The 72,089-nt window shown below is 37.0% G+C and overlaps 1 protein-coding gene across 7 annotated transcripts; it reads left to right on the plus strand.

Annotated features, from left to right (window-relative positions):
- Positions 1 to 13,847: 13,847 nt before the first annotated feature.
- Gpr174 (G protein-coupled receptor 174) lies at positions 13,848 to 53,079 on the plus strand. Of its 7 annotated transcripts, XM_021222923.2 has the most exons (5): positions 13,861 to 13,963; positions 14,210 to 14,312; positions 26,454 to 26,548; positions 34,371 to 34,590; positions 48,408 to 53,079. In XM_021222923.2, the coding sequence occupies exon 5, from the start codon at positions 48,964 to 48,966 to the stop codon at positions 49,969 to 49,971; it is 1,008 nt and encodes a 335-aa protein (XP_021078582.1). In that variant the 5' UTR covers positions 13,861 to 13,963; positions 14,210 to 14,312; positions 26,454 to 26,548; positions 34,371 to 34,590; positions 48,408 to 48,963; the 3' UTR covers positions 49,972 to 53,079. The 7 variants fall into 7 exon arrangements, with proteins under 7 accessions (XP_021078579.1, XP_021078580.1, XP_021078582.1 ...); XM_021222920.2 differs by having other exon boundaries at positions 13,848 to 14,312; XM_021222921.2 differs by having other exon boundaries at positions 13,848 to 14,312; positions 26,454 to 26,544.
- Positions 53,080 to 72,089: the final 19,010 nt, after the last annotated feature.

Below are 72,089 nucleotides of genomic sequence, written 5' to 3' on the forward strand. Positions count from 1 at the left end.
TCAGTCCCATGCTTTCCACACAGCCATCAGTCTGGAGTCCAAGAGCTCCCCCTTGTTTAGGTCAACTGTTTCTGTGGGTTAAACCAGCCCCCTCTTAACTCCTTTGCCCATCAGTTCTCTCCTTCTGACACTGGATTCTAGTTCAGTGTTTGTCTGTGGGTATCTGCCTCTGTTTTCATCAGTCTCTGGATGAAGGTTCTGTTTCCTAGACTCTCTGGCAGTGGGATTGTAGACTGGCATTCCCCTGATTCATGTCTAAAATCCATATATGAGTGAGTACATACCATGTTTCTCTTTTTGTCACTGTGTTACCTCACTCAGTATGGTTTCTTCTAGTGCCATCCATTTGTCTGCCAATTTCAAGTCTGTTCCACTATGTTCATAGCAGCATTATTTGTAATAGCCAGAACCTGAAAGCAACCTAGATGCCCCTCAACTGAAGAGTGGATAGAGAAAATGTGATACATTTACACAGTGGAGTACTATTCAGAGGGTCATTATATTAATTATAAGTCAAACACATAATGAAAAATATATTGTCCCTTTATTATACATAATCTAATAAAATTTATTACACAGAATTTGAGATTATAATAGTGATAGCCAGAAGCTTAGGAGAATGGGGAGAAGGAAGGATGGAGAAGGGTTGTTCAATGGGTATTACATAATCATAAAGCATAAGTAAGAATTTCTGGTGTGTTATTGCAAAGTAGGGTGATAATAGTTAACAATTATATACTATATGTGTGAAAGGGTAGAAGAAAGGACTTTTGAACAATCTCACAAAATGCAAAGTTAATATTACAGAACATGTATTGAAATATTATCTGATATTACATTGATATGCAATTAATGAAATTAATATGCAAAAATGAAGGTATTTATTTTAAGTGAACATAAAAATACATTCAATAATAAAGCCTGCATTGCTTTTCTAATGGCCAAAGTACAGAGAATAAGTTATTGTGGAATATTCACCATATATCATTCCCTCTCTTACCTAGGCTCAGACATCATCTTGAAAGATGGAGCAGAATGATTGTAAGAGTCAGAAGTTGGGGAGCACCAGAGAAAAACAGTGTTTTCTGGACACTACGAGACTGCTGTACTTGTGAATTCCTAGTATCTGTGGTAATGTGCATAAGACCTGCATATGATTAAGCTAACCAAGATTCTAGATTGGATAGGGGAGCAGCTTATAAGGCACCCCTTAGCTGAGGAGCTTTTGACAATTTATCGCTTCTGGGAAATGGTAAGTCAGTTTTCTATAAGGGTGTGATTCTTTGTACGTCAGTGGATGGCCTCATATCCAGGAGTACATGGACAGCATAAATTTGAGTCAACGAGTTATTAAATTTAAAAAAGAGTAAATGGATTTGGCCTTGTGAAGGTGGTAGTGGTGTTAAAGGGAGGACTTGTCAGCGAACATGAAGAGCATACATTTTATGAATTTCTCAATGAACGAACAAAATGTTTATTTAAAATATTACTCAAAATGAGTGAATAAACAGCAGCTAATCAATCAAATATGTAAGTCACAGCATCCAAAATCATTAAGCATGTAATTCTGACTGTGCCATTCATTTGTAATTTATACAGATTCTTTAGGGGACCTTCTTTATTAATTTCATTTGTCCTATTAAACTTTAAAACACTTGTATCTATATTTAAGAGAGATCCTGCAAAATAGTGATGTAGTACTATGAAATTCTTAACACAATTCCATTGAGAGACTATGTGCTATACAAATATAAGCAATTCCCTCTATTCAATGTTCTATACTACTAAATCAAAACAATCAAAATTTAATGACAAAAAAGACACTGTTGTTGAAAACTGTACATATTTTGGTGGCAGAACACAAATAAAAGAGGGTAAAACTAAGCTGGAAACTTCCACTGTTGGTTAGCCCTCATAGTTCTAGAAGGAGAATTGTCATCATTAGCCCTACTTAAATGTGGCTCCTGTGTGATTACAAAGTGTTCAGTGGTTAAGTGGGTTATAGAGATGGCCAATTTTTTTCTGACTGGATTTGATATTCACTCCATAGGAACATATTCATGACTGGAACAGTATACCTTATCAAAAACTCATAGCAGAGGAGAATCCTATATTAGAAACTACTGATGTCATATTGCTAAATGGACACAATGTGTCTATAAAATCACTTCTAACAATTTATCTTTATGCCCATAGATTGATGTGTTTTTTGTGCAGTGGGTGGTGGTTACTACAGAGGCTAATAACTTCTTAAGATATTGTGAATAATGACCAACCTTAGCTCATCCCCAGGTTCAAGGAAAATCATTGAAGAATGGGAAGAAAGAATATAAGAGCTAGAGGAAGTAACTTTATTTTACTATATTCTGCACATAGTGTGGCTGTTGCACTCTGGAACGCTCAGCAGTTGTAATTTACTGCAAAAGCCTTGCAAAAGATTGGGTCTGTCAGCATTCTATGTTGCGGAGGGTGTTCAGGAGGCCCAATGTCTCCTTGGAGATTTATAAGCAGCTAATAGTTTCTAGAGGAAGGGACTCACAAGGCCTCGCCACTCCCTGATGATCTATGGGCAACTGATGGCTGTTAGAGGAGAAAGGGATATTTGCATCAGTGCATGTAGGCATTGATATGTTGCCCGTGCTCCTTCTATAACTTTTCATCAATGCTCTTGTAAGCAATCCTAATTATTCAGCACTCTGGATCACAAAAAGACATAAATATGGAAGAAGAACTAATTAGGAAAGAGAAGTGGTGTGAAAAAGTGGAAGAGAGATGAGACAGGTGAATATAATCAAAATTATATACATGTGTGTGTTGGATAACTAGTTTTATGTCAATTTGATGCAGGCTAGAGTCATTGGGATGAGAAAACTTCAGTTGAGAAAGTGAAAACACCATAATTTGTCTACAGGCAAGCCTGCAGGCTTTTTCTTGGTTAGTGATTGATGTGAGTAGGCCTAGTTCAGTGGAGATGGCGATACACAAGAAAGCAAACTGGACAAGCCACGAGTGGCAAACCAGTAATCAGTGTTCCTTTATGACCTTTGATTCAATTCTTTCCATCAGGTACCTTCCATGCTTGAGTTCCTGTTCTGATTTTTTCAGTGATGGGAGTGTGATCCAAGAATTGCAAACTGAAATGAATCCTTTACTCCCCAAGCTCCTTTGCTCACGATATTATGTCAAGGTATAGAAACATTAAGGCAAAGTATGTATATGATTTTTATTGGTTAGTATTAGTGAAATTTTCAAAATTACATTATTTAACTCACGTGAATCTACTTTGGATAAGCACCAGTTTAATTCTATTATGATATGAAAACTCTAATTCTACATGGATTCATTTGTTTTACTGTTTTTGCATTTATGTATATACATTATAGAGGAAACCAAACAATAACATACTATAATTTGTAATTGTTACATATAATATGTTATAATTTTATTGGCACCCAATAAAAAGCTTAATAAAAAGATTTTAATGAAAAAAACTACATAAATTCATTTGTATTCTTTATTTTTTATTGTTTTCATAGAAGAAATGATTATATAAAATTATAACTATAAGCACAGCTTAAAGGAATATAGCTGGGAACTAACACAGAGACCCACAAGTGGACAATGCAAAGACTGAGAGGTTTCGGAACACTAAGTCCTAATGGGATTTCCTCATCATACCTCTCTCACCATTGTTCAGGAGGCTATGCAGAGGGAGAGATGAAAAGATTGCAAGAGTGGATAGGAAACAAGGAAGCATTGTCTTCTAGACACAACAGGACTGATGCACATGCAAACTCTCAGAGATTGTAACAGCATGCACAGGGCAAGTACAAATTCAGGCCAGATGGAGTCCCAGTGTTGAGAAGGGGACGTGGACACAAACTCCCATTCTTAACCGAGAAGCTCACTCCTATTGATACGCATTTGAAGTGAAAAAACTAGTTGTTTCCAATGAAGACTCACTGGGTATACAAATCACACTTAAGGGCAGACCCCCCCCCCATGCACAGCAGCAGATGTCCAATACAAAATGAACTCTATTGGTGTTTTGTAGACATTTTTGTTTCATTGCTTTGGTGGGGCATTTTTCATCTTACTTGTCTTTTGTTTATATTTTATGTTTTCCAGTTTTGTTCTTATTGTTTTCGACTTGACAAAAATCTAGACTTATCTGAGAAGAGGTAATCACAGTTGAAAAAATACCTTCATAAAATGGCCTGGTAGGTAAATCTGTTGGGGGGGGCATTTTCTTTCTTTTTATTTTATATATAAATTTCATTTAAATTAGAAACAATCTTATTTTACATCTCAATTTCACTTCCCTCCCATCCTCCCATCCCCCCATGAACCCCCATCCTATCCCCCATCTACTCCCCAGGGAAGGTAAGGCCTTCCATTAGAGATCATTAAAATCTGTCAAGTCATTTGGGACAGGGCCTAGGACCTACCCTGTGTATCTAGGCTAAGAGAGTATCCCTCCATGAGAAATGGGCTCCCGAAATCTGTTCGGAAAATTTTATTTCTTTATGATTAATCTGAGAGGACCCAGCTCATTGTGGGTGTTGCCATCACTGGGCAAATGAGCCATAGCAAGCTTAGCAAGCCATGGAAAAAAGCCAGTAAGCAGCACTCTTTCATGGTCTCTGGTTCAGTCTCTTTGTGGAAGTTCCTACCTTGAACTCCTGTCATAACTTCCTTCAATGATTGACTGTGATGTGGAAGCAGACATTAAATAAACCCTTTCCTTCATGAGTGGATTTTCATCATGATGTTTTCTCATAGCAATTCAAAACCTAGGGCAATATGATTCCTTTTATATGGAATTTTTGAGAGAAAGAAATTCATTAGGGCTTTACTAGTGTTCTTTCTGCTATAAGGTGCTATGCATGCTATGAGAAGAAAAACAACCATCAATCTCGCCCATCTGTGAACCCTGTGAGCTATGATAATGAATGACCTGACAAGATAGGCACACTGAGGCAATACTGGCATGAATGTATGGGAGTAACTTTCTGATTGGATTTAAGGCCTGCTCTTTGAAATTGAACTCATACATGGCACTGATAATGGGGTCAAGGTTCCATGGTTAGATGTGTCATAGGGTGTAGGGGAGAACCTGCTGCTAATATTCTGCTAAATGGAAATCTATGCCCCCTAATGAATTATTGCTATACTCATAGCTCAGTGCTGAACACTCATCATACAAGTTTCTTGTGGTAGATTGAAATCAGTAGAGATATACAGCTGAACAAAATAGAGAAAATAAGAGACTTCAGATTGTTCAGTCCCAGATGGGTCATCTGTATCAAACATCCTTCTCTCCACAACTCAGTGATCACTGATAAAGGGGTTAAAATGTTAAGAGCCTCAATGATAGATAATATCAAGGAAACTGTTTCCCAGACATACCAGGACAGTTGCACATTTGAACTCAGAGCAATTGTTACAGGATGCACAAGACATGCACAATTTCAAATCAAACAAAACCTTAGCATAGAGGTTGGGGCAATGAGCAGAAGTCTCACTTCACTTTTAGCATCTGATAGCTACTGGGAGAGGGAATGTCAGTTCTCTTTAATGCTGGCCCCTGGTAAGTTGACCATATTCTAACACATGTCCCAGAGCCAAGTATAGTTAGGCAACATCAATTAGACTCAGAGAGGGAGACACAGAGAGACAGAGACACACAGAGACAGAGAGATGACAGACGTAGAGACAGAGACAGAGATAATGAGCATTGAATTTCGTAGGTAGGGCAATGGGAATGGAGGATTTAGCAAGAGTTGTTTGGAGGAGAGGGGCTGAGTATGATCAAAATAAATTTTACAAAATTGTAAATGAATTAATGTAAGTGTCATAATTATAAAAAAAGAAGGTGTTTTGGGCAACCCCATTAACTATATGGTTAATTTCTTGGGAACACACATAGCCTTTCAGAACTGGAAGCCAGAGACTCCGCTATTACCTATGTAAGAGGAAAGTAATTGTTTTGGTAAAAACCATGTGAGTTGCATTTTGTTTGGTTAACAGAAAGAAATGATGCTTTATCTGTTAACAGTTCAATTGAAACTCATGATAAGCTGTAGAAAATGACTATTGTTTATTTGGTGACAAGGCAAAGAATGAAGAACTAATTGCTGATAAATGTTTTTGAGTAGATTTATTCTTCTATGGTTAGAAAGCAGTACATCATCAAAGGTATATTTTATTAATGAAAATAATTTCAAAGCAGAACAACTTGGAAAAAAGATTAAACAACATTAGACTTTCCAAATTTCAAAGATGGAGATAGGATATATTATATGTGAATACTATAGCTTAATTTAAAAGCATCACACACATAGCCAAATGGGGTATAGTCTGTTCTGATACATTATTTCCAAATAATTTACCTAGAGAAAGCTCAGCAACCCCTTGGTCTAGAAGACAATATTGGACCATGCAGGCTAGTTTTGTAAGTAGAGGGAGGTACTGATTACTCTTGATTTTTTTCTCCCAGAATGTGGTGCAGGGAGATAATACTTATAAATTACTTCAAATTTATATGTTTCAGAGAAAGAAAAAAACGCCTGAAATCTAGTGTTATTTGCCCCTTTACATGAGAGATAGGAGGTGAGACAGAAGAATAAACATGTGGCATCCTATAGCTACACCTTTGTTCTAAGCCCTTTGAGAGTTCTCCAAACATAGATATTGCCTACAAATTTGTGTTTTTTACTTGTGTTAACACTATCTTTGAACAATCGAACAATCGCTACCATTAATCCATCATTCCTCCTCCCCAAATTGCCACCATCAGCTTCTCTGCATTCCCTTTATACCTAGCAGCAGATTATCTCTGTGTTTCCATTAATTTTTTTCTGTTAACTTTCTCCCATTAATTTATTTTTATTTCACTGGATCTTGAACAAGGAACAAGCATTCTTGAGCCGGCAGGTCCACATTTCTTAGCTTTGCAAAACTCCTTCTGCAATCAGTTTCCTTCCTTTCTTTCTTCCTTCCTTCCTTCCTTCATTCCTTCCTTCATTCATTCCTTCTTTCCTTCCTACAAGGACTTGAAGAAACAGAGACAATTCCTAAAATAACAGACATTCCATTTTGAAAATTGCAAGCTGGCTGAGAGTCCAACAGGGGACTGATCCAGACTCCATGAATATAGTGCCAGTGAGGAGGCCACAGAAATCAGTGGGGCCTTGGGTAGTAGATCCGTGTTTACCATAGTTTATGAATGAGCTTTGGGAGTCCATTCCAAATAGAGGGATGCTCTCTCAGCCTGGACACATGGGGAAGGGCCTAGGTCCTGCCCTGGATGAAATGACAGACTTTAGAGATCCCCCCAAGGAGGACCTCACCCTCCCTGGGGAATGATGTGGGGATTGAGTGGGGGGCTGGGAGGGCTGGTGGAGGTACAAGGGAGAAGGGGTGGGAGAGGGAACTGGGATTGACATGTGAAGCATTCATGTTTCTAATTTAAATAAAAACATATATTGAGGAAAAAAAGAAAATTGCAAGCATGAATTTAGGGTATTTTACTTTTTTGAATATGTAACTTCTTAAGTCTGTTTGGCCAAAGCTGAAACTCCAAATAGTTGTGTACCCAGTCAATTCACCAAGACATTAGGCAGTTTACGAGTATTCTAAGGGATCCTAATAAATGAAGCTTAAATCTACATTGCTTCTCAAATAATTCTTTTATTCTCCCATAAATTCCTATTCCCTTTACTTGCTTCAAAATAAATACATTGATCAAAAGTAGCTACTAGAAACTATTCTAACTTGGATTCTACAAAATTGACTTGAACCCTTTTGTATGTTGGCATCTTGTAGCCTTAAATCTGGAAAACTAAAATGTAAATCATATTCACAGAGATATACATATATGCTTCATTAATTTATTATTTTGCAGCAAATATACAGGCATTTAGTCCAGATAAAGTCAAGCAAATAAATCTTCATAATACTTGAAAGAAGTGCAAAAAACAATATGAAATTGAAGCCATGTAGAAAAGCTGGATCTTCAGGAAATTTTCATGACAAAAGTATCTGATTCTTTTGGGGGATCCAGGCAAACTTTCACATTGGGTTCTTAGCATTATTAAGTATTGCATGGTAGACTGTAATCATACTAGATTTTCTATCTAGTACTCTTATGACATGTCTGAATTTTGCTTTTGGTTGAATAGTCGTTGACTTTGTGGCATTTAAGCCTGGTCCCAGAGATTTGGTTATTAGTACAATAAATCAGTCCTCTGCTTAAATTAAGTATTGTTAGTTTTACAGTGTCATGAAGGAGGCATTTTGCAGCTTAAATCTATTGTCTCAGCTATAGTGGTTAAATCCTTTTCACAAACACATCATCTGGATGACTGACAGTTAAGAGAACTCACATTCATTTACAAATCCTTTCCTGTATTTAGTCTACAGTGTCCTGCTCTTAAGTACATTTGATCTGATCATTTCCATAAGCACGGAAAAGGGAAAGTGCCCAAATGTACTCATTTGTACTAATAAAGTACATGAGAAAGAGACTGCTTTCAGCAATGCAAGTAACAATGAATTAAAAAGGAAAGGCTGACTTCTCACCAGTCTTGACTTCTTTCTAGCTGGAAGAACATCTCTGAGCTTTTTTTTTTACTGAAAAATGAGGTCAGTGGTTTCCAGTGTTTGGGGGTTCATGAACTTTGAGAATGTTAATGAGAGGCATGAAGCCTTTTACTAGTTAAAAAATACAGAATCCCACACATGTTCACAATGCATGCAAATCTTGTACACTTTAAGAGTTTAAGAGAAAGAACCATTGTTTAAAAATAAATAAAATACCATGACTACTATCCTGATGATCAATGTTTTCTTTCCATTTTGATCCCTTCCCCTCCCCTGCACTAGCCAAGATCTGAAACTATTAGCAACACCATGAACACACACTTTTCTACTGACAATAAAGGAAACACAAATGAAAATAAGGGACAAGAAAGATCACCACTCAAAATAATTTCCTCCGAGCTCACTCTAACTATGCTCTACTTGACAAGGGTTGCAACTGCCTGGCACTTTCATCACCTGTAAAATGAGGAAGTCACGCAGATGTACCATTTGTAATCATTTGGTGGATTACTATCTGAAAATCTTCGATGCTGGGCCCTTCCTGTCACATCTCACTTCCCGTTAGCAGGCCACCTAAAGGGGTGGTGCTTAGGAATCCAGTAGCTGTTTTAAACTTCGTTGTAGTTGTTGTTGTTGTACTGAATCTTTTTGGGAATCTAATGGAAATTTTGAAACTTTTCCCAAGGGAAAAATGGATATATGAATATATAAGAAAAATTTCTCAATAATTTCATGGATTCGGGGAGCCTTCTGAAGTTCATTCATAGCCCAATAGTGAAAGTTCAGAGCAAAAAAGATGCCTACAAATCCCTTCACTTCCAGCACTCCAGCACAGCTGTCCCAGAGCACAATTTTGTGGCAAATACTTCCCTGCATTCCTTCCTATTCTTCTCCATCCTTTGTTTCATGAAACTTACAGTGTAGATTTGCCTGATAAACATACACTGAGACAGGAATCTGAAGTTATGCATTTTCCCTTCAGAATTTCCTGTACAAAAGGGACACAGAGAAAAGTCAAAGGGAAAAAACATACTTGAAATGATGCTTTTTCATACTGGAAGCAGCTTTGCAAGTTGACTCAGTCTGAGTATTGTGTTATGTGAAGTAAGTGACCTTATGTCTGTAGATAGTGGTGTTTCTTTACATGGTGTTTTTCACATGCACACACATGAATATGGGTTGTACAACGTGACTTTTGTGGGCTTTTAGCTGAATTCTCTATCAACAAAAGTATAAGACATTGAAAATTCTCACTAACTTCTGTTGTCCATGATTTTGGCTTGAAGATAAGATCCAAACACAACACCCCCCTTAAATAGTCCCTTGATAACTATTTATTATTTGGAAATCTGATGTTCATTTGTATGAAAATGGTGGTTATTTTAGTGTAAGCACTTCTAGACATTTTTATAACTATCAATTGTCTTATGCCCCAAGTATTCCTTGTATCATTATTTCTTGTTTTAGACACTGTTTCAGGCCATTTGTCTTCCCCTTTATTTCATGAATTAAGAATAAAAATTCAGTTAACCAGTTAGACATGATTTCACTGGTTTTGTCAATGGGAATAAACTGGAATAAGCAAGCATTTTGTGTGGAGATTAAGTGAATTCCTGAGTGACATGGGCAGGCTATATCGAGGAATCTAATGCCTTAGACACATGGAAAGTGGCAAAACCTTCTCCAGGTTAGGCTCAGAGAAATGATAAAGCCTGGTCCAAGTGATAATGTTGATAGTGTGTGCAGAAAAATGTACACTGTAGCTTTCTGCCCTTTGATGTTTATGTTCTGAGACTACTCCTCTACAGAGACTGCTTTATTCAGATTAGTTAAACTCCTCTCCTTGTTCAGGAGTATACCAAAAGTCCTGCCTCTTTGTTCCACTGTCTACAAGGACCCCACCTCGCTCTTCAATTGTATATGATAACGACTACACTGAGCTTACAGGGTGCTGCAGATTTTCCCATCTGAGAGCCCAGACCACCCTGTCCTAGCTTTTCTGTGCATCTTTTCTTCATTCTTCCACTGACCCAGTCAGGTCTGTCTCTGGAGTCCTGCTGGATGTGGCAATTTTGGATTTGGCCACTGGCCCATTTGTCTGGGACAGAAACAACTTTCTATATATTCTACCTCACTTTCTGGATTTAGAAAAATGCTATGAGTTGAGATTTGTTTTCCTACACTCTTTAATAATCATTTCAGAGACATGCTGCCAAAAAAACTAAAACATGCATCCATCAAGATTGAAATCTATTTCAAGGAAAGAGTTAAAGATGTGGTTTGCTCTGCAATTTCTTGAAACTGATATAAGAGTTATTTTGAGGTGCCTTTGGGGCCATGTAGGAGTTCCATGAATGTGGAAACCTACCCATAATCCACCAATGTCCCCATAAATGTATAAACCCCAGGCTCTGGAGATTTCTCTCTGAAGTCTGTGAATCTTGTGAATCAGAATGTCTTAGTTCTTACCATCTACTTATTTATAGCAATTAATAGAATCAACTACCTAATACATCGCCCTGCAGTTGCAAGATTTGTAGTGATAGTCTGGCTTTAACTCTCCTTCAGATCAAAACTACAAATTAATGTTCAGTGATCTCAGAGTAGTAGTTTGGGGAAATTACTTATCATTTCTTAGCACTTTTGAAAATCATAATGTAGAAACAAAATACTACTTAAGACATAGGCTATTTTCATGTATAAAATAAGATTCTTATAACACATTATGGTGCCTGGCACTTAGGCTACTAAATAAATACCTTCTAGTCCAGATGAAAAACAGTATTTTACTTAAACAAGGAATTATTTAGTTAAATGGTAGTAACCTCTCACACAAAATAATTTAAATATTTTAAATGTGTTTAGTGAGTTCATTACAGCACTTTGATGTTTAGTTGATGATGAGAATGTATTAGTTTCTTGCCCTAGTATAAGAAAGCATAACATCCTTTGCAGACTTCAAAGTGCTAAACAAATGTTAGTCATAATTAAATCACAGTTTTAAAATACTAAAAATTGTTGAGTGGAAGAATTCCTGGTATTTAAATTATTGTCTTGGTGTTATAAAAATGTTTAGAAAACTATGTTTATCATACTCTGTACTGCGTCAGACTAAATTCCTTGAGTTCAATAGAAATGATAAATTTGATCTAAGACACACGTGGTATTTTATTTCAAAATACATGAACATTAGCTTCTGCATGTTCTAACCAACCTACAGACTGAAAACTCAACAGCCATGCTCCACATAAGGTAACAGATAGCCCTGTGTTCAAAACTTATTTGGAGGAAATGGTATCGAGAGACTTCACTCCAAAGGAGCAAGAACTAGGAATTTTGACAAAATTTTGCATTTTTTTCAGAAACAGTTTCATCTCTAGTACAGGCCCAGTTTAACCTCAAACTAGCGTTGATCCTCCACCCTAACCTGCCAAGAACTGAGATAAGAGGCATGTACCACCATGCCCTGCCATTCTTAAAAGCCCCACCCAAACCCTACTCCTACTGGAAGATTGTCCAGCTTCCATACTGAAATGCCTTAGAGTAGCCCTTCTGGATACCTGAATTCCTCCAGTATTTTAAAGAACTAGATATGACATTCTCAGGTATTTATCACATGTATGTTGTTTTCAATTTGAGAAAATTGGAAAATAAGCTTTTCTGTTTTACTAGATTGCAGAAAGCTGCAGGAGCTGGTACCCTTTCTTATCTTTTTTTCCACGTTTTGTCCACCCCGGCTCTCTTTGAACTATTGCTTTACACATAACAGGCACTCAGTAAAGCTAGAATAGAAGTAAGCCTACGTGAGAGTTGAGATCACCACACTAGATGTCTGTGGAAAGTATACTTTAAATACACAAGAAAAACAGTGTCCTGGGAGGTAGAGGCAGGCGGATCTCTGTGAGTTCGAGACCAGCATGGTCTACAAAAGCTAGTTCCAGGACAGCCTCCAAAGTCACAGAGAAACCCTGTCTCGAAAAACCAACAACAACGAAAAACATTATACTTATGGTATTCCAGGTCCCAGAGTACAGAATAAAAAAAAGGCAAAGCAGGGATAATATATTTCAGTCTTTTGTACCCATATCTTATTTAATGCATATTTGGATTACTTTAATTAACCCGATATTTTTGGCACTTGCGACCATTGGCATTTTAACTAGTCTTGGACAGATCAATTTTCCCATTGGCCTGTCTCCAGGTTTACCTTATATCTTATCCCTTCTGTAAATGTCTTTCTAGTTTTGATCAATATTCCCCACAAAGATTTTTTAGTAAGTACATTTTTTGAGCATTAGAATTTTAAAATCAAGATTTCAGAAACATTTTCTTCTAGAAGCCTAACTAGTCTCTCAAACACAATAAAAGAGTACTTTGAGGCAGAGGGTCTTCAAACATCCCATCCAGGGTATGTCCTAGCCTGAGGCTGGACTTGTACTAACATCCATCTCTTCCATGTCTTATCTGAAAAGTTCCTAGGTTCTGATCTGAAGTTATTATTCAAGGTTTGCATGTTTCCTCCTGTTCATCTTCCCGTGTCTGGTGAAGAACATGTTTGGTGCTTCGTATAGTGTCACACTGGGCTCAGAGATACCTGGGTTCAGTGATTCCTTGGAACATCATCCTCAAGAGCCTTAGGATATGGGCATATTTTATAGAAAATAAGCCCCATTTGAGCAAAAGTTCTCTAGCCACTAGGAGGAAATGGAGGCCTACTTGCACTTCTTGATCACAGGGACACTGAGGAAAACAGAGAGTGAGTGAATAAAAAGTGTAAGGTTTTAAACACCTATGAGGAATAGAGTATTCATTTCAGTGTCAATATGTCACAGGCTTGTATATTCATGGTTGCCTTAATCAGAGACCATTCTTTCACTGACTTTACTATAGGAACCTACTGTATATTTAAAGAAATGTCCATTTAGGTACTGAACACAAATGCAAAGATTTGAGAAAGGATCATACTGAAGATTGCTGTGGTCTGGTATCTATGGTAGGGGCCAGAGGACACCCAGATTCTGCAAATGACACAATAAACAGTTTCTGTGTTATCACAGACTCAAAACACAGAGCAACCACGAAACTGGAAGACAATGCACTATGGCCCTATAAATAGAATGGAGCGTTTCTTTTGCTAAATGTGAAGCTTTGCAGGCATTATGTACAGCCTGTTGCGCAGCCTTGCATCAGTAATGAGAGAGAGAGAGAGAGAGAGAGAGAGAGAGAGAGAGAGAGAAAGAGAAAGAGAAAGAGAGAGAGAGAGAGAGCTGCTCACCCACTGGAAAACGGAAATGTTCAGTGTGATAAGAACAGCTTACATAGCTCACTCTGACAACTCACTACCTTATTTTTCAACATGGTAGTGGTTTGGCAATCCTAAAATTTTTACCTGCCTTTTTTCCTTTAGCCTTCATCATTTTTCTTTTGGCACTCCTCTCTCTCACTCTCTCTCTCTCTGTCTCTCCCTCTGTCTTTCTCCTCTTGCTTTCTCTGTGTCTCCCACTCTCTCCTTTCTGTCTGTCTCTTTCTTTGCCCCTTTCCCCCCATGTCTCTCCTTTATTACTTTTTGAGGGAAGTTAATGAGGATTGAACTGGTTGTTTTCAGAAAAAGGAGCTGTATCGATGCACAGATCAGTAGCATCCTTTTGGAGTGGCTGTCACATGAATTCTTTGGAGACTTCTGAAGAAAAGAGAAAGAAACTGAAACGGTAGGCTCAAAATTGTTAATTCATAATTAGTTCTCACATGCACCTTTCACACTTGGTATCTAGAATTGGATTGTTGGCATCAGTTTCTAGCTAATCTATCAGATCAAAATGGTTACAAATTCAATGAACTTGAACCAAACACAGAGGTCATTTCCTTGGAGTTTGCACAAGCAAAAATAATCATAAAGTTGTCTGCTTCAGGTGGGAGGAAGAATATTACCTTGAACTTGGCAAAATGTAAGTTGGAATTGGAATGTTTCTTTTTATAACAATGTATTTAGCTCAACTGATATCAGACAAAATAGTACACTGAATATTTGTAATTTAGCCTAGCTTGCATTAAGGAAGGTTACTGGGTGATTTATATTTATACTCTGCTAAAATATTCTGATGTTTCTTAAATTGTTGAATGATTAAAATAGTTAGCTCATTGTCCCTTTCAAAATGCTTTAGAAAATGAGAAGTTCAGTATTTCAAGTCTTTAACAAGTATGGATTCATTTTACTGTCTGTATGAGTTGCATGTTTTTATTATAATAGTTAATTGTAGTTAATAGTAACTGTAGAGAGATTCTACTATCAAAAAGGCAGTCTGGAAGAGAAAGCATGCATACTTAAATGTGCAAGGAGGAAAATAAGACAAACAGGCACAGGTTTTCTGATTCTCTTAGATAAGCTATGTTTATCAGCACAAGCAATCAGTACAATAAAAAACAATACATATTATGATTTGGGGTTTAATTTACATCTCTGATCACTATAATTAACTTGTTTTCTGCAAAATGTAAGGGGGTTGTTTTAAGCTTTGTGTCCTTTTTGCTTGTTTGGAAATATTAAGAATGACGCCTCAACTTTAAGCAAATACAAAGCTATCACTGCCACATAACTCCTAGCAGCAGTGCTTAGAGATTAAAAGAAAGAAAAAGGTGGACTTCTATGTGAGGCAAGGGCAGGAATGAAGAGGAATGTGGACCATGACCAAGGTTTAGATCTCAAGTAAGTGTCCTCTTGCTTTGCTGTCAAAAGCCATGTCCTTGGATTTGCTTTTATACTGTGTTAATTTCTCGTGGAAGGAAAGTTATTAGTGTATTGAACAAGCAGAAATGACTACTTCAAAGAGCTTGGGTCAGTCAGCAAAGAGTATTTTGTTCCTTCAGCTGCTGTAATACTTAATGTACAAGAAATATATTAATCTTATAGGATCTTGTAGCCTAAGCAAACAATATGCTATCCACATTGCCAAATATTTACATTATATAAAAACCAACCTTCAAGAAGTCTGTATTGATTATAGAAAATTTGTTTTGTTCTTGGGAATACATGACTTTGCCCTTTCTGCCTGTATGTTTGCAGTAATCTTATTATGATGAATGTATCTAATGTATCCACTCTGGTGGGGACCGTGTAATATGGTAGTGTAAAAGCAGAAAAAAACTCCAGGAAGCATAAAATAGGGCATCACATGTTTCAAAATGTTCACCAAATTTTACTAGGAGACTTTTAGGGATGAATGGATTTAGTGCTCTTTCTGCTAAGTATCTGAAATACACGGGGAAAAGAATATGTCTTTTCTCTTCTTTTGATATAGTACTGTCTCCTTTCATATCAATCACATTACTTAAAAGCAGAAATAGAATTTAACTCCTTTCTATGATTGCTATGCAGTCCTGAGAAATGGAGTACAGGCAGTTCCATTTCCCTTGCCTATTAAAATAAATTTCCTTTTAAGGCTGGTCTCTCAAAAATTAGCCTCCTAGGAAGAAAATAAAAAATTCATGGGAATGTTCCATTGGCCATTTGTGGGAACGAGTGGCGCTTCTTTGTGTTTTTGAGAAGGGAAATTGCTTACATTTTACAATAGGAAAAACTGACGCTCAAAGGACTGAAGTGACTAGGCCAAGTACTTCTTTACTTTGACAGAAAAAAGACCAAATTCTAGGTCTCTCGGCAGCTCATCTAGTGCTCATTTTACTTCTTTCTGCTGCCTAAAAACGCTAGTGTATTAAGATTCATGCATTATTCATTTGGAAATGTTAAAAGATGTCATCTTGAAATCACTCAAGAACCTCTCAATGCACTTCAGGCTTCCCCCAAGGGCTCCACGGTGCAACAGACTGATTTTCTGAGCTTCCTCACTATTTCCTTGTAAAATAGGAAAGAACTATTCCTACTCTGCCTGTATAGAAAATTATTAAAAAATGCAAATCAAGACTAAGTGCTTTAATAAAACAACAACACATATGTGGCCATGTGTCCGATGTATATGTGCTATATCTAGTGTCTAGGAAATCATGTGGTCAATACAAAAGGGAAAGAAAGTATTCACAAAGTTTTGAGATATAGACATTCCAGATTTGGAAAGGCAGTGGCTATTTCGGTGTGTCTGCCTGGCTAAGGCAAGAGTGTGACAAGGCAGGATAGTTAGGGTAATTGCTAGGGAATGAATCCAAAAAAGGACATTCTAGTTAGTGGTTTGATTATTATTATTAACATTTATTGTATACGCAGGCACCATTTGGCATTTGAAAATTGATGTGAATTTTGTTAGTATAGTCTTTGTAAGCCAAGTGAAAGAGGGCAGTGTACTTCTCTGACAGAGTTTTCATGTACACCACAGCTACACTTGCACTAGCCAAGAATCAAGATGCAAATAGGGTGTCCCTGAAATAGGAGTATAAGCTATTAACCAAAATCAAGTCGGTACAGACGCTAGAAACTGGAAGCTAGATAAGAAACCCCATCAGCTTGCAATATTTAGTATGGAAATTTACGTTTATTTGTTACCCCAGGCAGTTGTGGATTACACAGAATCACTCTCTTTACTCAGAACTGAAACATGGGCTTCCAATTCAAGGTCAGCTTGCATGCTGAACTGCACAGTTATTTTCTCACTGGGAACAAAACTTATATGTCAGCGTCTACCAACAAGTAAAAGAAAAACATTCACTCACTTTTTGTGCTTTTATACTTTTTTGTTTTTGTTTTTATTTAAATTAGAAACAAGCTTGCTTCACATGTCAATCCCAGCTCCCTCTCCCTTCCCTCCTCCCCTGCTCCCTACCAGTCCCCCCAGACCCCCTTAACCCCCACTCCACTCTCTAGGAAAGGTGAGGCCCTTCATAGGTTATCTCCAAAGTCTGTCATATCATCCAGTGCAGGGCCTAGGCCCTCTCCCATGTGGAGGGAGGCTGAGAGAGCAACCCTCCATGTGGAAAGGGCTCCCAAAGTCCATTTGTATGCGGGGATAATTACTGATCTACTACCCAAGGCCCCATAGAATTCCTAGGCCTCCTCACTGACACCCATGTTCATGGGGTCTGGATCAGTCCCATGCTGGCCTCTCAGGCATCAGTCTGGGGTCCATGAGCTCTCCCTTATTCAGGTCAGCTGTTTCTGTGGGTTTCACTAGCCTGGTCTTGACCCCTTTGCTCATCACTCCTCCCTCTCTGCAACTGGTTTCCAGGAGTTCAGTTAAGTGTTTAGCTGTGGGTGTCTGCCTCTGCTTCCATCAGTCACTGGATGAAGGCTCTAGGATATGATAGTCATCAATCTCATTAACTGGGAAGGGCATTCAAGGTAGCCTCTCCACTATTCCTTAGTATGCCAGATGTCTCCTCAAACCTATAATGAGGTATCTCTTATCCTGCTCTTCTTTATTTTTTCCCCGACTCAACCTTCCTGCTCCCCCATGAATTCCTCTCCTCCCCTCTACTTTTCCCCTTCTCCTTCTCCCCTCCCCCATGCTCCCAATCCACTCAGGAGATCTTGTCCCATTCCCCTTCTCTAGGGTACCATGTATATCTCTCTTAGGGTCCTGCCTGTTTCCCAGACTTTTTGGCAGTGGGATTGTAGGCTGGCATTCCCCTGCTTCATACCTAAAATCCATATATGAATGAGTACAAACCGTTTTTGTCTTTTTGTGACTGGATTACCTCAGGATGTTTTCTGCTAGTGCCATTCATTTGCCTGCAAATTTCAAGATTCCATTGTTTTTAAATATTTTTCATCCAATAAGAATATAATAAAATCATATTCTTTTCCTTCCCCAACTTTTGTTCCTCCCCATCTCCCTACCCTCCCAACTCATTTTCTATTTTCTGACAATTCATTTGCTTCTTCAAAAGATTTATGTTCAGTGTATAATAGGTATGAGAGACACTATCAGAATTCAGCAACAGATGAATGGCTTTAATATAACCATAATTACAAACATTTACCTAAAATTATTTTTGCTTAATTTGACAGATCAGATCCAAATGGTTTTTAAAAACTGATTGTGATTTGCTGTGAGATATTTCTTGTAAGTGAGTGATTTATTTATTACATTATAAAAATAATTCTTATCGAAAAACAACAGCAATGACAATGTCTTACTACTTAGTGCATTTGTTCTTTTGTTAAGTGATACTAAGTGACTTATAAGGTTGTATTTTCCTAAATGTCTAGTCTCTTTGAAGTGATAGACTAAACAGTGTGCTCAAAAACAGTGTGAGAAGAACAGACTTAAATGTGATTCTATAGGTAAATATTGGTACTACCAAGTTTGAATAAGAGAAGAAAATGCTCATAGAGAAAAGTTTTCAAATGTCTGCTTTATTTAATCTACATCTGTCTGGATCCCTTTAATTCTTATATCAAGGGTCTTTTTATTTAATCTCATAAAATGCATTATTTGGATTTCTCCCACATTTATCTGTGATGATAGCACCTTAATTCTACGTTCCCAAGTGTACTTTCATTTGCGATCTTACCTTTCACCCATTTTATCTTTTTAACCCTGAAATATTCTGATTCTGAAGGCACCATTGATTTCTCTTTCTTTCAAAATAACTGAAGATAAAGCTAAGACAGGCTCATTTTTCTACATGCCATAGGATTCTGTATAATGAAAACTTCAGCCACTTTGTCTAGTACTAACTTCTCTGAGGAAGAGCTACTAAGAGAAGAAATGGTTGGTTTTGTTATCAAGAGTAGGTACAGCCCACACCAACGCTGTACAACTTCTTCTCTCAAACACTATGACAGCCAAACATTCACGAAACTTAAAAGAAAAGTCTATCTAGGTGAAGTAGTACAAATACGTTAGTCTTAGTTTTGAAGTGGGGAGTCTAGATAACTAATATAGGACTGGAACCAATATTATTTTGAGTGCTTCCCATACCTTGGGGTTGGAGCTCCTCTCCTTGTCTCTGGCCACATGTTAAAAAGGTCCCTTAAGTTGTGGGAAGTAGTTTAAACACCCATCAGTGTAAACTCTAAGAAGGCAGTTATGAATCTGCAGAAAGAACTAAACTTTTTCAGAATACAATTTGACATGATCATAGTTGATGTATAATTCTTTCTTAATACTTACCATAGTTTTAAATTTCAGTAGTAAAATATTGCACATTGAAAAATATCTCTGTGTCTGTTTTAGTATTACCTAGAGAAAAATCAGAGGAAATTTAAAACTGCCTGACTTTGGGGAATCATTAAATTTGAAAATTCTGTGACATAGTCCAATAGGGAAGAGATACTAAATTTGATTGCCTTAGGTTATAAGTTACTCTCTGACTGGGATGTGGGCCAGTCACATATGGATACGATAAAACCACAGGCTAAGTGAATACCTGGATATGTGCATGGTGGCTCCTCCCAAATGCTATGGCACCACCATTATGCAAAATAGCTTGAATATGCTGAATACAGATGCAATCTTTCTTCTTTCTTTTCATTTACTGATATTTATTTGTGGACATGAGTAGGAACTTGGAACTATTTGTACACACATTCAAATTCAATGCTAAGTCATCCTTGTACATACTACTGTATAATGCTACCTTGACAATTTAAAGTCTAACATTAGCAACTGCATTCATTAGTTCATTTGTCACGTTTGGTGAAAGGATAAGAAATGCTGTTTATGGCAGGAACAGTGATGCATCCTTTTCACAGATTTATCCAGTCTTCATAGGCATGTAACCATGTGTATGTCTCTCTCTTCCATTTCTAATGATTTCCCTTGCATTACACAGATTTTCTTTCTATTCAAATTACAGATTTTGTACAAAAACTGGAGCTTCACATGGACGTGTTCTGAAAAGCCATCTGCCACCTTCTTGTAGAGCAGTCTGTCTCTACAACATTAATACAGACACTTCCAGAGTAGGAAACATGTGGCATTGTAACATATGTAACATTCTTTCTCGTGGAATCTAAGTAGGCGTTAATCAATACACATTATTGATAATGTTATTTGATATGCATGGTCAGGATTACGAGAGCGTACCCCCTAAAACTACAAGATTAATAATCCATTTTGAAAATGAACAAAATGTACAACACTATTCCACTCACATTCTGCCCTGATTGTTGCGTTTGTAGTCTGTAATTCTGTAACATCGTGAATGCCCAACCAGCATAAAATTGTAATTATCAGGTGGAAATCCTCTATATTAAAATGCTGGGGTGAAATTAAAAATGTTCTTGCAATAAAAAAAAGAAATGCTGTTTATAAGAAGTGGTGATTAGTTTATTATATTTTTCTGTAAAACTTTAGTGTGTTAGTTAAGAAATTTAATTTGTTTTTATATCTAGAAGTTGGTTCCCAACGTACAATTTTAAATTCACACAGGCTTTTTGTTGACGTGGGGTTCAAATTACACTTGAAAAAATGGTTAGGAAGTAAATGAGGTTTGATTTGATCAATCTCAATCATAACTGCACTAATTTCCTGGTGTTTATGAAGATTCCCAAGTCATTGCTCATTGTCTCTTCCCTCAGCTCTAGGGGTCTATCTTCTTCTTTAACAAAAGGAAAACATTCAGAGCTTTGTCAAAGAATCTTAGGGTTTCAGAAGCATCTGTGACTCCCCAGCTCCTAATGATTCTGTATTCTGGCTTCAAATCAAGGCAAAAATTTCACCAGGTTCACACTATTTCCAAGCTTTGATTGTTCTCATACAAAATGTAACTCCATAGTAACATATGTTCCTAACAACAATTTTAAGTTAAATTATTAAGTATTAAAGCATCTACCAAGAATCTGGATTCAGCAAGCCAGTGCAGCTTATCTACTACTGGCCCTAAATTTTATCTTGAATTCTTAATAATCAAAACCTATTATGACCATTCATTATTGTGCAGTACAATGTACTAAGGCATTGGGGAAACTATATTACATTTTTACACCCAATTGTTTGCCTTCATTTTAGAAATGAAATCTATGCTAAAGCAGTGAAAACAACTTGCTCAAATTATACCAATTGTCTTGGATCTGCTTCCTTTTCTTAAAAATCACCTTATTAAAGTATGATTGACATTTGAAAAGTGTGTGCATTTTAAATTCAAACCAAGTTCTTTTGCAGGTTAGAGTTCTTTTCCATTACTCTGTTGTCTGTTGTATCCATATATGAAAAAGCTAAGATTTACTGTCTTGTTTGAATCTTTTCACTTGGAGATCAAGAATATTTATAATAGTGTCTAAATGCATAAACAATTTCAAAACAGTTGATTTATGCTTATTGAACCTGAGAAGGGTTGATACCACCTATTTAAAGGGAACCAATGAATAAAATAGGGGATTATTTCTTTTTTTTCAATCAAACTTGATGGTGTATTTATTTTTCCTGGGTAAAATGAGTAACAAAAGGAGGCATATAACATAAACAATCTCATCGAAGCAAATTTGAATGGGGAAGATAAACCACACATATGACTATGCAAATGAGATATATGACACTCTTTGCCAAAAAAGAGATTTAGTACACTGCTTTTTAAATATTTAGTATTTGTTTTCAATTGTTTTGGAATTACTGCCTTCAATGAATCTGGTATGATTTGAAAAGTAGATTATTTCATGGACATGAGAAATTTCATGAAGTTTGGCTTGGTTGAACTTAAGCTATGCAATACTAGGGTTTAAGTGCAAAGGTCCTATATTATATCTTTAAGGATCTGTGAGACATTAGAACAAAACATGTAATTCTATATGAAACTTAATACAAACATAAGGGAAAGGCCTTAAAAGATACTCTACCTAAAGCTCCTCTAAATAGAGCTTAGGGACCAATTTTATTTTTGTACGTATTTGTTTTATGACCTCTTGTTGAACTCTATGCATGATGATACTCAAGAACTGGTGGGAAAATAGGATGCTCCGTGAAGAAAACCATGGAGAAACAAGAACCATGAAATGAGACAACTGAGCAAATTTTGTGCCTTTGAGTAAATTGCTGCATTAGCAATAAGGATGTGAGTTGCCTGTTTCAGGCCATAGAACAGTCTATGAGTATATTAGTCAGAAAAATAACTGAACTCTAACATAGTTTCGTTTAGGAGCTTATTGTTGTAGCCATTTTGTCAGCTCTGAGCTCAGAGGTTAACACAATACTATACAAAACATTAACAAGATCTTAGATCGTCTTCTCTCAACGTAAATTAGTCTGAATCATTTTCCCCTGCTCACATTATATTAATTTCATGTTGACATTTCCTATCTAAGAAGAAATAGAGAAAGAACCCTGGAAGATCAATTTCTGAACACTGCTATAAATCGTAACCAACCACTGCTTGAGTTTTAAGTCATGCTCCTTTGTGGCTAACTAGGGTTATAAAAATGAACAAAAAACTACGCTTCCTCATTTCTCAGTCTGCAAAAACAGTATGAGTGAGAGCACTTCTCTTTTGTAAATGGGAATCACTGCTGAAATGAACAGACACTTTGTAAAACTGCCCCAAGCTCCTCTTTACACTTTCCAAAATACCGTGTTTATTGCCTTACAATCACCTGCCTTTTCCTTGAGAGATTTTCTTCAGCACACAGAAGCATTATGTTTGGTCAAGTTTGCAACTTGAAATGCTTATGCACAGCAAAATAGTTACAAAATTTATAGCTGAATAAATGGAAAAGAGTAACATGAGGATTATGGATCAGTGAAATCACTGCCTTTGGACATGCCTTGTGACTGTTTAACTGCCTTAAAATTAATTGTGGGTTTGTATTCCAACTCTGTGAAAATCTTCTATAAATCTTCACATTTGATCTATTCAACTTAGAATTGATTTCACATGTTTCTTGTGACTGTCAGGTTATTACTGTGAGGCGATATGTTTGTCTGGACAGGGTATAATTTTTGTATGAGATCTAATGTGCTGACTTATTTGCAAACAAAGTGTTATTCATTTTACCACTGAACCCCTTCTTTCTTGGTCAGTTGTTTAGCACATTGTGGCATTAGAAAAGCAGTTAAAAAGTCGCATTACCAATTTTGAATGCCAATGGAAAGAATTGTGTACGTTTGTGCTCCTCTATGGCGACATGGAAGGACAAGGCATTGATGAGAGGAGTGCATAGCTGCACATCCTAAGGAATGTCAGTATCTAGGATAGTGAAGAAAGTGTGGTGACACTGAGTTTGCTGATTTGTATGTGGTCGTCTGACTTACAGAATTAATATATCTTAATAATGTAAACCCTACCTTCAAATGATATGACTGTATGAAAGGGGAGTTATCTGCACACAGATAATATGGAAATAATAGTGGGAAATATGATATGAAAAAAGAATATAGGCTTTTGCATTAAAGCAGGTTCCAGGCCTGGCTCTGTACTAACTTACTAGATAGTAAAGAATGAGTTCTTTAAGATAACTGCTTCTGTTATCTTGTTTTTAAAGCTGAAGCATCATTTAACACACTGTCAAAAAAGTTTTGATAAAGGACTAATAAAATCCAGTGTTAAGATTCTTAGTCTGTTTTGATAGTAAGTTGAAAATCACAATATTATTTGCTGAGTTATTGTCACCATCAAGCATATCAATGTAAACATCATGTTATCCTAAGTGCTGCCTGTACGTGAACTGGCTTCAATTGTAGATTCTTCCTGGGAAGGTTTCATTTATGATACAAGGCATTGGAACTGTCTATATTCTATCTGCCCATGGAGATGGGCCTGAATCCATAACGGTTCCTATAATTTTTTAAAGTAGCTGTTGAAAAAAATAACTGCATGCTTTCTGTGAAGATCATGGCAATTGTCTTCAGTTTTATCCTTAATACATTAGTTTAAATTCACTTATGAAATTACAGTAGATTTGACTTTAAAAGTAAAAACATTGGTTCTAAGGAGATGAAAAAGCAATTAGAAACCAACAAAATCTCTGATCTCTGTTTCTATTTATTATGTGAAAAGAACAAAACAGCACTGCTTAGTTTAGTGGAGTAGATAAGTTTTTTCATGCCTATCCCCTATGACACATAACTTTGAATTCTGAAGCCTCTGGTGATGTCTTTTTATCACTCATCCACTTTTGGGGTCCTTTTATTCCACTTTTTAAAACCTTCTTCCAAAGTCACAATATTTTTGGCTGCTCACTGTACAGCTCAAGCATGCCTCAAACATCTGATTCTCCTGTCTCTACCTCCAGAGTTTCTGTGTTGCCACAGCCAGCCAAATAAAATAAACAAAGCAGACCTTCTACCATTTTTATTCTCACTAATACTATTTCTTAGTTTTAGCCGGGTGGTGGTGGCGCATGCCTTTAATCCCAGCACTCGGGAGGCAGAGGCAGGCAGATTTCTGTGAGTTCGAGGTCAGACTGGACCGACAGCCTCCAAAACAATACAGAGAAACCCTGTCTCGTAAAACAAACAAAAAATACTATTTCTTAGTTTTTCTGAAGCATTAATGAGACTCTCCTGGGTTTCTATAACCCTGTTTTGTAAGTGACAGAGGCAAAACAAAGGATTGAAGTATTTACTGAGCATATATTGATGATACACCCCATCTGTCTCACTGAAGTTTACTTGAGAGATCTCTTGTAATCTTGATGATGCATTTACAAGTAGGCATTATTTATTCTACTAACTTTCTAAGATGAAGAAAGTGCGAATATGAGACCAGGTGACATGGGGAGAACAAAAGAGGAAAGGGTGATTGATTTGAGCTTCTCCTAGAGAAAGTTTCAATTCATGTCTTCATAGGAAGAGTTTGCAGTACACATAAGATGTTAAAAGGACAAACCTGAAGCTCATTGTTTAAGTGGGGACTATCACATTCTTTGCTTTCTTGATAGATTTTATTCATGTCCTCTCCTCCCAATTGTAAGGGCCTTCCCCAACACCAGCAATATGATAGCTATCAGGTAGCCCTATTGACAGCCTAGGAAATATTGTCTTCCTCTGTGTTCTTTTACTTCATTCATTTAGCAAGTAAGATATACCTTCTTAGATTATATCCTTTTGACATTCTAAATAAAATTTTGTACATGCCCTTTATTGTAGTTAAATGTATGATGTCTAGCCTGACAGTGGAGTTTTATACCTTTAATCCCGGCACTTGGGAGGCAGAGTTAGGTGGATATCTATGAGTTAGAACCAGTCTGGTCTACCAAGTGAATTCCAGTACAGCCAGGCCTATTACAGAGAAACCCTGTCTCGAACAACAACAACAACAACAACAACAACAACAACAAAAGCATAATGTCTAACAAATCCCTGTAGTATTTCACTTTATTAGATGATTCTTGGAAACACCAAGCCTATAAGGACTGGATATGTAACAGGTTATTTCAGACAAGTTGGCATACCTGAGCAAAGTATAACCATATAAAAGTGGAATGCAGAAAGAACCTACAACCATGACAAAGGCACATGTAAGGCAGCTTTGGGAAGAAATAAGACTTCTAGCAACAGTTATGCTTATAACCAGTAGCCAGCTGAATCACCTTCCATATGTGTAACTAGGAAGTGAGACGACTGCAGTGAGGAGAACATCTCAGAAACTGCTGACAGAGGATAAGAAAGCTGCTTCCCTCCAATCTTGTTGTAAGTTTGACTAGAGACTGTGGGATTTTTCTAGGATAACTCATCAATGTTAAGAGAACCTTGTGACCAGGGAGTGACTTGTGAAGCCTGCCAGTGGCATTCCTATCTTCCCTCACTCTTTTCAAAGCTGCCAGGTCCAATGAGGTGTCTGATGGTAAAAGGACTGCTACACACTCTACCTTGCAAACACTAAGGGCTAGATATAACTATCTGCTCATTCCCTTTTGCCTCTGGTAATCCATTTTGGTGTCTCATTATGCATAGCTGCTAAAACTTCCTAGTCCTCCAGGCTGCACTTGATCACTACTTTATGTTTTGCTTTGTGTATGTGTTTTTTAGGAAAGAATGAATTAATCATCGCTATTAACACAGCATCTGCAAGAGACCTGACTGGGGTGATTAAGAGCTTCTATCAGCACTGGATAAAACAGTAGGTACTTACACATTATCTTGATATTTTTTCCAGTATCCCTTCCCTCAAAGATTACTCTTTCACCCAGAGGTAACCATTAGCTAACTGCTGCATGTTTGCTGTTCAATATAGTAAATTACCATGTAGTGATAAAGCTACAACAGTGCAATGATATATAGCCTTGCATCACATGAATGAACTTGTTTAGTAGAGGATCTGGTAAATCGTGGTATTTTAATTTTGTCTTTGCGGACAATATTAGAGCCTAGGCAAAACTAAAATTCATAATTATCCTATTTTTATTGCTAGTTAGATATATTGTGTCCATTGTCAATATTTTTGATAGTTTAAAACATACTACATTGTAATACTGCTTATATTTGTGGCTGGCTTTTCCAGTCTCTTAAATCAAAGGGGAGCACTTAAGCCATTCCATTATAATCCTGTTCATATTTGTGTGAGCTGTTTATGTAATAATATTAAAAAAGAAACTAGAAATCAGGGCACCTAGCCTTTACTTACATTTGAAATAAAATATGTAATGATTATATAAATATTTTCAACATTGCACACATACACATATACCACACACTAGCCTCTCTGCATACACAAAATAAATAGAATAATAGTTTTATGTTGAGAAAGAATATCATATTTTCTAAGATGGAAAATTAAGGTGAGCATGAAGAAGCTACATAAGTATTAGACAAGTGTTTATTATTGGTTGACAACTCTCTGGTTGGACATGTAATAAAATGGTACAGATTTAAAAATGAGAAGTGTAGGTACTTTTTTTCTCTTCTTATTCTAGAGGGCTACTTTCAGAATTATATTACTCAAGCACCAATTTAGATATAATCACTGTTAGGAGATATGTATAGTGCTTACAGTTTGAAATGTAGACATTTTTTAAGTTAAGAAAATACGCAAAGTGCTGAGCCAAACTCCTGGAATCCAGTTGCAGAGAGGGAAGAGTGATGAGCACAGGGGTCAAGATCAGGCTGGGGAAACCCACAGAAACAGCTGACATGAACAAGGTGGAGCTCTTGGACCCCAGACTGATAGCTGGGAAACCACCATAGGATCCATCCACACCCCCTGATCATGGGTTTCAGTTAGGAGGCCTGGACCTCTGGCAGTGAAACAGTATTTATCCCTAGTGCACCAATAGATTTTGGGAGCCCATTTACTATGGAGGGATACTCTCTCAGCCAAGATACATGGGGGAGGGCCTATGTCCTGCTGAATATGATATGACAGACTTTGATGATCCCTCAAGGTAGGTCTCACTCTCCCTGAGGAGTGGATAGGGGGTGGGATGGGGGTTTGGCGGGGGACATGGGATGATGGGAGAGAGAGAGAGAACTGGGATTAGTATGCAAAATGAGATTGCTTTTTAATTCAAACAAAAATTTATTTAAGAAAATAAAATATGTAAAGTAGAAAGTGGCTTTTGGAGAGAGAGGAGAGTGGAGGCATGAGAAAATGTAATAGGAGTTGGGAGTGATCAAAAATTGTTATACACATGGATGTATAAAGCATCCACAGAATAATAAATAAATGAATAAATCATGAGCAAAATAACTGCATAGAAAAATTAAATACGGTTGTACTCTTCTGCTGATATACGTGGTAGAAAAAAATATATCCTTAACCAGGAAGTTAGCTGTTTTTTTGTTTTTTATCCTTTTTAATTTAAATTAGAAACAAGCTTACTTCACATGTCAATCCCAGATCCCTCACCCTCTCTCCCCCATCCTCCACTCACCCCCCCCAATCTCCCACCCAAACTCCATTCAGCTCCTCAGGGAGGGTGAGGCCCTCCATGGGGCATCTCCAAAGTCTGTCATATCATTTGGGGCAGGGCCTAGGCTCGTCCCCGTGTGTCCAGGCTGAGAGAGATTCCCTCAATGGGGAGTGGGCTCCCAGAGTCCATTGGTATGCTGGGGATAAATACTGATCTACTACCCAAGGCCCCATAGATTGTCAAGGCCTCCTCACTGACACCCATGTTCAGGGGGTCTGGATCAGTCCCATGCTGGCCCCTCAGGCATCAGTCTGGGGTCCATGAGCTCCCCCTTGTTCAGGTCAGCAGTTTCTGTGGGTTTCACCAGCCTGGTCTTGACCCCTTTGCTCATCACTCCTCCCTCTTTGCAAGTGGTTTCCAGGAGTTCAGTTAAGTGTTTAACTTTGGGTGTCTGCCTCTGCTTCCATCAGCCACTGGATGAAGGCTCTAGGATATGATAGTCATCAATCTCATTAACTGGGAAGGGCATTCAAGGTAGCCTCTCCACTATTCCTTAGTATGCCAGTTTAATAACCAGTATTACTACTATAGTACACATGTCATCTTTAGGTGAATTTGTTTATATTTAATGGAATGTATTTCAATATGTATTCAGTTTTGGACATCTGGAAGCTGGATTCAAGTTATTGGACCCATTCTTTCCTTTTTTCTTTTTTAATTTCATTTTAAATTCCAACCACAGTTCTCCCTCCTACACCTCCTCCAACCCTCCCCTTATCTGCTCCCATCTTCCCTTCGCCTCCCCCCATGCACTCCTCATGGGTAAGGGCTCCCATGAGGAGTCAATACAGTCTGGTACAATAGGTTGGGTCAGGGACAGGTCTCTCTCCCATGCATTAAGGCTGAGCATGACGTCCCATCATAGAGAATAGGCTCCAACAAGCTAGCTTCTGTACCAGGTTTGTATCGTGAGGACCCATTCTTTCTAGTTGCATATTCTAAGAAAGGAAATTTTTTCTTGAGATTTTTCTAATATAGTAATAAAAGACAGGAAAAATAAAGTCAGGCATCTGTCCATAGCATATTATCTATTACTAACACATGGCACATGATAAAATAGTCTATATAGCAAATGGCATGTATCTATTATCAAAAATGACCATCTACTAGCTCAAATGAAGTACTATACATGTATTGAAAATATTAATGGATGAAGGTAATAGGTAATCTTTGTATTTTTGTTGCAATATGAAATTCACTAAAACAGTAGATATTTGAATAGTTATTTGTTAATTTCATACAGCATGTTTTGATCATTTTCATACACTCCCAACTCTTCCTTGATTTACTTCCTTTCATTACCCACACAACTTTGTGTTCTTGAAAAAAACTTTCAAGATAATTTTGCTGCCCAAATATGCTTGATTGTGTGGTGTTTCACTCGAGAGTGATTTACTTACTGTCTCTCCCTCTTCCAGCAGCTAACAATTGCTTATATTTCTATAGTTTTTGGTGGAATTGTGTGCCCAACTCTGTTCTCCATGCTAAAATTGGATCTGGCTAAGGCTTACATAGGTTTTGTGGGTACTGTTGAAACCACTGTCTGCATGTGCAGCTGTCCTGCTGTGTCTAGAAAATAATGTTTCCTTGTAATCAGCCACTCCAGGCTCTTACAACCTTTCCTCCTCCTCTTCTATAATTATTCTTGAGCCTGTTGAGGGGGATTTGTGGTATATATGTTCTCTTTATGGATGAGAATACTGTATACTTTGTTATTCTATGCATGTTGATCAGCTATGGTTCTCTGTGCTACTCACTATATGCAGCAGATAAAAGCTTCTCTGATGATTGTTGTGAGATGTATTAATCTATGGGTATAAAGATAAGTCATTAGGAGTCAGTTTAACACTGTGTCCATTTACCAGCTTTAAAGCAGTTGGATCTCCCATATAGCCTATGACTTGTCTAACTGTAAGTTCTTAGTCTGATAATAGTGCCAGATATGGGTTTTATCTCATGACACAGGCCATGCATTCAATCAGAAAGTTGGTGGTTTCTCCATGATGTTTATGCCATGATGGGGGTGTATGTCTCCCCCATCCAGTCATTATTATAGTTTACAGGGTTCACAGTTGGGTAAGACTAATTATTACATCTCTTTCTAGTATCTTGCATGGCACCATGTAGCTAGACAATAGAGGTGAAGTTTCCAGGTCAATATCAACTTGATATCTTAATGCCCTGTGATTCAATCATGTGGTATCTTCAGCAATATGATCTTACTGTTAAATTCTGGAGAGTAACCAAGAACAATGGCAAAAGCTTGCAATGTTTGTTGGTCTATTGGACTTCTGTGGTCAACAACTATTCTCCAGAGAGAGAGGGGGGGAACGATGATGGGTATTTTACTTTTTTGTATCAGGTTCTACGTGTCTCTTTTGAAAGTTCTTTGATGTTATTTTCTCTTTCCACACTCCCTCTTATGTCGTATTTTTCAAACTCAGGTTAACACTTTCTTTTCTATGTACATTCTATTCCCCTTCCATTAAAAGCCCTCATCCTTATCCTTAATAATTTCCTGACCTCTATGGGTAATCCTAGTGAAACACACATGTCTGAAAAATCAAAAAACATGTGATGTTTGTATTTCTGGGTCAGGGCTATCTCACTTAGAAGGGTTGTTTCCAGTTCCATTTACTTGAAATGTAATAATTTCTTTTTTCTTGATAGCTGAATAATAGTCAAATGTGTAAATATACCACAGTTTTATTATCCATTCATCAGGTGATAGACCTCTAGACTCTCTCATTTTCATGGCGATTGTGAAAGGAGCAGTAGGACTGGAGTCCTTTGGGTATATGCCTAAGAATGGTATAGATGTATTATGTATAGATCTATTTTTAACTTTTTGAGACTTCTTCACACTCATTTGTATAGACCAGTCCCTGTATCAGCACTATCAACTGAAAAAAGAAGTTTCACTGATGAGCTTAAAGTTAGCCATCCTGACTGGGGTGAGATGAAAATCAAAGTGCTTTTAACTTGCATTTTCCTAATGGCTAAGGATGTTGCACATTTTAAAAATGTTTCTCAGTCTTTTGCTTCATCTTTTCAGAACTCTATTTAGATCTATGCCCTAATTTTTAAAAAGAGTTACTTGTTTTGTTATTGTTTCCTTTTTGAGTACTTCATATATACATATTATTTTTTCTTTGGAGAGTTCTTATTTTTTATATTTTTTATTTAAGTTAGAAACAAGCTTGTTTCACATGTCAATCCCAGCTCCCTCTGCCTCCCCTCCTCCCCTGCCCTCCCCACCAGGTCCCCCAGTTCCCCACTCAATCTCCACTATGATCCCCAGGGAGGGTGAGGCCCTTCATGGGGGATCTCCAGAGTCTGCCATTTCATCTAGGGCAGGGCCTAGACCATCCCCCAAGAGTTCAGGCTGAGAGAGAATCCCTCATGTACTTCATATATTCTAGATACTATCTGTTGAAGGTATAACTGGTAAGAGTTTTTCCTGTTCTATAGGTTGTCTCATCACTCACTTGCTGTACAGCTACTGTTTTGTTTCATGAAGTTCCATTTATTGATCTATTATCAACAACTGAATAGAAAACAAATAAAGCAATCCAACAAACAATAAAACTCTTGAGAAACCATTTTGAATGGAGAATTAGATTAAATGCATGGCAGAGAAAAGATGAAGTTTATATTTCTAAAGCCACATCCAATCAGATATTAAGGGTATCAGTGGCCTTCTGGATTTCTAGGACTTTCAAAGGAGAGGAGATAGAATACAGTTCTATAAATTTAGGGTTAAAAGGAAGTAACAGAACCAGAGGGGTAAAACTGGGATGAGTAAATGGAGGGTAGAGCAGGGAGTAAAAGAAGGGATAAATAACACCTGTATGGAAGATAAGTGTCATCATTTTAAAGAAATTTATTCTTAGAGTTGATTCCTTTTTAATTTCCTGATAATCCCATCAGTGAATGCTTATATAAATGATGGCTAGAAAGATATAGAAATAGATTAATTGATCAGGGACCAATTGTAGAACAAATAATAAGTGTATCTGACTACTATTTATTTTAAAATAAACATAGTCAGACTTCTCAAAACTGGAATTATATGATCACCGACATAATCACTGAAATAATTAATTGTACCCCAAATTCTCAAAGAGCTATGTACCAAATATTTTCTCATTTAATATATACCTAAGTTGGTAAGTACATTGATGCTATATGAATTCAAATGTTTGCTGTGATTTAGAAATGTCATTAAAATGTTACAAAGTATAGAGGTAGAGATTTTAATGAGTCTCAATATGTGACTAGTCAGTTTTCATTTCAGTGAAATAGGTATCTAAAATTGACCAAATATAAATAATAGCCTTCACTGAAAATACCTTATTTTAGTTACACATTTTTGTTTAATAATCTCTTCTTTCTTTAGGTTCACATGGTTTGTATTTAAGGGACTAAAACTATAACAAATGGGAACTGAGTGCCTACATTATATATAAAACTCACCCTAATCCAAATTAAGTCCACAATCTTACTGTGTTATCCTGGAGTCCTGGTTTGCATTCCGTAATGGACAATGGTATAAAATTAAATATTTATCCTATGGAATAATTTTAAAGCGTGAGTCAACATTTGAGCTAAATTCAGAGATGGAAATAGGCATCTTATCTTGCTTCGTGATAACATAGTCTTGCATGGTGCAAGTCTAGGGGAGCAATAAGAGATCAGGCTGAAAAAAAAGAGAACAGTGTTTTAAATGTTGTATTTTCAGGCCTTTGTAGTGTAGACATGTGAAAGGTTTGCAAATTGCAAGGAAATATTTTAGCTTGAATCTGATTAAGAAAACAATTTTAGACATGTCACTCTAAAATAAGAAAGTCATTTTATTTAGCAAAACAAAAGGGAATTAGGGCCACCACATGTCAAAATGTTGTAAACATAAAATACAAATATTTTTCATTTCTGAAATCTGGTCGGGTATTAATATGTTGCTTCAAAAACATAAAGAGTTGTATTTTCAGTGAGGATTCCTTATTTTCTTGCTATTCATCTTAGGTAGAAGAGATCCTTAATTATTTGAGCCAATTTGAGCTTGAAATAGATGTTCATATTCTTTCTGTAGATACATATGCATAACATTGGGAAGAGAACACCTTCTAGATTGCTTAGAGATTTTTTAATTCATTTTTATTTTTATTTTATTATTTTAATTTTAAAGAGCTTGCTTCACATGTCAATCCCACTTCCCTCTCTCTCCCCTCCTCCCGCACTCCCCCATCATCTCTCCAGCCTCCCACCCTATCCCCACTTCTTTCCACATAGGGGATATCTAGAGTCTGTCATTTCACTCAGGGCAGGGTCCAGGCACTCCTCTAAGAGTCCAGGCTGAGAGAGCATCCCTCTTTTTGTTGTGGACACAGGAAATCCGTTTGTATGCTAGGGATAAACACTGACCTACTGCCCAGGGCCCCATAGGTTGCCCAGGCCTTCTCACTGACTCTCACAATCAGGGGGTCTGGATCAATCCCATGCTGGCCTCCCGGCTGTCGGTCTGGGGGGGTCCAAGAGCTCTCCCTTGTTCAGATCAGCTGTCTCTGCTGGTTTCACCAGCCCAATCTTTGACAATTTGCTCATCGCTCCTCTCTCTGTCACTGGGTTCCCTGGGTTCAGTTCAGTGTTTAACTGTGGGTGTTTGCCTCTGTTTCCATCAGTCACTGGATGAATGTTCTAGGATGGTTATAGACATCAAGTTTATTATCAGGAATGGGCATTTAATTCAAACAAGACTCTATTAAAATAAGTTGTAATGCATTTAGTTTTAAAGCCAAACAAAAGTAGCACATCATGTTGCCTTGATAATCCTCACAGTGCCAAGTTGTATTATACACTGATGAGTTACCTAAATTGTACAAATGTCAAAATCGTTGCCACCTATTGAAAAATTATTCAGTAACAGAACATTTTTCAATACATAAGTATGTAAATTTCCAAAGATTGCCTTTGCATCAAATTCTAAGACCTGGCCTGACTCCAAGCAGTAATTGTGATGACATCTGTGATCCTTTAGGAAACGTCATCCCTACCCTGCCTAAAAGATCAATTGTGAGAAGAAAAGAGTCATTTGTAAAGGACACATCTGACACAGATTATCATTAATGGATCATTTGTTGGATGCCTTCTCATACGAATTTATCAAAAATTTCATTGAAGACCTACAGTTTTATTTGGTGACAGATATTTTATATCTGGGTGTACCTATTACAGACCTGCAGTGGGATAAGATTCAAGTAAGTATGTTATTACCTGGATATTTGAAAAGTGGTTACAATGTATTTGCAACAAAAGTCTTTGTTTTAAGGTTAATCTTGGATTCTCTTCATCTTACTTTTGTCTCTTTCTTTGGAGATGGATCAGTATAATGAGTCAACATTTTTGTTCAATTCATTTTACTGGATTATAATGAATAATGGTTGGTAGAAAGTACACTAGTGATGATGCACTATGCTTCTACTTAAGCCAAGGGCAGTGTACTCCACATAGAACTATTACTAGTGGAAAGTCAATCAAAGAACGGACTCATCTTCTTTATTTTTTGAGACAGTGTCTATGTACCCAAGACTATTCTCATACTCACAATCTTCCTGTGTCTACCTCCAAATACTAGAACCATAGGCATATAAGCCTATATTTAAGTTTAATTAATGTCAGTATAGTGACAGGAAACCATAAGGTCACTGTGGAAACCAAGATTTGTTAAAAAAACTTCATGTGATTTTATTAATCAGGAGACAAAGTAATGCTACTACAAAGGAGTGTAGGATCACCATACTGTTTCTGGCATGCTGCCACCACCCAAGGAGACTAGGGATTTTGCCTTAATTATTTTTCTATTGTGATAAAAGTAACATGACCAGTACAACTTATAATATAAATAATTTAGTCAGGCTCATAATTCCAGAGAGTCAGAGTACATGATGGCAGGGTGATAGCATCCAGGAAAACGGCTGATAGCTCACATTTTAAAACAGAAAGCAAGAGACACAGACACAATACTGGGAATGGCTAAAGGCTTTTGAAGTTTCAAAGCTTGCCTCAGTGACACATTTCCCCAACAGTGCCACAACTCCTAACCCTTCCCAGTTTCACCAACTGGGGACCAAGTATTCAAACCTATGAACCTACAGGGGCCAGTCACTGCAGGCTTATTTTCTGAAATATGTTCATCTGAAATCTTGTTGAGCTAGCAATACTCTGAAATCATAGATTAATGGTATTAGATGAAGAAGCTGGCTCCTTTTCTCATGGTGTATCATAGACGCCATACCACCAAGATCCAGAAAATTGCTTTTAGTCCAGCAAAGGCAAAACTCTCACTAGGGGAAACAGAAGGTCTTTTAAAATGGCAGTGTTCTGTGTTGTGTACCTCACTCCTTTACTTCCCTTAAATCCTAATATAAAATCATCATCTGCCATTTAAAATACAAGATAAGATTTTCATATTTTAGATTAATGTCATTACCTTGGGGTAAATTTTTCTTTTTTAATTTTTAAACATTTATTGAGATTAAAAACAATCTTATTTTATATCAATCCCAGGTCTCTCTCCCTCCCATCCTCCCTTCCCCTCCCACTGACCTCCCATCCCATCCTCATCCACTCCGCAGGGAGGGTGAGGCCTTCCATGGGAGATCATCAAAGTCTGTCACATCATTTAGGGGAGGGCCTAGGCCCTCCTCTGTGTATTTGGACTTTCCTTTACAAAAATTCAGGGTAATTACTGAACAGTCTATATTTTGTTGGTGGGTGTAGGATTTAATATTTTAAACTTTAAAGTTTAAGTCATTTTCCATGACCACTCTTTCTGGAATAGCTGAAGACATCAGTGTCTGTCTCTAAAGCAGTGGTCCTCAACCTTCCTAATGCTATAACCCTTTAATGCAGTTCCTCATGCTTTGGTGACCCTCCACCTATAAAATGATTTTCGTTGCTATTTCATAACTGTAAATTGAATTGTAATCTGAATATCTGATATGCAGGATATCTGATATTCAATGCCTGTGAAAAGGTCATTTGACCCCCAAGGGGGGTTGAGAACCTCTGCCTTAGAGACTTCTCCATTATTCTTTGCTGTTTAAAACAAAATCCTATAGAGTTTGGACACAATGGAAAAAAGGAACCCCAAATATAAATGAACCCCAAATAACCGTAGAGGAGAAAACATACTAAGCAAAAAGACAAAGACATGCTGATGCAGTAAATGAGTTGAAAGGCAAAGGCTACAAACCTTTGAGACTTATTACATGTACTCCAGAAACTGTGAGTGAGTTAAGGTGTCGACAGTCCTTTGAGAAGGTTGTCAGCTTTGAGTTCTTGAACACAGTTCCTAAAGGTGGGAGTCTGACATTTCCAGCCTAAATGTTTTCCACGAGGCAGATAACTTATCCTAATGAAGTAGGAAGATTAGGCCCCAGTCAACAAATACGAAATAGATGTCTCTTTCTTTTGCTAAAGGAAGGCTTTTTGGTCCCTTAAAAGTCATGCCACGTAGGTAGCCACCTACACACAAATCATGGGCCAATCCTCGGGTGAGGCCCAGGGGACTGGTTTATTTTCCACTCCACCCTTGCTCTTTCTACCAGACCCCATAAGTTTGGTTTCCTCCTTTACTTTCACAGGCTATTAATCCTGTGAAGCAGTGGATAGGGCACACACTCAAAGAGAAAATTTTGAGAAGGACGGCAAAAAGTAAAAAGGGCCAGAAGGATGTGATTATCTTGGACGTTAGTTTATTTTATGTAAGCTTGGAAGCTCATAACTTTCCTGTAAAAAAAATCCCCTCTTCTTGTCCAAATGCTCATGTCTGGTCTGAGACACAAGGTGAACATTCAGAAAAGCTGAGGAAAATCCCCACAGCCCTGTCAGCACCGAGAACAGGAAATGCATACAGTTTTCCCTCTGCAGTGTAACTTGTGATCGCCTCATTCAAGAATTAATGTGTAAAATGGAACTTTGTGGGACAGTGGCTTATACTCTACAAGAAAAGACTTGGGGAACACAAACACAGACTGACAAATACCCAAGACACTGATAGCTGTATTTGGACAAAACGTAATTTGAAATCATTTCTTTACTGTTTTAGAGTACCATTCAAAAGCAAGTTAATACTTTCACTACTGTTTTAATCATGCATCAATATAAAAGTGCATGTATTCCACTATAAATAAATCCTAAGTTAAACAACAGTCAAGAAACGGAAGTTTGTCAAATTGTTTACAAAAGATTGTAGTATATGAGAAACATAAAGGGATCTTTGGTCTAGATGCTCAATAAACTTTCTTGCATTTGGAATTCAGATACACAAAAATATAGCTGGGCCGTGAAGGATACCAAATTTCAGTAGATGAAGATGGACTAGAGACAGAGCTATTTAAACAAAATTTTACTTCAGAATATGAAAGAAATAATATAGGGACAATTTTGTAAAAACAAAAACAAATACCCCACCACAACAACAAAAAACTTGACTTTGAGCTTTATGTTATTGCTTTCATACTCAAAGGACATTCTCAAATTTGCATGTACATTGAACTTGTTAAAATGTAGGTATCTTCTTTCAACTTTTTGTCAACTGTTATTAATTTCATGCAGGAATATATACTTTAAACACACACTGTAGTTATTCTAGGGATCATAATTTTAGAGAGTTTACAGAAGAAATGGGAAATAATAAAGATAGATTAGCAAAATAATGGGAACCTCTTTAAGAACAATTGGCCTTATCATTTTTATGGATAGAAAAGGCAAGGGATTCTGGTATTATTAGTGGGAGTGTACATCCTCAGTGCAAATTGGTATATACTATCCAAAATAAAAAGTAATTGCAAACTAGTTATGTCTAAGGCAATAGCAATGGGACTGGGCCTTAGTCACGGATAATGTGAGACTGAATGACCCTTTCCACGCTGTTTCCAAGTAATTGAGGGTTCTTCTAGAACTGAGGAACAGGATGAGTTTTCTGCTGGCGAGGAAATGGCCTTCAAATCTCAGCAGAGACGTGTGGCTCACCTCAGTGAAGGAATGCTCACAATGACTCCACTGTCTGGCTGTGTGCATCTTTCCTCCTTTCACGAAGTTGAACTGTAGGCATCTAATAAAATGTGGTGAAGCCTCTAGAAATGGCACCCTGGCAAAACACATTTCTTTATAATAAAAAGGCTAGTGGAACATATAGTAGACCTGACCACATTAGCAAGCTCCCTGGGATAATTAACCACAAAATCATTTTCTCAAAATATTTGCTTATCACTATGTAGCATTTGCCAAACATCTTTCTCAGGGAATTTGTGAGGTATTTAACTCAAAAAATTTTTCAGAAATCAAAAGTCCTGGAAATTCGCAGTGCAAGCTGATCAGAATCTATAAGAAATTGTTCTGCTTTTTTCTCCCTAGAGATGCGATCACTCATATATCATAAAGTTACAAGTGTTTCCCAAACAAATGCACACAGCTGTTCAGTCTTACATAGTTTTCAGGTACTTGTGGAGGTATTCTATATTATCTTGGCAGGTTAGTATGCATGTACCCAGAACTCTAAAATAAAATTGGCTTTTCTGAAAGTGATTGCCTGTAATTTGGGATTAGGTGGTTTGTTGTTTTAGCTTTTGTTTGTTTGTTATTGTTTTGCAAAACTCACACCACAAAATGGCATCTCTATTGGAAACACATCTTAAAAACTATAATTTGTAATTAGATAATTTGGTTACCTTGTATTTTATAACATGCACTCTCAAATTGTAGATGAACTAATATATTTTTAGACAATAGCATCATAAGTCTTACCAAAATGATACACAAAGCTTTCCCTAATACTCATCTGAGGCAAGATTCATCTAGGTAAGTAACAAAGATATAATGTATTTGAAACAAGCATACTTTTGAAGCATCAGCAAAATTCAGCAAATCTTCACATTTGTATATATAAACATAAATGTATAGCTAACTCTCTTTAATGACTTAGGAAATATTTTCTGACCTGTACAGGGCCTTCTCTTTCTTTTTTGAGGAAGGATAGGCTCCTAGAATAAGGAAAAAGGCTTTTGAAAAGTCTGGCATGGTATTTCAAATAAATACCTCAGTTAAATTCAGGGTATGTTCAGATACCTGTTACAGTGTGGGTTCGTTTTTTGTGAAAGGATCATCGCTTTGAATAATTTCATGTGTGGAGACAAATGTCCCTTTTCATTTATGTCCCTACAACCCTACATGAAGGAATATTTGTTCTTAGAATAGGACAGCTGATTTAAGGCTTTCCAATGATTAGAAGATTCATTCGAATTTTTCCACTAGAAAATCATGTTGGCTAGTGAGGTGAAAGAATCATCAGCTGTGGTGGGAGGGATATAAATAAGAGAGATACTCAGGAGCATTCCTGGGTTTTAGGATGAAGTGTGGGGATGGAAATTCATCAGATAAAAGAAGCTTATGTGCATGTACCAAAACATCATAATTAGATACACTATTTTGTACAACAATTATACACTAATAAAAATTGTAGCCAATGGTGTAGGAATAAAGACACGAGGAGTATAGACTTTAGGAGTGTGTAATCTTGACTTTCAGTTTAGTTTACTTCAGCAAACAGCAAAAATGTCCTTTTTGTTTACATTTTTAAATGTTGGAAGTGTAAATTTAAGTACATTTTTCCCTTCCCTTTCTTTCATTCAAACCTTCTCAAATATCTCTTTCCACTCTCTTTCAAAATCTTTTCATTAATTGTTATTGTATGCATATATGTATTTGCATATACACGTATAAGTGTAAATATTACCTGCTTGTTATGTATAATGTTACTTGTATATGTGCTTTCATATCTGACCACTTGGCACTGGCCAGCCAGTTGGCGTGTTCTTCCCTAAGAAAAACCACCTGTCTCACCCCAAGCTTTCCTTGGTCGCCTCTAGTTCCCTGTGTAGCGTTGAAGCCTTGTGAACTTTTCTCAGTCCAGTTTGGCATGTCCATTGATGTTCTTGTTCAGCTCATGTTTGGGTGGTTCTGTTGATGAAACTTTATGTATATAACTTCTGACATTACTAGGAGAAACAATATCACAGCAACTTCCCGATCTTCTGTCTCTTACAATCTTCCCTTCCTCTCTTCCAAAGGACCTCATTGGCCTTATGTGTGGAAGTATTTTTTAGATGTATCCATTGGTGTGGGCACCGTGGCTTAATTGATGAACGTGCCTGTCTAGTAGATGTATCCATTGGAACTAGGGTTGACTCCTCTGCATTTTGGTGGGGTGTGGTTTTCTGTAGTGGTGCCTGTTGCAAAGTGAAGTGTCCTTAGTAAGGGATGAAGACTGCACTTATATGTAGGTATAAGGGCAAACATTTATAATTTGTTGTCAGTTATTATGCTGGTTTAGTTAGTTAGCACTTGTAAGTTCTCCTCTATTACATCTTTCCGTTTTTACATGTTCACATCTATGAGCACATCCTTACACACTGTATGGTGACTTTTATTCTTTTCCACTGGATTTTAGATTCAACAAGAGAAAGTTCACACAGATTTTTATGTTGTCTATCAGTACAACACCAGGCAACCTGTAGATGCTGAGTAAAGATTGCCCAGTAAATGTTTGTTGAATACACCGAGCCAGGATCTCACAACCTAGAGGACTCAAAAGTACACAAAACCCAGTCCAAAATTTCAAGGATTTTGGGGTTAGTTGGAGTTGGGTATAATGGGCAGGAGGACAAGAGCATAAATAATGCACACATGATTGGCAAAAGGAAGAATTGGGTTATTGAAAAAAGTTACAAATGAGATTTGAAAATGGCCACTAGCATAACAGTGTTGTTTTAACTACAGAATGTGTCAGGAAGAACAGGAAAGTTGAGAAAGAAAGAAAGAAAGAAAGAAAGAAAGAAAGAAAGAAAGAAAGAAAGAAAGAAAGAAAGGAAAGAAAAGAAAGAAAGAGAGATAGAAGGAGGGAGGGAGGGAGGGAGGGAGGGAGGGAGGGAGGGAGGGAGGGAGGAAGAGACAAAGAGATGCTGCAGGCTAAGGCAGCTTCACTATCACTGCTGTTTGAAAACTAAGAAGTAGTTCTGAAGTGTATGAACCATTAGAATTCTGTATTCAGCCTGCTAGAAAGTAGCAGGAGATCAAACTTTATGAAGCTACATAACACCGTTGTTAAGATTGATTTCCATGCTACACAGTTTCTGATTTGTAGACAACATATAGCTTTAAAAAGCTAATCTAGAAAAAATAATGAAAGCCTTATATAGAATGGAGCAAAATAAAAATGGACAAGGAAATTAAGTAATGAAGACATAAACTGGAGTAAAAGATGCAAATTTTAAAATGGGTGCTAATAAGAACGACTTTGCAGAAAACAGTCTCTTAATATAAGTAATGTTTATTTAGTACTTATTGCATACCAACAATGTATATATTAGCATAGCAAATTCTCATACTGATTCTCCAAATTTGGTACCATGATTGCTGTCATTTTTAATGTACATGAGCTCATGTTCTATGTATCTTTGCCTGACTTAATAACTTAACACATTTCCCCTCCAGATTAATCAGTTTTGTTGCGGATGACAGCATTTCCTTATGTCCAAAGACTGAATAATATTCAGTTGTGTGCATGCACAGATGCTTCTTTGTATACTACTTGTTGAGGGCTACATAGATTCATTCTGCATGTTCTCTAAAAGAAATGATGCTGAAATGAACATCGGAATGCAGAGATTTCTTCAAAATACTGATTTCACTTCGTTTTGATAGACAGAGTAGGAATATTGAATCATGTAGTGGCTATATTTTAATTTTTTATTTTATTTATTTTTATTTTTATATTTTTGGTTTTTCGAGACAGGGTTTCAATGTGGCTTTGGAAGCTGTCCTGGAACTAGCTCTCGTAGACCAGGCTGGTCTCAAACTCACAGAGATCTGCCTGCCTCTGCCTCCTGAGTATTGGGATTAAAGGCATGTGCCACTGCTACCCGGCTATTTTAAATATTTTAGGTACCACAATAGACCTTTTGCAATGTGGCACTTATTTATGTTCCCTCCAATAATATAGAAAACATTCCATTTCTGTACATCTTCACCAGAACTTACTCTCTTTTGAATTATCATAAAAGGCCTTCTTAATGGTGTAAGTGATAATCGATAGTGGTTTATAATTTGTATTTCCCTGTTTATTAGTGATGCTAGCATCTTTACATACACTCTTTATGTGTCATCTAAATTTCTCTGTTACCTAATCAGAATCATCACACATGAATATATTTCAAAGATACTATCTCTTTTCAGAGCAGTACAGTTAGTTAATACCTCCTTCACTATCAGTGTTATTCTTTAGAGTAATAAATAAATGTTATAATGCTTTAATACCAAGTTTCTACACATTCCTTACTTGAGAAATATCCAATATTTGACATCCTCAAACTAAATGCCTTTTAAAGAAAGTGAAATTCACATTTTTAGACAAAATGTGATATTTTACTTACCAGGCAATTTACTTACCAGGCAAAATAACAACAATAATTCCTTCAAGGGCTGAATCATGAACACTTCAAACCACATGGAGTCGATAATCCAAACCAGGATGTTTCATAATTCTCTTTTCATTTTTATTCTTCCCACGTATCTTTAAAGTCAGTTAAATCCTTCTAGATTTCAGCAGCCTTGAGGCAACTATCCAAGTCCTAAGCTAAAATTTGTTTACCTCAGAAGAAGGGTCATGGGCCCAGCTGAGTCAGCCTTTGGGGGATTTGATTCTCTGTTCTGGTGCTCTGCTCACTTGTCTTGGATAATTAAGAGGTGACTAAATGGCCCATGTAAATGGAAATATTTAAAGAGAGGCTGGTTGCCCACTTGTTTTCCCAACATCTGGGAAGGATTTGAATAAAATCACTGGCCCCTAAATGATGCTTCAAGGACAAATGTAGTGCTGACTACATTAGAATCATATGGGAAGCCTTTTTAAAATACAAATTTCTGGCTTCATCTAAAACATATTGAATCAAAATCTCTGGAGGAAACACCTGGAAAGCTGTAGTATTAATTTTTTTTGTTGTTTTAAAGAAGAAGTCTTCCTTACATGGGTCTGCAGATCTGCTAAGCTCATGAAACAGTGGTGGGGATCAGAGTCACCAAAGACTCAGCAGAGTGTAATTGTTAAAATGCACATTTTGATTCTGCAGGTCCTGAGGGCAGAGCTAATATTCTTCTGAATTTCTAAGAGTTTCCCATATTGGTTGGCTCAGACATTCTTAGTAACAAAATGCTAGATTATTTTTCAAGTTCCTTCCAGTTTTATTTTTCTGCATGTTGTAGAACAGTGGCTCTCAGCCTTCCATTTTTTATCATTTTTTATTTTAATTTTAAATAACTTGTTTTACATGTCAATCCCAGTTCCCTCTCCCTCCCCTCCTCCCGCACCCCCTTCCCCCACTCCCTCCCACCCTATTGCCAAATCCTTCCACATAGGGGATATCTAGAGTCTGTCATTTTACTCTTGGTAGGGTCCAGGCACTCCCCTAAGAGTCCAGGCTGAGAGAGCATCTCTCTTTGTGCTATAGGCACACGAAGACAGTTTGTATACCAGGGATAGAAACTGATCCACAGCTCAGGGCCCCATAGGTTGCCCAGGCCTTCTCACTGACACTCACATTTGGGGGGTCCAGATCAGTCCCATGCTGGCCTCCCCACTGTCGGTCTGGGGTCCAAGAGCTCTCCCCTGTTCAGATCAGCTGTCTCTGCTGGTTTTGCCAGCCCATTCTTTGCCAATTTGCTCATCACTCCTCTCTCTCTCTCTGTCACTGGGTTCCTTGGGTTCAGTTCAGTGATTAATTGTGTGTTTGCCTCTGCTTCCATCAGTCACAGGATGAAGGCTCCTGGATGGTTATTGACATCAAGTTCATTATCAGGAATGGGCATTCGAGGTGGTACCTCCACTATTGCTTAGCTTGCCAATTGGTGTTATGCCTTTAGATCACTCGAGGTCACTCTGGTGCCTGATCTGTATTCGATCCTATGATTCCCTCTTCCCCCTATTCTACCCCCACCCCCTCAACTTCCTGTTCCCCCATGACCAACTCTCTTCCTCTTCACCCTCTCTTCTTCCCAGGTCCCACTCCCCCCACCCTCGCCGTGTTCCCCATCCATTCAGAGGATCTTGTCTCCATCCTCTTCTCTTGGGTACTATGCATATATGCATATCTTTTAGGTTCTTTCCTGTTTCCCAGACTCTCTATCTGTGGAAGTACAGACTGGCACTATCCTGATCCATGTCTAAAATCCATATATGAGTGAGTACATACCATGCTTGTCTTTTTGCGACTGGGTTACCTCACTCAGGATGGTTTCTTCCAGTGCTATCCATTTCCCTGCGAATTTCAAGATTCCATTGTTTTTTTCTGCTGAGTAATACTCCATTGTGTAAATGTACCACATTTTCTCTATCCACTCTTCAGTTGAGGGACATCTAGGTTGCTTCCAGGTTCTGGCTATTACAAACAATGCTGCTATGAACATAGTGGAGCGGATGCCCTTGTTGTATGAACCTGCCTCATTTGGATAAATGCCTAAGAGTGGAATTGCTGGGTCTAGTGGTAGATTAATTCCCATTTTCCTGAGGAATCTCCATACTGATTTCCAAAGAGGCTGTATGAGTCGGCATTCCCACCAGCAGTGGAGGAGTGTTCCTCTCTCTCCACATCCTCTCCAGCATAAATTGTCTTCGGTGTTTTTGATTCTAGCCATTCTGACAGGAGTAAGATGGTATCTCAGAGTTGTTTTGATTTGCATTTCCCTGATGGCTAAGGATGTTGAGCACTTTCTTAAGTGTCTCTTGGCCATTTTAGCCTCCTCTACTGAGAATTCTCTATTCAGCTCTGTACCCCACCTTTTAAGTGGATCCTTTGGTGTTTTGGAGACTTGTTTCTTGAGTTCTTTGTAAATTTTGGAGATTAGCCCTCTGTCAGATGTTCAGCCTTCCTAATACTGAGGCCCTTTAATACAGTTCCTCAAGTTGTGATCACCCCAACCCCAACATTATTCCACTGCTACTTCATAGATGAAATTTTGCTACTGTTATGCATCATAATGTAAATATCTGTGTTTTCTGGTGGTCATAGGTGACCCCCCTGAAAAGGTCATTTAATGCACAAAGGGGTTCACAACTCACAGGTTGGAAACCATTGGCATATTAATCTTTACTCAAATTCTATTAAAACTAATATATTTTTAGACATATACTTTATTTTCTTATTTTACCTATATACAATGGATTTTGATCATATTCATATCCCACTCCATCCTACCTTCTCCAAACCTCCTCAATATGTTCCCTTCCCAACTTATATCCTCTTCTGAATTTTAAATAACCAACTAAGTAGATTGAGAGCTGCCCACATGTGCATGTGTGTGTGGGCCATCCCCTGGAGAATGGGAAAACTATCAGTAGCTACACCCCAAAGAAAGATGATTCTCTCTCCCCTTAGCTGTCAACTGTCAATAATTCTTCACCTAGGGATAAGGCTTTCTGAGCTCCTCTTCTATTCATTCTGAAATTTTATTGTATTAATCTTATGCAGGTAAACTCAACTGCTCATAATTTCATGAGTGCAAAAAAGAAATCTCAATCCAGATATAGGATACCATTCATAAAGGTTATTGGTAAGGGAATCTCCAGAGTAACCCACCTTCCCCTTCAAATAAAGCAACTCAGGCTATTACCATTTCTCTTAGTTGTCCACTATAATTAGATTGTAGGATCCTATTGCTGAAGATAGCACATACTTTGGTTGTAAGAATTGGGTCTTTTCTTTTATTCTATGCTTATACAGTATATGCCGACCTCAGTTTTCCCTCCTTTCACACTTTTCCATACTCTGTCGACCTCCCCTCTCCCCATTATCCACTCTTCTTCTGTTTCCCTTGAATAAAAGAGCAGGCTTCCCAGGTTTATCAACGAGTTCTTGGCATAATAAGACTAAGCATATCAAGGCTATAGGAAGCAACCCAGTAGGAGGAAAAGGGTCCAAAGAGCAGGCAAAAGACTCAGAGACACCCCGGTTCCCACTGTTAGGAGTTCCACAAGAACAGCAAGCTATACCAACAATAATGTATATGTAGAGGACCTGGCTCAGATCTATATGTACTCTCTTATTGTCACTTCAGTTTCTGCTTAGTTGACTTTGTGGGTTGTGTTTTCATGGTGTTCTCGACCCCCTCTGACTCCTACAACCCTTCACCCCCCTCTTCTGCAGGGTTCCTTTGACACTGCCTAGTGTTTGACTGTGGGTCACTTTATCTGATCCTATCAGCTGCTGGAGGTAGCCTCTCTGATGGCAATTGGGCTAGTCACCCTATGGGTAAAGCAGAATATCATTAGGAATAATTTCATCGGATTTTAATTGGATTTTTACCCCAGCTATGTTTGGTTGTATCCTGGGTCTCTGGTCTAACCAGCCCCTAGTCCCTTGCTGTCCAGATAGTATCAGGCATGGGCTCCCTTTCATGGTGTGTGCCTCAAGTTGCATCAGTCATTTGTTGGCCACTCCCACAAGTTCTGCACCATAATTACCCCAGCACATCTTGCAGGCAGGGCAGATTTTAGGTCGAAGGTTTTGTGACTGGGTTGATGTCACAGTCCCACTGCTAGAAGCCTTCATTGATTGTAGAAGATGGCCAGTTCAGGCTTTGTATCCTCCATCACTATGAGTCTTTACTAGGGTCACTTTCAAAGATTCCATGGAATTTCCAAATCACCCCCAAGTACCCCCCATTCCACTTGCCTCTCCCAGTACTCTCTTCCTCTCCATTCCTATTGCCCTGCTCCTCTGTTTCCAGTCCCCACCTGCCCAGTCTACTCTCAAAATCTATTGTATTTCCCCTTTCCCATAGAGACCCATGTGACCCCTCTTGAGCCCTCCTTATTACTTGGTCTTTCTGAGTCTATGGATTATAGCATAGTTATCCTTTACAGCTAATATCTACTTATAAGTGAGTACATAGCAAGTTTGCCTTTCTGAGGGCTGGATTACCTTACTCAGGATGATTTTTTTCTAGTTCAATAAATTGACCTGCAAATTTTATGATGCCATTTTTTAAACACCTGAGTAATACTGCATTGTGTAAATATACCACATTTTTTATCCATTCTTCAATGTAAGGGACATTGGGGTTGTTTCCAGTTACAGGTTATCATGAGTAAAGCTGCTATGAACACAGTTGAGCAAGTGTCCTTGTGGTATGATAAAGTGTCCTTTGGGTATATGTCCAGGAGTGATATTGTTGGGTCTTAGGTAGATCAATTCCAAATTTTCTGAGGAACCACAATATTGATTTCCATAGTAACTGTACAAATTTATACTCCCATCAGCAATGGAAGAGCCCTTCCACATAGCTAGCTTTCATTGTGTCAGGTGATTTTATGTAAGCCTCTGGAAGAAAAAAAGACATCAATGGTCCTCTCTAGTACTGGATAGTACTGGACACTTTTTTGCTGTAATACTAACCTGACAAAAAGATGTGCCCACTGGTGCAATAGCGGCACAAATGTTGTGGAGCTAAAGAACTGCATTCTGATTAGGGTTGAGGAAATTTTTGACTGTGCCCTGTAAACCTATACCAAAAGACTCTGGCTAAGAAGGCCAGCAGCCCTAGAGGGGAATCTACTGTGTTGTTTTGCTAAATAATCATATTGCCAAAATACCTTCTAAATATTTGTGTATATCACAGATCTGCGCTGCTCTCAACCTTTATCAGAAAAACTTCTTTTTAGAATGGGAAGCAATTAATGCAGAGCCTCATAACTGACCTAAGTGCTAAGAATAAGTGACTGTGACTTCTCAGACCTACGTTATATATATATATATATATATATATATATATATATATATATATATCATCCTCACAGTGAGGCTCAGGGAATATTGCTGAAAAGGAGTCTAAGGAATGTAAGAGCTAGAGTATGGGGAGGGATTTTGTAAAACATTGTCTTCTGGACTTAATGTGGTCATTGAACACAGTGTTTTCCCATTTAAAAATGCCATATAATGAGCTTATTTTCTTTTACTTTCAGGTTTGTTGGTTTTTCCTCTACTTCAATTTCAATACAGATCTGAAAGGGTCTCAGAAAACAAGACCCACCAAGGAAAATCATCCCAGAATAGTAGCAGACCCACTGTGCCCTGAAGGAAACCTTTCTTCTGTGTGGGTCAAGCCAAAAATAAGCCCCACGAAATATCCTTCCAAATACCTGTAAAGTGATGATTATCTTATGGCAATTTGAAAAGCTGATTATGACATAGTTCAGAACCAAATAGAAGATATCCAACTGGCATGATGTCCCAAAGGCCTCACTAAAAAATAAACAAAAGAAGAAAAATTTACCAATGTTTTATGTGTGCTTGCAAAATAGATTTTCCTAGTTATCATAGACAAATCTAAGGCAAATATACAATCATTTTTGAAAAGTTCCCAAATCATATGTAAAGGCAAGCAATTGTGGCAAAAAGTTGTCTTATACTCTGTCTTTCTGACTCATTGACCAGCCATCTTGTGGAAAGTGCAGCTGTTACTTATGGATTTAGACTCTGAATGACCATTAGGCAAAGACAGTTTCTCTAGAAATAATCATGATTGATAATTATACATGTAACAAGACTGATGGAGACAATACAGATTTTCGGTATTTCATTTATGCAGTGACATACACTGTTATTCTTGTGCCAGGTCTCATAGGGAACATATTAGCCTTGTGGGTATTTTATGGCTATATGAAGGAAACCAAAAGGGCTGTAGTATTTATGATAAATTTAGCCATTGCTGACTTATTACAAATTCTTTCTCTGCCACTGAGGATCTTCTACTACTTGAACCATGACTGGCCATTTGGTCCTGGTCTCTGCATGTTTTGTTTCTATCTGAAATATGTTAACATGTACGCAAGCATCTACTTCTTGGTCTGCATAAGTGTACGAAGATTTTGGTTTCTCATGTACCCCTTTCGTTTCAATGACTGCAAGCAAAAATATGACTTGTATATCAGCATTTTCGGCTGGCTTATTATCTGCCTTGCTTGCCTACTATTTCCTCTCCTCAGAACCAATGATGATACCGCAGGCAACAGAACCAAATGCTTTGTGGATCTTCCTACCAGGAATGTCAATCTGGCCCAATCTGTTGCAATGATAACTATTGGAGAGTTGGTTGGGTTTGTTACTCCTCTTATGATTGTCCTATACTGTACCTGGAAAACAGCTTTATCATTACAAAATAAATACCCCATTTCTCAACATCTTGGAGAGAAAAAGAAAGCCCTGAAGATGATTCTGACCTGTGCAGGGGTATTTCTAATTTGCTTTGCACCTTATCACTTCAGCTTTCCTTTAGATTTCCTGGTTAAGTCTAATGAAATTAAAAGCTGCCTAGCCAGAAGAGTTATTCTAATATTTCATTCTGTGGCTCTGTGTCTGGCAAGCCTGAATTCCTGCCTTGATCCGATCATATATTATTTCACCACTAATGAGTTCAGAAGACGTCTTTCAAGGCAAGATTTGCCTGAGAGCATCCAACTTCATACAAAATCATACAAAATTGTGAGTAACCAAACCATTTCTACAATGGGAAATGATCTATGTTAAATAAAATCCAGAACTAAATGTGGCCTAGAATGAAAGTACAGAACACATTTGCAATACCCCATCAACAAGGTAGCACTCACAGAAAGTAGTAAAATCTTTTAAATGTGTTCTATATTACTTGAGTAGGGAATGCACATATTTATTACAGGACCTAGTTAGAACATTATGTTTCAACATCATTGCTGGTGACATGTCTATGCAGCAATGTATGACCAAGTCTTTAAGACTTAAGTGGTAAAATTTTGATAATACTCTATGCACATATGATCTCATCTAGAGACATCAGCATTATCTGTGAACCTAAGTCACAAAGAGATTACTAGCTCAAGATCACCCTAAGTACTGACTTTTCTTACCTTGGATGATGAATATATATGTTCAGAGAGATTGCAATATCTATTTGTAGTGGTGGTCACAATTTACATTCCAACAACATTTGGTTATGTTTAAAATGCGATGGACAATACTTTATGTACACATAACATTACAAAAATAGGATGATCTTTAATCTCTGAGGTGTATTCCATTCTATGATTTGAAAACTCCTATGCTTGGTTTCTTTGGTTAGTGTCAATATAAAATATCATCTGTCACATCTAATCATTGAATGGAATTATGAAATAATGCTTTGGTATATTTAAACTAAGAACAACAAAACAGTCATGACACATAATAATCATCTGTTATTGTATAAAATGCTACACTGAGTATTCTCAGAGCAGATAGTTTTCTAGAGTCAACTCAATATGACTTAGATGGCCTCTAAGCTTAAGAGAAAGGAAACAGGTGACAATCACTGTTCTGGCTCTCTTAAACTAGATACAAAGAGCACCTTCAGAAATGTATAAACCTGCCTAGTAGAGGGATTTTTATAGTGTTTTAGAATTACATCGAGGAAATCTAACAGGCTACTGCACTTACTGAGTCTATGGAAGTAACAGTGCACCATTAATCACTAAACTTGCTCCAGAATGAAAAAAATGAAGCAAAGTGAAGCATATCTATTAAAATCATCACTATTGTAGTTCATTCCTCAAGCTAAGTGGTGCCTGTCAATGCATCTACAAAAACTAGAGTAGGGCTTGAAGACACTGGTCATGTAGACTTTCAAGTCTACATTTTTTCAGTTAAGATGTATGAATATAAAACCTACACGGATTACCTCTCAGAAACTGTTGAAAGCAATTCTTTCACCTTTTGAGAAAAGTGTAGATCATTCTATCAGCCTTAGGCACTCCTTACAAAAGCTTTGCCTATTACCGACTGGGTACTATTGGGCAGGAAAAACTGGGGAATGTGGTTGTAAGTACTGGGATAGTCTGAATTATGATATACATTATAAATTGCATTAAAATGTTTTAATAAGGAAATGAAAATAGAACACACTCTTCTTTACATTGAGAAAAATACAGAAACTAAGCAAAGATTTTTATTTCCAGAAAAATAGGGTAGTTTTAGATATATAGTTAATTATACTATATGTGTGTGGGGAAGTTGGTTAAATCACCATTAATTCTAACTACCAATACTACTGGAAAACTTCTAAAGTGTTGTCTGAGCAAGTATTGATTATGCTTGTATATTTTATGAAAAAATACTGGATTAGGAAAGTGACCTTGTGCTGCTAGCAACAGTATATTTATGTATTTCCTAGCTATTCCTTGTAATGTACATATGTTTTTGGTGTATTAAATAAGTGTGACATTTTATTTTCAAAAGAAACTATAAGTGTGTTTGGTCTGTTTGTTTAAAGTGATTTCTGTTTGAGTGCAGTTTGTGTTGTAATGAGATTACAAGTAATCATTTGTGGAACTACAAAACAACTGTGGGTGCTTGGAATAGAAATTCTTCTTATAATATCTACACCTACTATTTTTTGTAGCATGTATTACACTTATTAAAGTCACTATGAGATCACTGTTTGAACTTTTTCTAACATTGATTTCACTATAATCATACTATTTTTCAGTATTTCTAGGATACTACTGACAATCTTGGAGTGTTTGAGGGTATATCTCACTTGTTAAGCTGTCCTTTTACATCTTTACGTAAAAGAAAAGTGTGTAATGATTTTTTGCTATTAATCTATGCAGATATGCCCATCTGGGTTTGTATTCAGCAACTGGCTTTCCTGAGTCTTCATCTTCCTCATTGATATATTTGAATTTTGCTCTATCTCCTTCCCCTCTGATCAACTTATTCACAATAAGGTGCTAATTATTAATGTTAACTTCATATTAATTTACCAAAAAACTCCTGAAGTTCATATCATAGGAATAAGCATTAACATGAAGTGGTGACATTCAATGGAGAGATTGCAGGCACGGGAAGATGAGCTGGGAGTAAAGACACTGCAAAGAGTGTCTTATAGCAATCCTTTCAAATAATGCATTACAGATGACAATATACTTTGCTTCTCATTATGAGGTTGCTAAATTCCAAGAAATATCACCATGAACATGAATATAAATTGCCAAGATTTTTTTCTTTAAATTTTATTTTTCCTTCTCTCCCTTCTAATACCAGAGTCAGCTTCTAGAGAAAAATCTAATGTAGGAGAGAAATAGTATTTCAGGTACTACTAAGCAGTTGCCTGTTTTCCGTTGTTCCACTCTCCTTGGAAAGTCTCTTCTTCAGATCTCTTATTTATCATTTTGAGTTCTATATGACTAAATACAAAAAGATCCGTAATTGTGGTAGAGTAAAGTTAAAGATAAATCATCTCATATTTCTTTTATAAAGTTTTTAAATTTTAGTCTCAAAAATAAGCAAATTATTTGAATAAAAATTTTAATACAGAATGTTTTTGTGCTATTAGTATTGTCTTTTTATTGCTTATACTATTTTAATGAAATGGTTTGTGTGTTATGTATTTTCATTGTCATGCAATAAAACACCAAATTCTATTAGCTGGTGGTTCATGAAGAGGAGCTCTTTGCCTTACAAACAACCATGCTCTGTAAGGATTCATCAGTGAAACTCTATACAGCTTCATTTTTATGCTTCCTTTTGGGTTACCTTCCAAGATACTGTGAAATGTCGTAGCTGGAGTTTATTTATGGCTCTTATTTATCATATGAATTTTAATAATAAAGGTTGTCTCTAATAGAAACTTTGTGACTCTGGATCATAATGTTATCATTTCTTTCAGCAAATTGGCAGACTTGAGGACTGCTAGTGGGGTCGCATACATGGACTTATGTTCCTTGGGGTCTATTCTTCCTTTTAACGTACTGGAGTGGTGGATTCCATTTTCAAATATCAAGATGAGTCATTACCTCTGTGTCATCCTACCTCAGTCCTCATCTAAGTCTGACTCTGTTTTGTCTAGCAATTTGCTAATCATCCCTAGACTATATATATATATATGTATATATATATATATATCCCTAGACTGTTTTTGTAACCTAAGTATATTCAGAAATAACCAAACTGTTATGAAGTACATATTTTAGCTGTTGCAGAGAGACCTTCTTAGGAACTCTGAAAGGGAGTTTTTAGAAGTAAAACATCTGATGTTTTGGTAGATCTTAAGAAAATAATAAATTATAAATATATGACCTTCATCATGCTTCAAGTACCCTCAAACCATTTAGACAAATTTCCTGTGGCCCTGTGAAACCATATAAGAAGCAACTTCATTACCTTCAAAACCATATTCTGTTATAGTAATTGTAGGGGAAGAAAGTGAGAGATGAACTTGCAAGAAAATGTAGCTGCTTAAGCGTACACTTTTCTTCAGTTTTTAAAGGATGTGGTCTGTGTGGAGGGGGTAGGAGACAATATTGGCACACTTTCTTGAACTTCACAGACCATTTCCTCAACAGAACCTCTTTAGTTTTAACTATTTCACCAAGACCACATAGTTACTTGTTGTTGACTATATTTATTTCCTCTTACTTTTATCCTTTTTAATTTTTTTATTTCATTTCACATTCCAACCACAGTTCCCCTATCCACCCCTCCTCCCAGCCCCTTCACCTCCCCCTAGCCCACTACCAGTCCATACCTCCTCATAGGTAAGGGCTCTCGGGAGGAGTTAACATAGTCTGGAACAATAAGTTGAGGCAGGGCTGGGCCCCTCTCCATATATTAAACAGAACATTGCATCCTATCATAGGGAGTGGGCTTCAGGTTTGTGTAATGATCCTACTGTCAGTAGCCCCTCAGATAATCCAAACTTCACAACTGTCTCCCATATGTGAACTAGTTTAGTTTCCTGGAGTCTCTAACCCATCTACAGGCACAACCCACATTCAAGTCCTATGCTTACCTTCTTGCACATATTCAAAGAATAACTGAATAAATTTTTCATAGGTAGACCTGTGTTTAGGCTTGACCATGAAATCTCAGTGTCCTTTTGTTTTTTTAGAGTCTTTTCAGCTTGATTTGGGAACATAATGGTATGGTACAAGTTTTCAGAAACTGGCAATATTTCATATCCAAAATTTATAAGAATACAAATAGTAGTAAAAGTAAGTCAAGTAAATGAATCAAAAGTAAAAGTTGGAAAAATTATTGTGAGTTTAAGGAGCATGAACATAAAGTGATTGTACTATAAACCCCCCATTCTGTCTTTGAATAAAGTAAAAGATATAATATGAGACAAAAGTTATCTGAATCCACATTATTGTCCTTCATTTTGAATTCAGCTATGGAGAAGTTCAAACATATTGAAATAAGACTGGATATTAAAAACCTCTATTATTCAGCTTCAAAGAATATCAACAAATTACATGTCTATGTGGCTGATTCTTCTTCCCCATATTTTGTTAAAATACACTTCAGACATTACAAAATTCCATTTGATAACACTTAAGTAACAGTACTACTTAAATGAACTACTTGAAAAGGTAATTAACAGAAGCTAAATTTAAATATTTTTTCAGTAAGGATAGCAAACACTAGATTCCAGTAAGTAAAATTCCCTTTAGATGAATCCAAAACAATTCCAGTGTATTAACCTGATTCTGCTTCATTGATGTGGATCTTCTATCTGTTGACGAAGTGTGATTGAGACTAATGCTGAACCCAGTTCATGTATTCCTGGATCCAAACATAAAAACAAACTATAGCTATCAGGGGAAGGAGTCCAATACTGTGAGAATCTTTGAATGTAAAAGTGCTAGTATTGGCAGACTGCATTTCTGCATTTTAAGGAAAACTGAATATTTGAAGGGGGAAGTCCTTCTGTGTATATGTAAATAAAGCATTGTTGGCTAATAGGAGAAATTGCTTCACAGTGGACTTTTCGGTATTCTGACACTTATGCTCTTTTCACCTTCTTTTCCTGGATGTGCGCTGAGCAACAGATTGTGTGTGTATTTATGCATATATTATTACATGTATATAACAAAAATAATCAAAGAAAAGGAGACCATTAACTTGAGATTGGGTGAGTGTCCTAGGTTGAAAGAAGGAAGGAAGGGGGAAAGTGATACAATTCTATTTCAACTAAAAACATACTTAAAAATACTTAGCACTATTGATTCGGGTCACAGTTAAGAGGTTAATGAATGCTCAAATAAAAACAAGTAGGCTTTGTGGTACTAGAAAAATGGCTCCAGGGCCGAAGGCACTTACTGTCTTGCAGAGGACCTAGATTCAGCTCTCAGTCCTCATAAAGTGACTCAGAAATGCCTGCAACTCAAGCTTCAGGACATTCGATATCCGTTGCCTACTTGGACTTCTGTGTGGGTGGGTGCACATAAATTGAGGCAGACAAATGCAAATAAACACTAAATAACAAATAAATCTGCTTTTAATAAAATTGTTATACTTGTTTTGGTCTCACTAACTTATCAAATGCATATTTTGCTCTCTGAAATTCACAAGATATCTGAATAGGCACTCTCAAAAGAAACCTACAAATCTCTAAGAAATATATGAAAAATACCCACCATAATTATTGATCAGGAAGCACAAACTGAGTCTATAATGTGATATCATCTTAAATATTGTCGAATTTTGAAAATTAAAAACTAGTAGTGAGACTGTGGGGAAGATGAGCCTTTTATATATTGTTAGTGGTGATGTGATCTAGTATGTCGTTAAGAAGAATAGTATGAAAGTTCCTCAAAAGAATACAAATAATAGCTGTATCATAACATGCAATGATTTGACTACTAGATATATATGTAAGTTATATATAATAGCCCTGACAAAAAGAAGTATACACACATATGTTTAATACAACATGGTTTACAATTTCCAAGATATGGTTAAGCTTATGTGTGTATCAGCAGATGGATAAAGAAAAATGTGGCACATGTACTTTCTTTGAGAAGCCTACATTTACATTTATATTCTCCATTTGGTCCTGCTGCCAACTAAGAACCTATTCCTGGCTTAACTTTTGTTCTTGAGTCTATATTCGAATAACTTTGAACACTATTTCCAGCTCTGCTTCATTTTAACTCTGAGTCTTAAAATTCTTTTCAGCGTCAAAGTCATGAATCACCCTTTGACTTGAGTTTAGTTCCTAAAAGTCCAAAGGAACTTCTTAGGCTGCTGAGGGTGGCAGTGTGGAGCTGTGTTTCTGTCCCCCACTTAGTTAAACTAAGATCAGGCATTGTGATTTTTCTTTATGATTAGTGCTGTAACAGATAATCAAGGTCCCCACAAGAATGTTAGGATTGCATTTTTGTAGGATTTTTTTAAGTGTCAGTGAAATTTCGATGGACGTTAGATGGACTATCTAGATCACTTTGGAAAATATAGTCATTTCACAATATAAATTCTAGCGTAGGCATTGGAGATCTTCTATTGTCTAGTGTTTTCTACACTTTCTTCTGTAATTGTGTTAAAGAATTTGTTGTAGAGGCCTTTCATATTTCTGTTTAGATTTGTTTCTAGGTTTGTTTGTGTTTTTTGCTATTGGGAATATTAGAGAAAGAGATAAAGATAATTAAATGAACCCAGAAGAGACCTTCTCCACAGAGAAACATCGAGGATCATTTGTCAACTGTCCTTCAACTATACTGAATTTCCTATACCAAGCCAGGATAAATGACAACTGTCAGGAAGGTGCTCTTTCATCTTGGACACACACATAAGAAGAACATCCAGCTGGCGAGAGAATGACTTGACTGTAGAGAATTAAACAGGAGGAGGCTACATCATGGTCATAGAGAAGGCCACAGCAGTGCAGGTTGTGCAGATAGAGGAAAAAGGAATTCCCAGGAGCTCTTTACCAATACTCTATAGTGTTTAGTTTCAGAAAGAACCGCACCTGCCACAACTAGACTGACAACAACACAGGAGCACAAGGATTGTGCCAAATGGTCTTCGTGGGGTTTGAAATAGATTTAACAGCTTGGGAGAGACTATCCAAGGACTTATGTAAACATGTGTAGAAGTAGTTTCTTTCTGCCTTGTCCCACAGACATCTAGCCCCAAATAAACACATAGATGCTTATATTAATTATAATCTGTTTGGCTGATGGATCAGGCTTTTTATTCGCTAGTTCTCTATTAATTATTAACCGATTTCTATTAATCTAAGTATTTCCACGTGGTCTTGGCTTACTGGAGAATTGCTAGCGTATTATTGCTTCCCTGGCTACATGGCATCTTTCTCTTGTGCCCTCTCTCTGTCTTCCTTTCCCCCAAATTCCCCTTGTCTGGTATCCCCACCTATACTTTCTGCCTGGTTACTGGCCAATCAGAGTTTTATTCATCAACCAATAAGAGAAACATATATATAGAAGAACATTCCTCCATCAAACACAAGTGAACAGGCTTGTCACAGTCCCTCAAATTTGAGTGGGTATCAGTTGTAGAAATGTCTATGTAGAAAATTTGATCCCTGAAACACCAGAGATGAAATTATAACTGGAAATCTATTTTTACCCATCACCTTTTATCTTCAGCCTTCTCTCATAGGAATAACATGTTCTACTATTTGTTTAATCCTATCTCTTCTTTTTCACCAAGTAATACATTGCCAGCTTCTAATCCATCAACTAATTCAAAGTCTCTTTTTTAATCATGTGCTTTGTTTTATATGTACTTGTAGAGGCCTTACAGAATTCATATTGATATAAATGAACTAGAAAATGAGAAAAACACTTGGTTGGTCCTAAACTCTATATTTCTCAGTGAAACCCAGATTTATTATACAACAACAACTAACTGGCTTAAAATATGCCTGGAAGAAAGTGTATTCTTATCTTATATTGGTATGTCTACTCTACAACTAATTTACAGATGTCAAACCTTTGATTATTCCTACAAAGCCCATTTTATATTCTGTTAACCATGCTTTCTCATGAGACAATGAGGAATGAAGTGTGCTTTTCTACAACACATATAGCCCAAACCAACTGCAAGGCAGTTTGAAGAATAGAGTTAAACGTATTGAATGTCCAATGACAATATCATCTGACATCATAGATTTGGTTGACTACAGATCTTTTGTTTTGTTTATTGGTATAAATAAGCTTGTGACATGTAAGGGCACATTATTGGAGATGGTAGAAATGAGAGTTAAAGGTAATTATAGTTCTTGTTCACATTCCCTCACACAGATCTTGTTACAGCATTTGATACATTCATGCATGGTCAGTTGCATTTGAAAAGACTGTTAGATTGATCACTGCCAGTCATCTATGTATTTCAGTACAGACATGGTCCCTCATTCCATTTCTCGAAGTTAAGAAGCATAAGAAACAAAGGGAGGCAACAAGAAAAAGAACAGGCGATGGGATGGGTGATTCAGAACAGTTACCACTGAAAAGCAATTTGTTTGCTTTTGGAAGGTCTTGTTGAGTCTTACTAAGGTAATAAGTAGGTTTTTAAGAGGAATACATAGAAAAGAACATGATCTCTTCATGTTGTGGGGAAAAGAAACATGAACAGAACTACTTTGTGTTGGAGTTAAGAAAAAAGGCATTTGCTTTAAAGGAATTTTCTTTTTAAGAGGGATTGATGTGCAGCACAAATTCATGAGCAACTAGTGGTAATATTTTACCAAGAGCAAGAGACACTAAAATTGCTGTGAGCAGTTATGGAGACTGTATTTCTCAAATATCACCACTATATGCAGGGTAGCCCCTGCTTAATGTCACTGAAACCACATTATAATAAAGGCACACTATGTCTCTCATGTGTAGCTCCTTTCAGAATCCTTTGGCTTATATTCTTCTGAAGAAAGAGACAGAGGAACTTTTATGATAAAAAAACCCACTATTCCTACAGATGGAGGTAACAACCAAACTTAAGCATCTGAAAGACCAACTTACTACTTGAAACTTCAGAGTGTGAATCATTTTGTTGTTGGTTTTTGTTTCTAAAGTGAAAGTCTTTATTATTATAGTAAAATTATTGAAAGGGGGAATTGGAGAGTGAATGATTACAATAATTGATACAATAATTGATACTAGTCACACAGAGTGATACTCTTTTTTTGTCTGTTAGCTACATCTAAGAGTTTTTAATATATAAATATTATTTAAATAGGAAACAATCTTATTTTGTGTATCAATCCCAGTTCCCTCTTCCTCCCATGCCCCCCACCGACCCTCCATCCCATCCCCCATCCACTCCCCGGGGAGGGTGAGGCCTTCTGTGAGGGATGATCAAAATATGTCAAGTCATTTGGGGCAGGGTTTAGGCCCTCCCCTGTGTATCTAGGTTAAGAGAGTATCCCTACATGAAAAATGTGCTCAGCAGAAAAAAAACCATGAAATATTGAAATTTGCGAACAAATGGATGGAGCTAAGTGAGGTAACCCTGTCACAGAAAGACAAAAATGGTATGTACTCATTAATATAGAGATATTAGACATAGAGCAAAGGATTACCAGCCTACAATCCACACCTCCAGAGAAGCAAGGAAACAAGGAGGACCCCAGTCTGACAACTGGGGAACCAACATAGGACCAAACCAGAGCCCCTGAACATGGGTGTCAGCTAGGAGCACTGGGCAGTCTATGGGGCCTCTGACAGTGGAACCAGGGTGTATCCCTAGAGCAGACTGTGAATCTTTACATACAAATCTAACAGTAAATTTCCACTTCACTGACTTCCATCTGTCTTCTTTATTCAGGTACATATTTTAATAGATAATACAGTACTATTTATTATTAGCTGCTTATAACTTATCTAGTTTTAAAGGCATTGAAGCAATTGAAAATTTAATGGACACTTCAAAATATGCATCTATAAAACCTTTAGTCACAAGATAACAAGTTAGTATGTGCTTGATATATTGGTTGAAAAAAGGCAAAACATAATGAATTCTATAACTCTTTTTTTCATTGTGTGTGTGTTTGTGTGTGTGTGTGTGTGTGTGTGTGTGTGAGAGAGAGAGAGAGAGAGAGAGAGAGAGAGGCACACAGAAAGAAATCTATATGTGTGTATGCATATATGCGTGCAGGTGAGTTTATCTGTACAGGACATAGCTACATTTCGGGCTTCTTCCTCTATCACCCTTCACTTTATTTTTGGGGACAGGGTGTATCACTGAAACTGTAGTTTACTGTTTTGGCTAGACTAATTGTCCAACAAGCTTCAAAGTTTCTCTTGCCCCTACCCAACCCCTAGCAGTCACTTTTATGTGGGTGCTGAGAATCTGAACTCAGGCCTTATTCTTGCACAAGTGCTTACCTACTCAGCCATCTTCCCAGCCCTTAGTTCTGTAAGTCTGATAAAGAAAAGCAAATGAGATTTCAAAAGCATTTCTTAAATTCTCAGCATCACTGCTTTTATCACATAAGGGAGCTCTGGAGTTTTTGTTTTTTGTGTGCTGCGGGTACAGGGTACATCCCTGCTGTTCTTAGTCTTTGTGTTTTGTGTAAAACTCTCAATCTTTGTTCTTTCCTCAGGAGTAGCTCTAAATCCAATTTTGATCAATCACTTTGTTTGTTGGTTGTTTTATTCCTATTCCTATGATACACTGCTTAATTGAGAGATGGTCACATTAATAAAACAAACCACTGTGATTTTTAAGATTGATGGGGAAATCCTTTTTTTAACTTTCAGGTAGACAAACAGCAAAATGGAATTTATGAAGGAAACAATGGCAACTTGACAACTTAAAATGATTAAGAAATGACAATATGATTAAGAAATGTAAAGAAAATTATAGATTTAGTAATTCATATTTTCTCTAAAAGTAAATTTTAAGGTATGTAAAGGGCTGAATTCTGAGCATGTTTTGTAACTGAGAAATATTCAAATGGGGCATATGCAACCACAAAAATAGACAATCTTATGTGGAAAGAAAATATTAAATTCTCTATATGCAGTTGCTTTTATTCCATTCTACCTGTATTTAAGAAAGGCATCTTACCTATATTTAACATAGGAATTAATAATGCTATGAGCTAAAAATCATTCTGACTGCAATTCATCTAAGCCATATACAGAAATGGTTTTGAACTGATATCCAAGAAGAAACCCCCCAAATCTCTGCTCCCTTTCCCTACCACTTCTGTCCATTTCTGAAAATGCTCCAAGGATACAAAGGATCATTTTCAATGGAGATTAATGTGTTACAACCAGGAAGTGTTACTTCCATGTGTCAGTCTAGGACAATTATATTCCCTCAACTAATGCAATAATCATCCCAAACTCTTTTTGCAAGTTATTAAACATTTCACAAAGTGAGTTACTGTTCTGGATAATTCAGTGATTATAAAAGGAGCATCAGCAGGGCTTGGTGAGAGAGGACCTAGGTTTGATTCCCAGCACATATGTGTTAACTCCAATACCAGGGGATATTCTACTCTCTTCTGGACTCATCTCACACAGCGTATGCATGGTGCTCATATACATGCAGGCAAAATCCCACATACATAAAATAATAACACAGAAGCACTTCTTTAAAAAACATTAGCAAGGATACTACTCTTTCAACCATAATAGAGGAGTTTTCTTCAATAATTTGAACTTATAGAACAAAGCACAGCGACATATTTGAAACAAATGTTTTCTCAGGGATATTTGTTCATGTGTTGTTAAGTGCCCATGTCCCACTTATTTACTTAGAGACTAATTTTAGTTGCCAGAAAGAATGGATGAAGACCTTGTAGAGTTTTGAATAAAGTTTATCACTTTACGATAAATTAAGATAGAATTATCAGTGAATGAATAAAAATAGAAATTATAATTATCAAACAATTACAGGGATACAGACAGTGTAGAAATTTCAATTCAACTACCTACCATAACATAAAAGCATGACACATAAATAATCCCCGATTGCTTTTCAATTAAATATCATTACAAAAAGAGCCCACCACAAAATAAGGCATTCCTCTAAGGCAGTCACTTGCCAATTCTTGTGCTAGAGTCAGCAAAATTCTGCTCTGTTCAATAATGCAGCTAATTGTTTATTCAATTTGGCAATCCTATATTGAGGATGAATCCCAGATCTCCAAATGAGCAATCAATAGTAATGTTAATATTAATTGATGACATGAAATGATAATAGGGAAAGTAAAATTTAAGCTTTATTTATTAGACATAGAGGCAGAAGAAAATATTCTGACTCAGCACAAATTACCTGAGAACCTTGTCATTTTTACTTATGTTTACTTGAAACTTTCTCACTACCTTATCCTGTTCTTACATAAACAATAGGGTTCATCTTCTGATTTTCATTCAGTACTCGGGTTAAAGAGGGCAGAAGGCATGAGCAATGCAATAGTAATGGCAGGAAAAGCATGAACTTGGGAAATCAGGGTTTTTTTATGTACCTGGTATTAGATATTACAGGAAACAAAGCTTCCCTTGCATCTGTTAAATGGAATTTCAAGTTCAAGGAGAAACATCACTTTGACTGTAAATATCTCTGCTAATACCTTAATTGCACATGACGGAGCAGTTATTTTCAGTTAACCTGATTGCATATGAGGGAGCAGTTATTTTTAGTTAACCTGTTGCACATGTGTAGATGTATTTGTATATGTACATGTTACCTGATGGAGAGCAATGTTTTTCTCAAACCCTTCAGAGTAACTGGGGTTATCAGAATATTTTACTTATTGTGAGAAGGCCAGAGAGGACTTAAGAGATGAAATATGACCTGCAGTTTGGCTTATTTTTGACTTTCCCACAGGCCAGGAAATCCTGAGAAATCCAGAGTTCTAAAGCCATTCCTCTCCAGTGTCCATCTGCCTCTCCTTCTCAACAGAATCTGTTATCTGTCATATCTTCTGTGAACTATGCAATTCCAACTGTGCCTAATCTGTTCTGCTTTCTATGCTTCCATAATCAATTGCTCCACAAGCATTTGAGCTAAAAAACCATGAAAACTGTTTGTGTCCACCTGGCGCTTCAGACCACCTGCCAGAGCAGAGATATATTCTGTGAGCTGTGTTACAAATTGCCAGCTGGGAATGGAAGTAAAGAGCCATAAAAGTTGTAATTACAGCAGAGTCAAGATACTTTGGGTGGTTAAATGTTTCACTTTACACTGGCACATACACAACACCTGTGATGTCTAGCTTTCTGTCGAGCCAATAATGAAGGGAAAGTGGATTTTGAATGTGAAAAGCAAAATACTGGGCAACATGGTATTTTCTGCCTTAGAGGCACAGTAGCCACCTGGAATTTGTCATTGTCTTACTTTGTAGTCTTTTGCATGATCTCTGAACCTCGGTGTTGCCACATGTAACATGGAGATGTTGTAATAAATCAATATGTTGTCTCTGCTGTTCTGATAGTCTCTGATATTACAACACATTCATCAAATTGAGACTGACATAATTTTACTTATCTTATACAAGTTTGTCTAAAACATGCAATGTAAGCTATTTAAACTGAATGTCTCTTGTAATTTAAAGGTCAAATCACCTTATTTATTCAGCCTAAGAAGTATGGTATGTAATGCTTTTGGGGGCCTTTATCCATAAAGTATCCATCCCTCCTGGCCTCTAACACTATCTACTTAAATATTTTGAGACCCTGAGTTTCTTTTTAATCTTTTAGCTTACTTTTTATTGGTGAAATATTATACTTTCTTCCCTTTGAATTACTTGTAACCTTTCCCACATTTATTCTCATCATCTCCTCTATCTTAGATTGCCATCTTGATTCTCTTCATCCATATAGAATCTACCTTAATGAATCTACCATAAGGAACAATATATAGTAAAGATTATAGAATGTTCTCTTTTCCCTAAAAGCAATTGAAACAAACTTCAGATCCCTGAAAATTAACAAAAAGGTTTGAAACACCACAAGAGACTTTTTGTTATTTTGTATTTGTTTCAGACAGTATATTCTGATCATGGTTTCTCCTCCCTCATCCTCTCCCAGACCCTCCCCCACATCTCCCCAACCATTCAACTCCAAATACAAATACCCTTTATGTTGAGTTTACCTAATTTTCAGTCACACACACACACACACACACACACGCACACATTTCCTTGGCACATTTATTGAAAGAAGTAACTTGCAGTAGAATGGGGTGAATCTATCAGTCAAATGAAAAAGAAATCTGAGAAACTAAAATAAAAAACAGAAAGAAAATCCCAAAGAGTTCTTTAAAAATATTGGACATATATCTAAGAATTTATACTTCTGTGTGCATATGTAGTAGTACTGTGCACATGCCTAAGTATGTGTGTATGTGCAGTAAGGGCTCTATGATCTAACATTTGGCTGATGTTCTATCTATGCAAAAGCAGAAGGTAAAAACCAATACCAGAAACCATCTAAGAAATTTAATGAGTCTACCTAGGGTAAGTTCAAAGATATCTAGACTGATATACATTATAGTAAACTTACAAATGCCAAAGACAAGGAAAGAAACTTGTAAACATCAAGGAAAGTTGTTTGCTAGCTGATATTTCATCAGAATCCAGAGACCAAAAAGCCAAAAGTTTACAAAATATTACAGAAAAGTTCTAAAAATACAAATAGCTATAATTTTATCAGATAAAACTTATAACTTACAAATAACAAATGCAATTAATAATGGTAAGAGATGAAATCTACTGAAATTGCATAGAAATTTGAAGTATAATGTGCCTAACAACACAATTATACACAGAACCATAAATTAAAGATTTTCAGGAAGAAATGTTCAACTCCAGAATAATTGTTAAACATACCATTATCCTACATTCTGTCATGGGTAGAGCAACTAGAAACACAGCAAACAAGAGAACTGAATATTAAACCATGTATCATTTGATATTTTATAGCAATGCTTAGAATCAAAGCCTGGCCTTGCATATTCCAGACAGACATTCATCACTGAACTAGATCACCAGCCATTTCAAAACACTACCATTATAAATAACTATAAAAAATTTCTTCCCAACAAGACAACACATACATTTCAACAATTGTTATATTCTTCTCAAGGGATTCACAGGTTTCTCCAGAATTTATTACAAATTAGACATTTTAAATATTTGTTATAAAATCAAATGCAGTATATTCTATGACTCCATTGGTATGAAATTAGAGTTAATAGCAGGAGGAAATTAGTGTTCTTATGGGATTCTTGAGTGTGTGAATGAGTGTGTCTCTGATTCTCGTGCCTTCCTTTGTTCTTTACCATTTATTTGTATTGTTGAACTTTAAGGTGATAGTTTTATTTTTATCTCACTAAATTTTATTTTGCTACATTTTCATAAAATGAATGAATGAAAACTTAGCCACTAGGATAAAGTTAACTGAGCTGTCATTTATACCTGATAGGAGAGGAAAAATCAGTTTTCTTCAGTAGAGTGACACTGGGTATATCAACCACTTCAGGACAAGTCTCCTGGTAAGGAAAGTAGAATAACATCTACCCCCTCCTCCATCTGCATTCAGAAAGGGGCAGGCCTCCCATGGGTTTGAACAAAGAATGGCACATCAAGAAGATGCAACTATTTTTGCACAATGTTGCTGAAGTTATTTATTATTTCTAATGAATTTTTGTGAACTCAGGTTATCTTACATATAGGTTTAAGTTGTTTACAAATAGAAATACTCTTATTTCTTCCTTAATTTGATGCCTTTTGTTTTTCTGATGTAATTTCTCTTGCTAAAGGTGGTGAAAGTGAGTATCCTACCTTGCAATGGAATAAATGAAAATGCAAGTATTATAGTGGGTATTACCAAAAAGTCAAAAGTTGAGTGCTGTGTTTATGGAGAAAGAGGAACTATTGTATGCTGCTGATATAATTTATATTGGAATATGCATTAGGAAAAATGTAAAAAGGTTTATGAAGAAATTTAAAAATAAGGCTGCAGTATCAGGTCTTGTTATATACACAAAATAAATAAAATAATTGCCTCATGGCAAGGAGGAAGGCTCATGAGGACCCACATCTCTCTGAGGGATTGCTGACAGTTAATATGGCTGGGGAAGCAATGTCTTATTCTTCAGCAGCATAACCACTGTTAAGTTGCCCATGCCCTAGGAAATAACCTCCAATCTATGCTCACACATGCAGCCCTAATTAAATTCAGCAGCTCGCTCTCTCTCTCCCTCTCTCTCTCCCTCTCTCTCTCTCTCTCTCTCTCTCTCTCTCTCTCTCTCTCTCTCTCTCTCTCTCTCTCACACACACACACACACACACAATAGGAAAATTTGTCGGAGTGGGAAGGACTTGATAACAAGAATGGTTTCAGCAGAAGGAAAGGGAATGGGACAGGGCAATAGGGAGTATAAAATGGCTAAACATCATTAGAAACACACATGAAATTGTAAAAGCAGTAAAAATAAATTAAGATATTCTAAAAGTACTTGTAGACTCATGACCATTGTAGTAGAATTCAAAATAATGATGATATTAAAACAATGTAACACTCATACACTGGAGCAAGTGATAAATAACCTTGTGTATGCATACACTAAGATCTTATTTTTAACCCTTACAAAAGACAAAAATCCTTCCATTTGCCACAACACAAATGACCATAGTAGATAATATGCTTAATGAAATAAGCATAAAACAAAAATTATACCATAATCTAACATATATGGAACATAAGAAATTATATATATATACATATATATACATATATATATATATATATAGAGAGAGAGAGATGTAGAAAAATGGTACATAGGCCAAACAGAAGAAAGAACTGGGGTGATAATAGGACACAGGATAAATAATACAGGCATACAGGAATAATAGGCTTAGTGATATTATAACATGAGGACTACATGTAATAAATTTGTACTGTATATGGGATTTATGTTAAATTAGTAGTTGCTCTGCCCATGAAAAGTTAAAAACTGATAAGTATATAAAACAATGGAAGTATTAGTTTACTTTTATGTAGCTACCATTCATATAAATTTATATTCGCAATGTATCTCAGAGCATTATATTTTATACCTTAAACACATAGAGCAAAAATTTATTTTTTGTATGTGTCCCACTGAGTTTCAACAAGGTTGCCTGACTCAAAAAAATTAGGAAAGAAATTTATGGGGAAGGAAAATGTTTTCATCAGGAGGAATGGGGATTAGTGGGAATAGAAGATGAGAAGGACTTAAATTCATTATATACATTGATGAAACTATTGAAGAATACAAACATTTAAAACTCATAGAGCCAAGTCACAGTGCAGATAAAATCAGGACTGTCTTGCTCAAAAATGATGACACAAAGGTTCTGAGAGACTAAGGAACTCATCAAAGTGACCACTGAATAAGCAAGTAGAACTGGAGATAGGCTATGAGTTTTGCATCATTAAAGCATTCTTCCTTTCCTTCATACTTTAAAATTTTATGAATCAGAACACATGTAAGATAGGGTCAAGTTAGGAAGTTGTAAATTTACAGCAGTGTATTGCTCCTTAGTAACAGCAAAAATAGAAGACAAACACAGAAGAAAATATCAGCAAAGACAAAACAGAAACACAGAAGAAAAGATAGGCTTCAAATTAAGTGCTTTTAACTTTATAAAATCTTTCTTATGGGTAATTACTGATCACAATTTATGGAGGATAAAAAGATTCCCAACTGTGGAAACCTTGTTGTGTATTTTATTACTTAATGATCCTATTTTTTTCAATGTATTCCTGAAGTTATGTAGTAATCATCTTTACATTATCTTTAATTTCTTTATCTTGATTTGTACAAATAAGAGCACTCATGCTGAATGATTAAAGAAAACTTGAATAAAGAAAATATAACTTAAAATTATTTCTCAGGGAACAAAAACAGAACTTTATGCAAGATCAGGAAGAAAATAAAAATAGTAAATATAGAGGTGAAAGACCTCTACTATGAAAATTACAAAACTCTAAAAAAGGAAATGAAAACGACACAAGAATGTGAAAAGACCATAACACACCTATGGACTGACAAAACTGATATTCTGAAAGTGGCCACATTTTCCTTCCATGGACAGACTACAATTGCCATTAAAATCCCAGTAACATTCTTCAAAGGAATAAAGATAATTCTAAAATGCATATGGAAGCACAAAAGATATCTTGAGTAAAAAAAAATAAAGCACTGGAAATAGGCTTGCAATATGGTTTATAGACTAAATTTCTTTGTCCTAAGCCTGATAACCTGAGTTCAGTCCCTGGAAGTCACATTGGTAAAGGAGAATGAATTCCCCCACAAGTTGTCCCCTTACCTCTACACACACAAGCCATGGAGTACATGCGTACACTCACCCTCACGTAAGTAAATAAATGTAATAAAAATTATATATATATATATATCATGACAACTAATTTTAAATTCAAATTCTATTGCACAGGCACAGTAACAAAGCCAGTATGGAAGTGGTCCTCCCAAAAAGGACATTCAGATCCATGGACTTTACATAACCCATGAAAATACAACCACTTGATTCTCAGTAAAGGAGCTAAAACATTCCTGCCGCAGGAGGGGAAAAAAAGGAAGCTTATCTATTCTTAAATGTAAGAACAAACACAGAGACCCACAGCCAAACATTCCACAGATAGATTTTGGAACACATAGGTATAAATGGGATGTCTCCATCAAATCACTCCTCTCAGAACTCAGGGAACCCTGAGGAAGAGGATGTGGAAAGAGTATAAAAGGGCCAGAGTAGAGGGAGGACACCAAAAAAAGGCTTTCTAAATCTACATGATCAATGCACATATGAACTCATAGAGACTGGGGAGCAGAAGGCCAGAATGGGTCTGCACAAAGCTCTGTGTATATATTATAGCTTCAAGTTTGTTATTTTTATGGGATTGCTGAGTGTGGAAATGAATGCATCTCTGATTCTTGTGCCTTCTATTGGGCTCTTTTCCTTCTGTTTACCTTGTCCAACTTCAATGTGATGGTTTTGTTTAATCTTATTGTATATTACTTTGTTATCTTTTAGAAGGCTCTTCATTTCTAATGAGAGACAGAACAGTAGTAGATCCAGATGGGAAAAGAGATGAGAGGAACTGGGCAAAGTAGAGGGGTTAACCAGTAATCAGGATAAATGACAAAAAATTATTTTCATTGAAGGAGAAAATAAAATAAATATAAAAGCAAAATATAGGATCGAATAGATAGCTTCCTTAGCAAAAAAATGCTGAGTAAACTGGATGTTCAAATCAAGAATGCCTCACGTGGATCTCTGCCTCCTGCCCTATAAACTAAAACTGTATTAGAGACCTTAATGTAAACTTGAAACTCTATGTCTCCCACAAGAGAACAGAACTACTTCAAGAATCAGGTATTTGCAATTAATTTCTGAACAGGATTCTAACAATTTAGGCAGTATTAGCAAGAAATGGGTGCACAAATAAAAATGTTTCTATACAACAAATAAAAACATCTAAGCAATGATGTTTTAAGAACAGCGTTGTGGTAGCTTGAACGTAATTGATCCCAAAAAGCTCATAAGGAGAGGCATATTAGGAGGTGTGGCTTTGTTAATCTGTATAGCCTGGTTGAAGGAAGTGTTTCACCGTGGGGGAGGGCTTTGAGTTTTCCCATGCTCAAGATAACATCCAGTGTGACAGACCACTTCCTGATGCCTGCACAATGTTGGACTCTCAGTTACATCTCCAGCATCATGTCTGCCTGCACACTGCCATGTCCTGCCATGATTGCATTAGGGGGCACACTCTGGAAGGTTGTTCACAGTTGGCCAAAACTACTGCTGAGTTTCCCTCCCAGAAGACTAAATAGCATTTTCTGGCACTTTGTGCGTTAGATAGCAGGGAAGGCCCTCCTTGTTCATTTCCAGCCAGATTTTTCTATGTCCTGCAACCAAAATGTGTGATGTCTCTAACAATAGGGATTTACTATTTAGTTCTGGTGGGAAAGCATGAACATTGGTGATAGGCTGTGTTGTTTTGGGAACATTTGTTCTATTTTGACTGTGACTAATAAGGTAGCATTCAACAACTGGCATGGCTTCAGGGCTTTGTATTAAGACCATGTCAACTTGGGAAGGAAAGGGTTTGTTGGCTTAATCTTCTACATCACATTTCATCCTAAAAGGAAGTCAGGGCAGGAATTCAAACAGGACAGGAACCTGGAAGCAGGAGTTGATGCAGAGCCCATTGAGAAGTGCTGCTTACTGGCTTGTTCACCTTGATTTCTTTTTTTAACATTTTTTTATTATTTTAATTTTAAATAGCTTGCTTCACATGTCAATCCCAGTTGCCTCTCCCTCCCCTCCTCCCACATCCACCCACCATTCCCCCCCAGCCTCCCCCACTATCCCCACTTCCTTCCACATAGGGGATATCCAGAGTCTGTCATTTCACTCAGGGTAGGGTCCAGGCACTCCCCTAAGAGTCCAGGCTGAGAGATCATCCCTCTTTGTGTTATGGACACACGAAGTCCATTTGTATGCCAGGGATAAACACTGATCCACTGCCCAGGACCCCATAGGTTGCCCAGGCCTCCTCACTGACTCTCACACTCATGGGGTCTGGATCAGTCCCATGTTGGCCTCCCAGCTGTCGGTCAGGGGTCCAAGAGCTCCCCTTTGTTCAGATCAGCTGTCTCTGCTGGTTTCACCAGCCCAATCTTTGACAATTTACTCATTGCTCCTCTCTCTGTCACTGGGTTCCGTGGGTTCAGTTCAGTGTTTAACTGTGGGTGTTTGCCTCTGCTTCCATCAGTCACTGGATGAAGGTTCTAGGATAGCATATAGGATAGACATAAAGTTCATTATCAGGAATGGGAATTTAAGGTGGTCTCTCCACTATTGCTTAGCTTGCCAGTTGGTGACATCCTTTTAGATCACTAGAGGTCTCACTGGTGCCAGATCTCTTTTCTAACCTATGACTCTCTCTACTATGGTATTTCTCATCCTGTTACTCCCCCTATTCTACCCACATGCTCAACCTTCCTGTTCTCCCATGACCTACTCTCTCTTCCTCTTCTCTCCCTCTCTTCTTCCCAGCTCCCACTCCCTCTACCCCACCTCTCGCCGTGTTCCCAATCTTGCCTCATTTCTCTTCTCTGGGGTACCATGGATATCTCTCTTAGGTACTTTCCTGTTTCCCAGACTCTGTCAGTGGAAGTGCAGACTGGCACTATCCTGATTCATGTCTAAAATCCATATATGAGTGAGTACATACTGTGTTTGTCTTTTTGGGACTGCGTTACCTCACTCAGGATGGTTTCTTCTAGTGCCATCCATTTACCTGTGAATTTCAGGATTCCATTGCTTTTTTCTGCTGAGTAGTACTCCATTGTGTAAATGTACCACATTTTCTCTATCCACTCTTCAGTTGAGGGGCATCTAGGTTGCTTCCAGATTCTGGCTATTACAAATAATGCTGCTATGAACATAGTGGAACAGATGTCCTTGTTGTATGAATTTGCATCTTTTGGATATATGCCTAAGAGTGGAATTGCTGGGTCTTGTGGCAGGCTGATTCCCATTTTTCTGAGGAATCTCCATATTGATTTCCAATATGGGTGTACAAGTTGGCACTCACACCAGCAGTGGAGGAGTGTTCTTCTTTCACCACAACATCTTCAGCATAAATTGTTATTGGTGTTTTGATTTTAGCCATTATGACAGGAGTAAGATGGCATCTCAGTGTTGTTTTGATTTGCATTTCCCTGATGGCTAAGGATGTTGAGCACTTTCTCAAGTATCTCTCAGCCATTTTAGACTCCCCTATTGAGAAATCTCTATTTAGTCCTGTAGCCCACTTTTTAATTGGATCCTTTGGTGTTTTGAGGACTTAGTTCTTGAGTTTTTTGTAAAT

This window comes from Mesocricetus auratus, unplaced genomic scaffold, assembly GCF_017639785.1.
Source record: "Mesocricetus auratus isolate SY011 unplaced genomic scaffold, BCM_Maur_2.0 Super-Scaffold_100003, whole genome shotgun sequence".
NCBI lineage: Eukaryota > Metazoa > Chordata > Mammalia > Rodentia > Cricetidae > Mesocricetus > Mesocricetus auratus.

What these genes read in the sequence shown, in the direction of transcription:
- Gpr174 (XM_021222920.2), top strand. Translation starts at nt 48,964, where the DNA reads ATGATTGATAATTATACATGTAACAAGACTGATGGAGACAATACAGAT.